At 37.3% G+C, this 71115-nt stretch overlaps 5 protein-coding genes and 1 long non-coding RNA gene across 13 annotated transcripts; 2 read left to right on the top strand and 4 right to left on the bottom strand.

Annotated features, from left to right (window-relative positions):
- Window positions 1-1381: 1381 nt before the first annotated feature.
- LOC108947318 (uncharacterized) lies at window positions 1382-3312 on the bottom strand. The gene is made up of 2 exons (XR_011414536.1): window positions 3251-3312; window positions 1382-1722 (listed from the first exon to the last, which is right to left on the bottom strand). It is a non-coding gene; the product is annotated as an uncharacterized lncRNA (long non-coding RNA).
- Window positions 3313-24737: 21425 nt separating this feature from the next.
- LOC104108864 (glyoxylate/succinic semialdehyde reductase 2, chloroplastic) lies at window positions 24738-46259 on the bottom strand. Of its 4 annotated transcripts, XR_011415064.1 has the most exons (13): window positions 45873-46223; window positions 30515-30596; window positions 30123-30188; window positions 29815-29890; window positions 29666-29721; window positions 29107-29191; window positions 28878-28938; window positions 27940-27992; window positions 27800-27870; window positions 27635-27707; window positions 26688-26792; window positions 26362-26597; window positions 24738-25035 (listed from the first exon to the last, which is right to left on the bottom strand). XR_011415064.1 is itself a non-coding variant. In XM_070197827.1 (12 exons), the coding sequence occupies exons 1-12, from the start codon at window positions 46012-46014 to the stop codon at window positions 26433-26435; spliced, it is 1035 nt and encodes a 344-aa protein (XP_070053928.1). In that variant the 5' UTR covers window positions 46015-46259; the 3' UTR covers window positions 26177-26432. The 4 variants fall into 4 exon arrangements, 3 of the variants coding, with proteins under 3 accessions (XP_070053928.1, XP_070053930.1, XP_070053929.1); XM_070197827.1 differs by lacking the exon at window positions 24738-25035 and having other exon boundaries at window positions 26177-26597; window positions 45873-46259; XM_070197829.1 differs by lacking the exon at window positions 24738-25035 and having other exon boundaries at window positions 26177-26597; window positions 30515-30607; window positions 45873-46224.
- A 2173-nt stretch (window positions 46260-48432) lies between these two features.
- On the bottom strand, window positions 48433-51604 carry LOC104108046 (heterogeneous nuclear ribonucleoprotein 1-like). 3 transcript variants are annotated; one of them, XM_070197825.1, is made up of 7 exons: window positions 51393-51604; window positions 51132-51290; window positions 50965-51005; window positions 49901-50064; window positions 49702-49804; window positions 49462-49631; window positions 48433-49362 (listed from the first exon to the last, which is right to left on the bottom strand). In XM_070197825.1, exons 2-7 carry the CDS (start codon window positions 51254-51256, stop codon window positions 48847-48849), a joined length of 1119 nt encoding a protein of 372 aa, XP_070053926.1. In that variant the 5' UTR covers window positions 51257-51290; window positions 51393-51604; the 3' UTR covers window positions 48433-48846. The 3 variants fall into 3 exon arrangements, with proteins under 3 accessions (XP_070053926.1, XP_070053925.1, XP_070053927.1); XM_070197824.1 differs by having other exon boundaries at window positions 51132-51604; XM_070197826.1 differs by having other exon boundaries at window positions 49901-49999; window positions 51132-51573.
- Window positions 51605-56937: 5333 nt separating this feature from the next.
- LOC104117110 (nucleosome assembly protein 1;4) lies at window positions 56938-60900 on the top strand. Of its 3 annotated transcripts, XM_009628099.4 has the most exons (12): window positions 56946-57140; window positions 57258-57301; window positions 57419-57514; window positions 58874-58966; window positions 59137-59224; window positions 59348-59409; window positions 59487-59671; window positions 59762-59945; window positions 60039-60082; window positions 60228-60405; window positions 60516-60564; window positions 60632-60658. In XM_009628099.4, exons 1-11 carry the CDS (start codon window positions 57071-57073, stop codon window positions 60537-60539), a joined length of 1068 nt encoding a protein of 355 aa, XP_009626394.1. In that variant the 5' UTR covers window positions 56946-57070; the 3' UTR covers window positions 60540-60564; window positions 60632-60658. The 3 variants fall into 3 exon arrangements, with proteins under 3 accessions (XP_009626393.1, XP_009626394.1, XP_070053924.1); XM_009628098.4 differs by lacking the exon at window positions 60516-60564 and having other exon boundaries at window positions 56938-57140; window positions 60632-60900; XM_070197823.1 differs by having other exon boundaries at window positions 60516-60900.
- Window positions 60901-62312: 1412 nt separating this feature from the next.
- LOC104117111 (E3 ubiquitin-protein ligase CIP8-like) lies at window positions 62313-63023 on the top strand. Its single transcript, XM_009628100.1, has one exon. The coding sequence runs from the start codon at window positions 62313-62315 to the stop codon at window positions 63021-63023; it is 711 nt and encodes a 236-aa protein (XP_009626395.1).
- Window positions 63024-64935: 1912 nt separating this feature from the next.
- Window positions 64936-69487, bottom strand: LOC104117109 (beta-fructofuranosidase, insoluble isoenzyme CWINV1-like). Its single transcript, XM_009628096.4, has 7 exons — window positions 68750-69487; window positions 68555-68563; window positions 67881-68054; window positions 66849-67699; window positions 65870-66111; window positions 65672-65771; window positions 64936-65310 (listed from the first exon to the last, which is right to left on the bottom strand). Exons 1-7 carry the CDS (start codon window positions 68898-68900, stop codon window positions 65128-65130), a joined length of 1710 nt encoding a protein of 569 aa, XP_009626391.1. The 5' UTR covers window positions 68901-69487; the 3' UTR covers window positions 64936-65127.
- Between the last annotated feature and the right edge of the window lie 1628 nt (window positions 69488-71115).

Genomic DNA, 71115 nt, shown 5'->3' with positions numbered 1-71115 from the left:
CATTCCAATCTATCTCCTTTCTCAGCTGCTTATTTTCTCCCCCTAATATTATGTATACTGATTCATCAAAATGACAATCAGAAAATCTTGCTATAAATAAATCTCCAGTCATAGACTCCAGATATTTTATAATAGAAGGAGATTCATACCCAACATATAATCCCAATCTTCTTTGGGGACCCATCTTTGTGCATTGTGGTGGAGCAATTGGAATATATATCGCACAACCAAAGATTCTAAGATGAAAAATATTTGGCTCCTGACCAAAAGCCAATTGCAATGGGGAGACTTTATGATAACTTGTGGGCCTTATCCGCACAAGTGCTGCTGCATGTAAAATAGCATGACCCCATATTGAAATGGGAAATTTTGTTCTCATAAGCATTGGTCTAGCAATTAATTGGAGGCGTTTGATCAATGATTCCGCTAGACCATTTTGTGTATGAACATGAGCAACCGGATACTCAATTGTTATCCCAGTTGATATACAATAATCATTAAAGGCTTGGGACGTAAACTCACCAGCATTATCAAGACGAATTATCTTAATTGCATAATCTGGAAATTGTGCTCTTAGCTTTATTATTTGAGCCAATAATCTCGCAAGTGCCATATTGCGAGTTGATAGTAAGCACACATGTGACCATCTTGTAGATGTATCTACCAAAACCATATAATATCTGAATGGTCCACATGAAGGGTGAATGGGCCCACATATATCACCCTCTATACGTTCTAGAAATGTAGGGGATTTCATCCTAACTTTAATAGCTGATGGTCTAATAATTAATTTTCCTTGAGAACATGCAGCATAAGAGAATTCTTTAAATTGAAGAATCTTATGGTTCTTCATTGAATGTCCATGTGAATTCTCAATTATTTTACGCATCATAGTAGAACCAGGATGACCCAACCGGTTATGCCAAATAATAAAATTATCTTGATTAGTAAACTTTTTATTTACTATGGCATGCGTTTCAATCTTGCTAATACTTGTGTAGTATAAGCCGGAGGAAAGAGCGGGTAACATTTCAAGCACATATTTCTTACCAGACATTATTGTAGTAATATAAAGATATTCAATCTTTTCCTCATTTGTAGTCTCAATATGGTAGCCATTTTGGCGAATATCTTTGAAACTTAATAAGTTTCTTTGAGATTTACTACAATATAGTACTTCATCAATAGCCAAATTTGTTCTTCCTGGTAGTAATAAATTGGCTCTTCCAGAACCTTCAATTAATTTTGTACTACCGGATATTGTATTAACATTGGCTTCTTTCATTACCAAATAAGAGAAATATCTCTTATCTCTTAAAATAGTATGTGTTGTAGCACTATCCAGAAGACATCTATCATCTTTATTAATCTTGAGTCCAACTGAAGACCGAAAAATTTTCATATTCTTCATTAAAAAAAAATCAAAAAGTACATTATAAGAAATACGAAAGACAAACAAAATATATATTAAAAAATACTTTAGGAATGTAGAAACTAACAACACAGATACATTAGGAAAATACACTTAAGAAAAATAAACTAGTTGCAAACATAACAAAATGACAACTTTTATTATAGCTTCATTCCCAGTAAGATGATTAGTTCTTCAGTCAATATCCTCAAAGAAGTCTCCAGCTTCTAAATGAGTAATATTTGCTAGGCCTCCAAAATCATCATCTTTATATGCAAGATGTGCCTCAGAATCATATTTGTTTGAGGGACCTGCTTCATCATCATTATTTTGAAAGGTCAAGTGTGCCTCCACATTATTTTCTTTCTTTATAAGGGAGGCTTGATAAAGTTTGACAAAATAATCTGGCGTACGACAAATGCGTGCCCAATGACCTTTTATACCACATCGGTGACACATATTAAATTTACCTTTTGAAGGATTAATTTGAGAACCCTTATTGTTCTCCTGTTTACTTCCACCATAATGACGATAATTGTTTCGTCCCCTGCCACGTCCACATCTACGACTATGTCCACGACCACGGTAATTATTTTATTTTCTTTCAGACTTATCATATGTTGCTACAGCATTCACTTCCGGGAATGGTGCTGACCCATTGGGACGGGTTTCATGATTTTTCATTAATAGAGTATTATTCTGCTCTACCACAAGTAGGCATGTGATTAACTCAGAATATTTTTTAAAACCCTTTTCACGGTATTGCTGTTGTAGCACCACATTTGAAGCGTGAAAAGTAGAAAATATTTTTTCTAATAAGTCCTCATTTGTGATAGTGTCTCCACATAATTTTAATAGAGAACTTACTTTAAAGATAGCCGAATTATACTCATTTACGATTTTAAAGTCTTGCAACCTTAAATGTATCCATTCATACCGAGCTTTCGGTAATACCGTAAGTTTTAGGAGGTCATATCGATCCTTCAAATTAATCCATAACTCAAGTGGATCTTTTGCAGTTAAATATTCAGTTTTTAACCCTTCATGTAGATGATGACGAAGGAAAATCATGGCCTTCGCTTTATCCTGATTTGATGCTTCATTTTCTTGTATAATAGTATTTCCAAGATCTTTAGCGTCAAGGTGAATTTCAGCATCAAGGACCCATGATAAATAATTCTTCCCGGTAATGTCTAGTGCCACAAATTCAAGCTTTGACAAGTTTGACATATTAAAACTAATCACAAAAGTAAATGGGTTAGAACAAATAAAAATAATTTTCAATAAAAATATACTTGTAAAAATAAATCAGACAACTAATTAAGAAGTTGATCACTTCAAACATGTAGTATAAAAAGTAACATATAATATATATGTCAAATAAACAAGAATTATGGAGTATATGAATAAACACAAAGAGATATATTTAGTATGGTAAAAGAAAAGCAATTTATTATAAACGTGAATTTGAGGAATAACCATATACGGCGATAAGAGTGAATGTATTCAAATATTACTTTCCACCAATTGTAAAGTAATTTAAACTAGTACGTACAATAATTACTTTGTCACCTTGGTTATCACTATTTTATTTTTGTAGAATGTCTTGAAGATAAGTTTTGCTCTACGCAAGTCCACACATATTTATTAAATTATTTTTTTGTTAGTTTAACGCACTTAAGATCTATATCTTATATTTTCTTTAACAATAAGCAAGGTAAGAGAACTTCAGTAACATGATCAACTAAAATAAATGCTTAACAGTATATGAATTTGTTAATAAATAGCATATTGGTGCATATATATTACCATAAACTAAAAGAATATATAGTGATATACCTGAAGGAGAATCGAACACAATTAGGATCTGATTGTAAAAATGAAGGTGACAATCGTGTTGATAACGTGTTATAAATATAATTCAAAATAACAATATTGAACAAGGAAAAACAGGCTAAGAGATATAGAGAGAAAGAGAGGAAGAGAGATTCTTATTTCTTCTTCAATTGTGTGTTTTTCCTATCTATTACAAGGCCTTTATATAGGCATGAAAAGTGAATAAAAATATGACATTGAATATGTCATTAAGCATAGAAATATGTCATTGAATATGTCATTAAGCATTTGAGAAGATCAGAAAGGAAGAGTAGACATCTAACATAATTTGATTTCTCTTGTAACAGTATAGTCTTTTAAGAGGATAAAGTATTGTTTTGGACAAGAAAAGAAAGTGATCAGCTGGAAAAGGAATCTAAGCATCAAAATGAAGTGGATTGAAGAAAAAAATAGAATAAAGTAGTCTAATACATTTATCCCTTTAGCTGTTTCGTATACAGACTCAACAACTTTTTTTGTACATGTATTCTAATCGTGGAGTTCACAAATGCACTTTAACGTTATCTGCAATTGTGAAAATGAATCTATTAGAAAGGAAAGTTTTTACTTATATACCTTTATTTAATAAATCATGATTGCAACATCGATTTAATGCGATGATGGAATATGAAGAGTGACAAACTAACTGTGTTTGAGTGAGTAAAATCCGTTCAATCACGTGAATCAGATTAACCCATAAGGAAAAGGATTTTTCCAACAAGAATTACCTTAAATATTCACTAACTCGAAGTTTTAATTAAAAAAACTACTAGTACTCAATAATTTTTATTTTTTTAATCATTTCTGGCCAATTAGCAAGTACCCATTTGGCAGAGAATCAGAGAAATTAAAAAACAACCACCTGCTTGGATTTTCTCAAACGTTCCAATTGAGTGGCAAAATATTCCCAGATGGAGAGCCAGGGGGGAGCTAATTTGAAAAAAGGGTTCAATTGAATCTCATTCGATGAAAAAATTATACTGCGTAAATAAAATAACGAGTTAGTTATATATAAACTATTGAATCTCTTTAACATTAGGAAAGATTCAAGTAAAGTGGCAAAGGGGTTCCAAAGACTGTTTCAGGTTACATGTGTGAATTTTTCGAATCCCTTGTATAAAATCTTGGCTCCGCAACTACTGAGAGCTACACTGTCACGATCCAAGCTCATAGCATTCCGATGTAATATTCGCCTAAAGTGACATGTGCATGCCTTCTTCAGAAGTTTGCCAGCCTAGAAGTCTGCCCAGTCACACTCAACTTGCTCTCGTATCAGAGCCACTTCTCGCGTAACCTTGAACGATGGTAGGACAAACCTTAGCAGTCAACTGAGTTTAGATGAATCCCACATCTTTGAGAAGGTGGTGTGCAAACCTAAGTGAGAACGATGAGTCTCTAGGGAGGTGTATGCGACACCCCTGTTGAATCAAACATCGACAAAATACGGGAAAGATGTTGAGTATATAAATAAACAAGCCTTAGGCTTTAATGACACCGTGCGAGCCTAAGCGCAAAACGAATAATATCACTAATGAGATTGACCGTTACATACACATTGTGATATTTCAAAGCCATGCCTAGCTAAGAGCAAGAGAACTACTACCATTTGTATGAATTTCTCCTATTTTGATCCCATCATGAGAAAAGGACATGTCTATATTTAAGAAGGTACAATTTATTGTATGATATTAGATCTTACAGCAATGCTCATAAAATAAAATCCTTTATTAGCAGACAGTTTTCCCCGTCCTTGGGTTGCAACTGCTGATGTCATAACTTTTATTACTCGTTAACTTTTGTTGAAATTAAATTTTCAGACCCACCATATCGAATGGAAATTCTGATGTCAAAGTTGATTTGATCTTTTAGCTGTAAAAGAACCACTTTTGATCTGGCAAACAGATCCTGAAAGTGGAAAAAAGGATTCATACTTCATATCCAATATTTGCCGAAGCATCAATTTAATCTCTTGACGACAATTTTTCATAGATTTTCTAAATAATTGAAAGATAACATCCAAATTTTCCCACAAAAAACAAACTCGCATAAAATTGTATACGGTCGAAATAAATTTCGGCCGTAGTACGTCTAATCGAGTTCGAAAGATAATCGATCGAAGTGAGACTTCGAGATGGGTTCCGAAAATGGTACAAACAAGCTTCGAACCCGAGGGGCCGATCAATGTCGAGTTCGATATCATTATCAAGCTCGAATCCAAATCGAACTATAATGCAACGTAAAGCTATCAAGCTTATGATCCAGAGACCGACCAACATTGACCCCGAATCAATTCAAGGGTCCGAGTCAGAATCGAGCTTAAGCCAAAGATCTAGAGCTCGAGTCAGAATCGAGCTCAAGCCAAGATCGAGAGCTCGAGTTAGAATCAAGCTCAAGCCAAGATCGAGAGCTCGAGTCAGATCGAGCTCACAGACAAAAGCCGTTGCAATCCCACTAAAGGAGAGAATCTTGGCAGGAATTGTGAAAAAACTGATTTATCATGGATCTCCCACTAAGTATTTTTAATTATATTTAAAGTAAGATCCCTCTACTATAAAGAGGGAGGGGGTTATCATTTCTGGAAGGGCAGTTTTTGGAGCTCACATTATAATTCAAGCACCATATCCTCTTATATTCAAGAGTTATACTTTTAAGCCTCATAAACTGATTCATCTTGCTTAGTCCTAAAAATCGTCTTCTTTACAACTTTGTTTATTTTGCACTCTTTGCAGTCCATATTTGATATTTCCTTTTATCCTTACGATTTGTATTAAGTTATATCACATATCCTTAGAACTACATATAAATTTAACTCTATCCGTTTTTCGGGTAAACAGTTTGGCGCCCACCGTGGGGCTAAGGATAACAGTGGTTATTTGATACGAATCTGAAAAAATACGCCATTGTGTTTTGCGCTTGTTTCCGAAAATATCTTGAATTTCGGATTAGCTACGACTAACCACCAATCAAATGGCTTCACCAATCGATAACGGAGCAGGTCTTCAAGACAAAAACAACAACTTGACACCCAGTACCGAAAGACCACTTGTAAATACTGTTGGAGCTCGAATTGGAGCGCCAATAGATATCAATTCGCATGTAGCCATTGAGGCAAACCTACATGCTGAACCCGAGAATAGCATCCATGGTGGCACTAGATCTGCAGCTCGAGATACCTATAACGTCGAGGAAAACGACGTTAGCTTGCGTATGATTTTCAAAATGTTGCAAGCCCAACAGGCAGCAATAGCTCAGTTGCAGAGCCAAACCCAGCTACAAAGCAGGTCGGAGCCCAATCCACCTCGAGAAATCACCCACAGAACAGAGTTAGCCATAGTGAAGTCAAATAAGCAAGAATCGGGGACTACTCCCGAAATTGCTAAATTGCTCGAGGAACTCACAAAGCGAGTCGAAGCCAACGATAAAAAGTAGAAACTTATAACTCTAGGGTCAATCAGATCCCGGGAGCTCCACCAATGATAAAAGGGTTGGATTCAAAACAATTCGTGCAAAAACGTTTTCCCTCGAGCATAGCCCCGAAACCGATCCCCAAAAAATTCCGTATGTCTGAAATTCCCAAATATAATGGAACAACCGATCCCAACGAGCACATTACTTCTTACACATGTGCCATCAAGGGCAATGATTTAGAAGACGATGAAGTCGAATCTATGTTGTTAAAAAAATTCTGAGAGACCCTCTTTGAAGGGGGCAATGATTTGGTATCACAACCTACCACCAAATTCCATCGACTCGTTCGCCATGTTAGCAGATTATTTTGTGAAAGCACATGCCGGCACCGTAAAAGTCGCAACAGGGAAATCAGACCTCTTCAAGGTAAGACAAAAGGATAACGAGATGATGAGGGAGTTCGTATCTCGTTTTCAAATGGAACGAATGGACTTGCCACCAGTTACAGACGATTGGGCTGTTCAGGCTTTCACTCAAGGTTTGAACGAACGAAGTTCGACGACTTCACGGTGGTTAAAGCATAACCTGATCGAATACCAGCCATCACGTGGGACGACGTGCACAATCAGTACCAATCAAAAATTAGGGTCGAAGATGATCAATTGGGGTCTGAACCCGTTATTCGAAGGGATACTAATCGAGAATGAGGTCCGATCGGGGATCGATACTAACCGTACAACGGAAGCCACAGAGTCAGTGAATTGAGACATAACCTCGAGAAAAATAACAAAAGAAGTAATCGAGGTCAAGGGTCTCGGGGGATGATGAACAGAAGTAGGTTCGATAGGCCTACCGGATCTAAGGAAGCACTTCGGTTATCGGAATATAACTTCAGCATTGATGCATCCGCCATTGTTTCGGCTATCAGACGCATCAAAGACACTAAATGGCCTCGACCCATGCAGACCGATCCTGCCCAGAGGAATCCCAATCAAATGTGCGAATATCATGGCACCCATGGCCACAGAACGGAAGATTGCAGGCAACTAAGAGAGGAAATAACCCTGTTATTTAACAAAGGGTACCTTCGACAATTTTTGAGCGATAGGGCGAAGAACCATTTTAAAAACAAGGATTTCGGCAAGCAAAACGAACAAGAAGAACCACAACACGTCATTCACATGATCAACGATGACGCCGATACCCCTCAGGGACCAGTGCTTAAACGCACTAAGACACTGATTGTGAGAGAAAAGCGATCTTGAACTTAAGATTACACACTCATAAGAACTTTGTCCTTCAATGATGAAGATGCAGAAGGAGTCATACAACCTCATAACGATGCACTGGTAATATCCGTACTCATGAATAAAACTAAAGTTAAGCGTGTGTTGATTGATCCAGGTAGCTCGGCCAACATCATCAGATTGAAGGTCGTAGAATAGCTCGGCCTGCAGGACCAGATCGTACCCGCAACCCTGATTCTAAACAGATTCAATATGGCATGTGAAACCACCAAAGGCGAGATAATTCTACCAATAAACGTCATCGGAACCATCGAGGAAACTAAGTTCCACGTGATCGAATGCGACATGAGATACAATGCCCTTTTCGGAAGGCCATGGATCCACAACATGAGAGATGTACCTTCAACCCTACACCAGGTCCTCATATTCCCAACATCGAGAGGAGTCAAAATTGTGTACGGAGAACAACCAGTCGCAAGAGAAATGTTCGCCTTCGAGGAAGCGAAACCAATATCCTCACCTCCGCCAGTAAAGGGATCGGGTTCAGAAGGGGAATGCGATACCAAATAGCAATCACAGACATCGGCTTTGACCCAACCAGATAACCAGAAGATTGAAGAAGATGATGATCAGAAGATCCCTCGATCCTTCGTGATTCCCAATGACTCCGATGCTACCAAATCAACGGTTGAGGAACTGGAGCAAGTCACATTAATCGAGCAATTGCCCGAATGGAAGGTATGCCTGGGAATGAGGTTGAGCCTCGAACTCAGGAAGAAACTTATTCAATTTCTTATCGATAACATTGATTGCTTTGCCTGGTCCCATTTAGATATAACAGGGATCCCACCGGACATAACGACACATCGTCTAAGCTTGGACCCTAGGTTCAGACCGGTGAAGCAAAAGAGAAGACCCCAGTCCGAGGTAAAGCACGCATTCATAAAGGACGAGGTAACCAAACTTCTCAAGATAGGGTCCATTCGGGAGGTGAAATATCTCGAATGGTTAGCCAATGTAGTTGTAGTGCCTAAAAAAGGGAACAAACTTAGAATGTGTTTGGATTATAAGGATTTGAACAAAGCATGCCCCAAAGATTCCTTTCCGCTGCCCAACATCGATCGCATGATTGATGCCATGGCCGTCCACGAGATCCTCACTTTTCTCGATGCCTATTCCGGGTATAATCAAATCCAGATGAACCCGGAGGACCAGGAAAAGACTTCATTTGTCACCAAATATGGAACATATTGTTATAATGTGATACCCTTCGGGCTAAACAATACAGGGGCTACTTACCAACGCCTTGAAATAAAATGTTCGAAGAACAAATCGGTAAATCAATGGAAGTTTATATTGATGACATGCTAGTTAAGTCCCTGCGCGCAGAGGACCATTTGACCCATTTGCAGGAAACGTTCGAGATTTTGAGGAAATACAACATGAAGCTCAACCCCAAAAAATATGCTTTCGGGGTTGGTTCGGGCAAGTTCCTCGGCTTCATGGTGTCAAATTGGGGAATCGAGATTAACCCCGATAAAATCAAGGACATCGAAGACATCACCATCGTGGACAACGTGAAAGCTGTACAGAGGCTAACGGGACGGATTGCAGCCTTAGGCCGATTCATTTCGAGATCATCAGATCGAAGTCACAAATTTTTCTCTCTACTCAAAAAGAAGAACGATTTCGCTTGGATCCCGGAATGCCAACAGGCATTAGAGGAACTAAAACGATATCTATTGAGCCCACCACTACTTCATACTCCAAAAACAGACGAAAAACTTTGCTTGTACTTGGCAGTATCAAAAATCGCAGTAAGCAGTGTCCTAGTTCGAGAAGAGCAAGGTACGCAATTTCCCGTTTATTATATAAGTCGGACCTTAGGAGAAGCAAAAACTAGATATCCGCACTAGAAAAAATGGCACTTGCACTGATAAGTGCCTCTAGAAAGTTAAGACCTTACTTTCAATGTCATCCCATATGCGTATTAACCACTTACCCGCTTCGTAATATTTTGCACAAGCTCGAACTATCAGGACGATTGGCCAAATGGGCCGTCGAACTCAGTGGGTACGATATCGAATATCAACCCCGTACGGCCATCAAGTCTCAAATTTTAGCAGACTTCGTGGCCAATTTCATGCCAACCCTCGTACCTGAAGTCGAGAAAGAACTCCTGTTGAAATCGGGTATGTCATCGGGGGTATAGATCCTTTTTATGGATGAGGCTTCGAACGTGAAGGGGTCCAGGCTAGGCATAGTTTTAAAGCCACCCACGGGTAACACTATTAGGCAACCTATTAAAATTACCAGGTTGACTAACAACGAGGCCGAGTATGAGGCCATGATTGCAGGTCTCGAGCTAGCTAAAACCTTGGGAGCATAAGTCATTGATGCCAAGTGTGACTCTTTGCTGATGGTAAGTCAAGTAAACAAAACCTTCGAAGTTCGAGAAGATAGAATGCAAATGTATTTGGACAAATTATATGTCACTTTGCACCATTTCAAACAATGGACTTTACAGCATGTTCCACGAGAGCAAAATAGTGAGGCTGATGCACTTGCGAATTTGGGATCATCGGTCGAGGAAGGTGACTTGAGCTCGGGGACTGTCGTTCAACTCTCGAGATTCGTGATCGAAGAAGGTCATGCCGAGATAAATTCTACGAGCTTAACCTGGGATTGGAGAAATAAGTATATTGAATACTTAAAGAACGAGAAGCTCCCATCGGACCCTAAAGATTCAAAGGCCCTACGGACTAAAGCTACTCGATTCACGTTGGCTTCAAATGGAACGCTATACCGAAGGACATTCGATAGACCATTGGCAGTATGCTTAGGTCCAGGAGATACCGATTACATCCTACATGATGTGCACGAGGACACTTGGGGGAATCACTCTGGTGCCGATCCATTAGTCCGAAAAATAATCAGGGTAGGGTATTATTGGATCGATATGGGCAAAGATGCGAAGGAATTTGTTCGAAAATGTGACAAATGTCAAAGCTTTGCACCAATGATCCATCAACCCGGAGAGCAACTTCACTCAGTCCTATCCTCATGGCCATTCATGAAATGGGGAATGGATATCGTCGGCCCTCTACCATTGATCCCAGGTAAAGCTAAATTTATTTTATTTATGACTGACTATTTCTCTAAATGGATTGAAGCACAGGCGTTCTAGAAAGTAAGAGAGAGAGAGGTTATAAACTTTATCTGGGATCATATCATATGTCGACTCGGGATACCCGCCGAAATAGTGTGTGACAATGGGAAATAATTTTTTGGCAGCAAAGTAATGAAATTCTTCGAAGATCACAAAATAAGAAGGATATTATCAACACCATATCACCCCAGTGGGAACGGACAGGTCGAATCAACGAACAAAACTATCATTCAAAACCTAAAGAAGAGGCTGAACGACGCTAAAGGAAAATGGAGAGAAATCCTACCCGAAGTCCTTTGGGCATATCTAACAACGTCAAAATCTAATACGGGGGCAACCCCGTTCTCCTTAGTATATGGGTCCGAAGCCTTAATACTAGTCGAAGTCGCCGAACCCAGTGCCAAATTTCGATACACAACAGAAGAATCAAATAACGAGGGCTATGAATAATAACCTCGAATTATCGGTCGAAAAACGAGAAGATGCTCTCGTCTAATTGGCCACCCAAAATCAACGAATCGAAAGATACTATAATCGAAGAACCAAGTGTAACGACCCGGTCGGTTGTTCCGAGAGTTGTAGCCTCGTTTTCCCCATTTCTGCTTATTTATGTGTTGTTAAACTGTGTTGAGTTATATCGAGTTGGTAGGTTTGGGTTCGGAGTAGTTTTGGAGTGAAATGAGACACTTAGTCTCTTAGTTAGAAATCTAAGTTAGAAAAGTTAACCGGAAGTTGACTTATGAGTAAACGAGTTTGGACTTGGAATTTTATGATTCGGTCAGCTTCGTTGAGTGATTTTAGACTTAGGAGTGTGTCCGAAATGTTATTTGGAGGTCCGTGGTAAAATTAGGCTTGAATTGGCGAAAGTAAGAAATCTGGCGATTTTGGTCGGCAATGGAAAATTAGGTATCGGGGTCGGAATGGAATTTTGGACGTTGGAGTAGGTTCATAGTGTCATTTGTGACGTGTGCAAAATTTGAGGTCATTCGTACGTGGTTTGATAGGTTTCGGCATCGTTGGCGAATTTTGGAAGTTTAGAAGTTCTTAGGCTTGAATCCGAGGTCGAATTGATGTTTTGGTGTTGTTTTGGGTGTTCTAAAGGTTTGACTAAGTTTCGGTAGTGATATATAACTTGTGGGAAATATTGGTTGAGGTCCCGAGGGGCTCGGGATGATTTCAGATGGTTAACGAGAAGTTTGAAAGTTGAAAATTTCATAAGACTAAAGTTTCAAGTGAGTTCGCACAAGACCTAATTTCAAATGAGCATAACTCTCATGATACAAAGTTTTATATGGTGTATAACCTATTAAAAGAAATTTCTATGTGTCTAGTTTCCAACGATTCAAACCGTTCGTTATTTGGACATTCCTACAAGAAGTTATGACGAAATTATCAAAGTCTGGAAAAGTGCGATTCTGCGACCAATTCTCCGATCGCAGAATCATTATGCAATCGCAGAAGTAGTTATGCGACCGCAAAATGGTCGCAGACCTGTCCAGTAAAGCCCATTTCTGGGCATCGATTTTGCGGTGCATTTTGCGACCCGCATACCCATTCTGCGGTCCATTATGCGACCGCAGACCTGCTTTCGGAGGGTTAATTTTTCTATTTTCATAACCCGAACCCATTTTGATAAATAGGCTTTGGGACTCATTTTGGAGCAAAAATCTAATATTTTTTTAGAGAGAAGGGAGAGTGTTCTAGAGAGAGGAAGAAGCTCAAGTGCTTTGTTTATCAAGATCTTGTTCAAGCTTTGAAATCCAACAAGAAAATATCACAAGATCTTCACCCAAGAGGTAAGGTTCTAACCCCTAGTCTTCAATTTCGAGTTTGGGTAAAGATGAGTGATTAAGAGTATGATTCTTGGGCGTAATAATATCATTTATACATATCAATAAGGTTTATGGAAAGATTGTTGAGTTCAAATGGGTATAGATTGGGTTGAAAATGGTAGAAATCTTCAAGACTTTAATTGAAGATTTGAGGGTAGAGTTGATGTCGGAATTTGGTAAAATTTATATGGTTAGACTCGGGTGAGGACGAGGTTTGTTATTTTGCCATTTTGATTGGTTTCGAGACGTGGGCCCGAGGGGCGGGTTTTGGCTGATTTTGGATTTTTGGCCTATTTATGTAGTTTTTATTATGAAATTCGATTCTTTAGCCTATGTTGTTATTAGTATTCTGATTTTGGTTAGATTCAGAGCTTTTGGAGACCGAGTCCAGAGATGAGGGCATCCCGGAGTAGGATTTTATGCTGTTAAGGTAAGTAACAGTTTTAACTCTGACTTTGAGAGTATAAACCCGGAGATTTGATATCACGTGATTGTTTAGAAGTGATACCCACGCTAGGTGACGGGTGTGTGGGTGTGCACCACGAGGGATTGAGACTTGGTCCGTCCCGTGAGGCTGTGAGGCCTAATGGCTATTATCTGTGGTTATGTGTTTATTTGTTGTTGAACTTGTTTGCCTTCATGTTAGAGAACATGCTTAGGCTTTATTCATGCTCACATTATTTTCTCTCAGTCATAGATATTATTGTACATGTTTACCTCAGTCCCTATTATTTTGCTGATATGCTGTGATACTTGACGTGGGCTGTGTTTCCCTTATTTGTTGATGATGTTGAGGCTAGAGAGGTACATGACTGAGTGAGGCCGAGAGCCCGTTGTGAGGTATTTGATTGAGGCACGTGAGTTATCCGTGCAGCACATAAGTTGTCCGTGCGGATCCAGATATTGATACCATAGCGCGTGAGTTGTCCGCGTAGCACGTGAGTTGACGTGCGGATCCAGGGATTGATATTATGGCACGTGAGTTGTCCGTGCTTAGCGCTTGGGATTTGGGAGCCCCTCCAGAGTCTGTACACACCCCCAGTGAGTGTATGCACCTATTAAGTATTGAGTGTATTGAGTGCCGAGTGCTGAGTGATGTAGTGACATTGCTGTGAGGTTGCATTTACTTTTGTTGTTGCTGCATTTACCTGTTAATTTCTTTGTGTCATTTGTTGGTTTTATGGAATTTACCTGTTTATTCATGTTTATTGTAAATTGTGAAAATAAATAATTAGACTGTTTTGTTTAGCTCGTCACTACTACTCAGTTCCTTAGTTATTTATGTTACTACTGAGTCGGTTGTACTCATGCTACACCTACACTTTATGTGCAGATCCAGGTGAGTTAGAGCGCGACGATCGTTGATTTCAAGCCGGCTATCGTTGGAGGCCGCAAGGTAGCTGCTAGCGTCTGTAGGACCTTGTTACTCCTTTTATCATTTCTCCTTTTGGATTGTATTGACAGTTAGACAGTTTATTTCTTTGTTCATAGATTTAGACGCTCATGACTTAGTGACACCCCGATATTTAGGGCTCGTTTTCGTATTTTCTATAATTATATTTAGAGTTGATTTAGTTTATGAAAAATTCAAATGTTGGAAATGTTTTATTAAATTCTTATAATCGATTTAGTAGTAATATTTTTGGAAATAGTCTTGCCTTGTAACACGATAGACGCCATCACGACCATGGTTAGATTTTGGGTCGTGACAAGTTCTTATTAGAGCCTAGGTTACATAGGTCTCACGAGTCATGAGCAGGTTTAGTAGAGTCTCGCGGATCGGTACGGAGACGTCTGTACTTATGTTCGAGAGGCTACAGAACCCTTAAAAAAATTTCACTTTCTTGTATTCTATCGTGCAGAATTGATTCAGCTTGGAACATAACTCCTTGAATTTCTTCCATGCATTCATATGCACACATGAGCGCTCGGTATCGGTTGTGCATCGTCGGCTTATGATTCTATGAACAAAGTTGAGATGTGTATTCTGTGTTTGAGGTGGTGGGCCAGTCTGGAGAACTTGAGGCCATGGTTAGACCGCAGATTAGGTTCGGTAGCTTCAGTTGTAACCTATACATTTGGACTCATATATCCGATAATGTCCCCACGAGTGGAATTTATGGCTCGATAAGCGGTGGAATGACTTTGTGGTGAGTATGACGTAACTGCGGAAGGTGTTAAGACGGTGTGAATGTGACGAGAAGTGTATTCTTAAAATATAAAAAAAAGGCCATCGGGTGCTTGATTTTTCATTTTGATGTGGCGTACGGTCTCGAGTGTGAATGTTTTGAAGGATCTTTCATATTGTTAAATTTTGGGGCAAATTAAATTCTCATGTCTGTCAATGAGTTTGGACTCAAGAAGAGTAAGTGATTGTGTAATAATGGTGGTTGCGAATGGGTATTTTGATGTTGATGGCTCGAGAAAGATAATCTTCGAAGAGACTTAGAGTCGGTAATATTCTATTTGTTCTGGTAGGACAGAGATGCATTTAGAGTTGATGCAGCAATTGGGGAGCAAAGTATGAGGGAAGACATAACGGGAAGCGTTTCACGGTAGTTGAAGTACTAGAGGGTCAAGTAGGAGAAGTAGAGGTTGAGAAGTTTCTTAAAGGAGATGATTTAACCGAAGTAAGAATGGCTTTTGGAACAACTCTTGGCATGTTCGAGGACGAACGTTTGTTTAAGAGGGGGAGGATGTAACGACCCGGTCGGTTGTTCCGAGATTTGTAGCCTCGTTTTCCCCATTTCTGCTTATTTACATGTTGTTAAACTGTGTTGAATTATATCGAGTTGGTAGGTTTGGGTTCGGAGTAGTTTTGGAGTGAAATGAGACACTTAGTCTCTTAGTTAGAAATCTAAGTTAGAAAAGTTAATCGGAAGTTGACTTATGAGTAAACGAGTTTGGACTTGGATTTTTATGATTCGGTCATCTTCGTTGAGTGATTTTAGACTTAGGAGTGTGTCCGAAATGTTATTTGGAGGTCCGTGGTAAAATTAGGCTTGAATTGGCGAAAGTAGGAAATTTGGCGATTTTGGTCGGCAATGGAAAATTAGGTATCGGGGTCGAAATGGAATTTTGGACGTTGGAGTAGGTTCATAGTGTCATTTGTGACGTGTGCAAAATTTGAGGTCATTCGTACGTGGTTTGATAGGTTTCGGCGTCGTTGGCGAATTTTGGAAGTTTAGAAGTTCTTAGGCTTGAATCCGAGGTTGAATTGGTGTTTTGGTATTGTTTTGGGTGTTCTGAAGGTTCGAATAAGTTCGGGTAGTGATATATGACTTGTGGGAAATATTAGTTGAGGTCCCGAGGGGCTCGGGATGATTTCGGATAGTTAACGAGAAGTTTGGAAGTTGGAAATTTCATAAGATTAAAGTTTCAAGTGAGTTCGCACAAGACCTAACTTCAAATGAGCATAACTCTCATGATACGATGTGTTATATGGTGTATTACCTATCAAAATAAAGTTATATGTGTCTAGTTTCAAACGCTTGACATTCCTACAAGAAGTTATGACGAAATTACCAAAGTCTGAAAAAGTGCGATTCTGCGACCAATTCTCCGATCGCAGAATCATTATGCAATCGCAGAAGTAGTTATGCGATCGCAAAATGGTCGCAGACCTGTCCAGTGAAGCCCATTTCTGGGCATCGATTTTGCGGTGCATTTTGCGACCCGCATACCCATTCTGCGGTCCATTATGCGACCGCAGACCTACTTTCGGAGGGTTAATTTTTCTATTTTCATAACCCGAACCCATTTTGATAAATAGGCTTTGGGACTCATTTTGGAGCAAAAATCTAATATTTTTTAGAGAGAAGGGAGAGTGTTCTAGAGAGAGGAAGAAGCTCAAGTGCTTTGTTCATCAAGATCTTGTTCAAGCTTTGAAATCCAACAAGGAAATATCACAAGATCTTCACCCAAGAGGTAGGGTTCTAACCCCTAGTCTTCAATTTCGAGTTTGGGTAAAGATGAGTGATTAAGAGTATGATTCTTGGGCATAATAATATCATTTATACATATCAATAAGGTTTATGGAAAGATTGTTGAGTTCAAATGGATATAGATTGGGTTGAAAATGGTAGGATTTTACGTTGTTAAGGTAAGTAACAGTTTAATCTCTGACTTTGAGGGTATAAATCCAGAGATTTGATATCACGTGATTGTTTGGAAGTGATACCCATGCTAGGTGACGGGCGTATGGGTGTGCACCACGAGGGATTGAGACTTGGACTATGGTTATGTGTTTACTTGGAGCTATTATCTGTGGTTATGTATTTATTTGTTGTTGAACTTGTTTGCCTTCATGTTAGAGATCATGCTTAGGCTTTATTCGTGCTCACATTATTTGCACTCAGTCATAGATATTATTGTACATGTTTACCTCAGTCCCTATTATTTTGCTGATATGCTGTGATACTTGACGTGGGTTGTGTTTCCCTTATTTGTTGATGATGGTGAGGCTAGAGAGGTACATGACTGAGTAAGGCCGAGAGCCTGTTGTGAGGTATTTGATTAAGGCACGTGAGTTATCCGTGCAGCACGTGAGTTGTCTGTGCGGATCCAGGTATTGATACCATAACGCGTGAGTTATCCGCGTAGCGCGTGAGTTGACCGTGCGGATCCAGGGATTGATATTATGGCACGTGAGTTATCCGTGCTTAGCGCCTGGGCTTTGGGAGCCCCTTCGGAATCTGTACACACCCTAGTGAGCGCAGGTACCTATTGAGTGTTGAGTGTATTGAGTGCCGAGTGCTGAGTGATGGAGTGATATTGCTGTGAGGTTGCATTTACTTTTGATGTTGCTGCATTTAACTGTGAATTTCTTTGTGTCATTTGTTGGTTTTACGGAATTTACCTGTTTATTCATGTTTATTGTAAATTGTGAAAATAAATAATTGGACTGTTTTGTTTAGCTCGTCACTACTACTCAGTTCCTTAGTTATTTCTGTTACTACTGAGTCAGTTGTACTCATGCTACACCCTGCACTTTATGTGCAGATCCAGGTGAGTTAGAGCGCGGCGATCGTTGAGTTCAGGCCGGCTATCGTTGGAGGCTGCAAGGTAGTTGCTAGCGTCCGCAAGGCCTTGTTACTCCTTTTATCATTTCTTCTTTTGGATTGTATTGATAGTTAGACAGTTTATTTCTTAGTTCGTAGATTTAGACGCTCATGACTTAGTGACACCCCGATGTTTGAGGCTCGTTTCCGTATTTTCTATAATTATATTTAGAGTTGATTTAGTTTATGAAAAATTCAAATGTTGGAAATGTTTTATTAAATTCTTATAATCGATTTAGTAGTAATATTTTTGGAAATAGGCTTGCCTTGTAACACGATAGGCGTCATCACGATCATGGTTAGATTTTGGGTTGTGACACCAAGCTCCGCCATTTTAAGCCTGGGGACTTAGTGCTAAGGAAAGTCACCCTCAATACCCGAAATCCGAATGAAGGAAAACTAGGACGGAACTGGGAAGGACCATATCAGGTTCTCGAGAACTTCAGAAAGGGATCATATAAGCTCGGCATTATAAACGGCAAACAACTATCAAGCAATTGGAATGTGTCGCATCTAAAACGATACTACTGCTAAAGTACGGCCCTCCCATATTCATTTACATTTCAAAACTAACCCCTGCAGAAGTCTGATCGAGAGCTAGGATGGATCCTTCAATACGAAGCCTTAGGTCTTAAAGCACGCGTTGCACTCTTTTTCCCTTAGACCGGCTTGATCCCAAATGGGTTTTTCGGCAAGGTTTTTAATGAGGCAACCAATGATCGTGCTGCACTTGGAAATAATACAACAGTATTTGAGGCCTCTTTACAATCGACCTCGAAAACTGGGGAGGCATTAGCCCTCAAATATATCAAGTTCTGATGCAAGAAAGTTATTTCGTAACAACGGGGTTCCAATAGGAAAAGTTGTAAGAGCCAAATGATCAAAACGAACCATGCTCATGTAGTTGGCCCGAACCCATACGCGAAACATGAACACATGTATAATGACTTGCAAAGAAAGTTCTCCTTTTTACCGATACCTTATATCCAAGAAAAATTCCTCTATTTGGAGATTTATTATGCAAACAGAATTAAGATAAACTCGACCAGTAAGCCTACGGGCTACTTTTATTTCGAGTTCGAGCAAGCACTCACTCGACCATTACGCCTACGGGCTACATTATTTCGAGTTCGAATCATTCACTCGACTACTAAGCCTACGGGCTACTTTTATTTCGAGTTCGAGCAAACACTCACTCGACTTACGACTACGGGCTACATTACTTCGAGTTCGAATCATTCACTCGACTAAGCCTACGGGCTACTTTTATTTCGAGTTCGAGCAAGCACTCACTCGACCATTATGCCTACGGGCTACATTATTTCGAGTTCGAATCATTTACTCGACTACTAAGCCTACTGGCTACTTTTATTTTGAGTTCGAGCAAACACTCACTCGACTTACGCCTACGGGCTACATTACTTCGAGTTCAAATCATTCACTCGACTAAGCCTACGGGCTACTTTTATTTCAAGTTCGAGCAAGCACTCACTCGACCATTATACCTACGGGCTACATTACTTCGAGTTCGAATCATTTGCTCGACTACTAAGCCTATGGGCTACTTTTATTTCGTGTTCGAGCAAGCACTCACTCAACCATTATGCCTACAGGCTACATTACTTCGAGTTCGAATCATTTACTCGACTACTAAGCCTATGAGCTACTTTTATTTCGAGTTCGAGCAAACACTCACTCGACCATTATGCCTACGGGCTACATTACTTTGAGTTCGAATCATTCACTCAACTAAGCCTACAGGCTACTTTTATTTCGAGTTCGAGCAAGCACTCACTCGACCATTACGCCTACGAGCTACATTACTTTGAGTTCGAATCATTCACTCGACTACTAAGCCTATGGACTACTTTTATTTCGAGTTCGAGCAAGCACTCACTCGACCATTACTCCTACGGGCTATATTACTTCGAGTTCGAACATTCACTCGACTAAGCCTACGGGCTACTTTTATTTCGAGTTCGAGCAAGCACTCACTCGACCATTACGCCTACGGGCTACATTACTTCGAGTTCGAATCATTCACTCGACTACTAAGCCTACAGGCTGCTTTTATTTCGAGTTCGAGCAAACACTCACTCGACCATTACACCTACGGGCTATATTTCTTTGAGCTCGAACTATTGACTCAACTAATAAGCCTAAGGGCTACATCACTTCAAGTTTGAGTAAGCGCTCGCTCGGTTATAGAGGCTACGAAGTCCAAATTTGATTAAGTTGTTTAAATCCTTGTGAAAACATTCATAAGGCTTGAATAAAGTCTTTACACGATAGGAAACAAAACAAAAGCAAGTCGGCAAAAAAGGGGATATTTTTATATACAAAATTGTTTACATGATTGATTACAACGTAAAAATTAAGGACTAAGCTTCATGGTCATCCCCAGGAGCGGTCTCTTCTCTATCGAGATCCACCCCGTTCTCAGATACGCTGTTACTCCCATCGTCATCATCATTGTCATCATCATCATCATCGGAAACCAAGGCTTCAGCATCGGCTTCGAGTTCTTTGGCCCTTTTTATCTCTTCAGCGAGGTCGAAACCACAAGCATGGATCTCCTCGAGGGTTTCCCTCCAAGATCGACACTTAGCAAGTTCAGCGACCCAATATGTTCGAGTATCGGCAGTCTCGGCTGCCTCTCTTGCTTGGACCTGGGTAGCTTCAGCATCGGCCCGATAGACGGCCACGAGTGCATCCGCATCGGCCTTTGCCTTTTCGGCATCAGATTCGGCCTTGGCAAGTACAGAGGCCAACCGAGCCTCGAGCTCCTCTATTCTTCTTGCTTGAACCAAGCCTTTTTCCTTCATTCTCTAAAGTTGGGTTTCGGCCGATGATAACTGGGCTCGAGCAGTTTCTTTCTCTGTAGCAAAATGGACCATACCTTCTTTCTAGTGCAAAGACTCCGCTTTTATCACGTCGACCTCCTCACGAAGCTTCCCGATCATCTCAATTTTTTGCTGCAACTGTGAGACCGAACAATTAGCCATCGTTCCGGTATCAAGCCCATAGGCTTTTAAAAGTATCGTTACCTGCTTAGACAGATCGGTCTGATCTCGGTAAGCCTTGGCCAACTAAGCTTGGAGGTCTTTTATTTCCTCTTCTCTTTGCCCTAAGAGAAGTTTTAAGGAGTTCCTCTCCTCAGTAACCCGTTGAAGGTCGGCCTCGTATCGACGTAGCTCGTTTTGGGACCGAGAACATGCTTCTCGATGAACTGCCACTGCATGCAAAGAAACAAGAAACGAAGTTAGAAACGAAAAGTAAATATAAAGGTAGTACCGACAAAATAATTTTAAGGCTCGCCTGATTCAAAGCCTATTGCACCCCGTGAAAAAGATCCGATTCATCACTAGTACCGGCAACGTCCTCGATACCGGTACACAGGTCCCAAAAGGGATCCTCTCTATTATGAGGACTGTCTAGATCGAGGTCCCCCAAAGCTTGGGTTTCCCGAATCACCCCTGTGGAAAAAGCGGGGAATGTGGGCGAATCTTCGATTGTTGCTGTCCCAAATGAATCACTTTGAGCATTCTCTTCGGTTCGAAGGGATTCAAGAGGGGGCCTTTCACACATATCCCCCATCTGTTGGCTCCGATGGGATGCGTCTTCGATCTCCGATAACTCAGGGATTCCGCCCGAATCTTTCTCCGGTATATCCTCAATTCGAGGCGGATCCTCATGAAGCATCATCGATCCAGCTGCCGATAGGGCATCGGTGGTTCTCTTCGTTCAGGCCGCCAGCGCGGACCCATCATCATCATCTTCTTCTTCTTCTTCTTCTTCTTCTTCTTCTTCTTCTTCATCTTCATCCCTTAGATGCAGAACTGATTCCACGGTCAAAGGAATGACATTCTTGTTCGGCTTACGAGCCGTCCTCTTCTTCGATTTTGGATCTTCGGGAACGAAGGCTCTTTTCCTTTTATTTTCCTTCACCGGCTTTGGGACAGAGGCCAAAGTTTCCTCCTCGTTGGACAAAGGCCTCAAAATCGCATCTTTGCCCAAACCTACATATGAAAAATTTTATTAAAATATTTGGAAACCATCTCGTTCGAATTATTAAAGAGTACGAGAAAGGGGCTTACCATGATTTTTGGCCTCCCACCGACCCTTTGACAAATCACGCCATGAGTGCTCGGCGTATGTGGAGGTCGAAATAAAAGCTCGTACCCAGTTCTTGAGATCGGGAACTACTCCGGACATCCAGGGAACCACTGCATCACAAAAGAAAGAGTATCGATGAGAAAAGAAATGAAAAAACAAAATAGAAGGAAGTAACAGCACGATCACACTTACGTTTCATATTCCACTCCTAGGGAAAGGGCATCTTTTCGGTCGGAATCAGGTCCGAAGTCCTCACTCGAACGAACATGCCCATCCAGCCCCGATCCTTGTCCTCATCAATTCTCGAGAATAGAGCCTTGGTAGCCCGATGCTGAAGTTTTATTAACCCTCCTCGAAAAATCTGAGGACGGTACAATCAGATAAGATGGTCGAGGGTGAACGACATCCCCTTGATTTTGTTCACAAAGTATCGGATCAAGATAATGATTCACCAAAAGGAAGGATGGACCTGGCCTAGGGTTATTTGGTATTGATGACAGAAGTCAATAATAACGGAATCGAGGGGACCTAACGTGAAAGGGTAAGTATACACATTCATAAACCCTTTCACGTAAGTGGTGATATTTTCGTCAGAAGTAGGAATTATTATTTATTTTTTATCCCAATTGCAATTTTTCTTTAGCTGTTTGAGGTGCTTCTCGGTTATCGAACACATGTACCTCGATACCGGCTCACATCGGCCAGGGACCAATGAGCCTTTATCGATCTTAAAATCAGAAGTAAGAACACACGCCTCGGGAACGCACTCCTCAGGCCGTGGTTCTGTCGGTGTCTCATCGGCGGCACACTGTGAAGATGAAGCCTTCTTTTTCTGAGGAATGGTTTGTGATGTTTTCGCCACTTTCGAATTCAAAGGTGAGGAATAGAAGAAAGTGACAAAGATTTGGTAAAATTAAAGAAGGGCTTTTTGCAAAGAAAAATCACAGATTTGCGGGTAAGTCAGAGAATACGAAAAGGGACTTGGGAAATTTGGAAGATTGAAGATGCAAAAGTGGTAAATGATAAAAGGAAGGGTTATTTATAGGTTTAAGCGATGGCGGTTCAGTATCAGCGGTGGTCGACCACCATCTGACATGCATTAAATTCCTGGAAAGACTAAATCGACGGAACAGTTATCATGTGCATCATGATCGAGCCCGATGGAAACGTTAGCTTATAATCCGATCGAGACGTTGAAAAATCATATCGTTTCTCACCACATTCTTCCTGAGAAACGAGGGGACTATTTGTATACGGTCGAAATAGATTTCGGCCTTCGTACGTCTGATCGAGTTCGAAAGATAATCGATCGAAGTGAGACTTCGAGATGAGCTCCGAAGATGGTACAAACAAGCTTCAAACCCGAGGGGCCGATCAATGTCGAGTTCGATATCATTATCAAGCTCGAATCCAAATCGAACTATAATGCAACGTAAAGCTATCAAGCTTATGATCCAGAGACCGACCAACATTGACCCCGAATCAATTCGAGGGTCCGAGTCAGAATCGAGCTTAAGCCAAAGATCGAGAGCTCGAGTCAGAATCGAGCTCAAGCCAAGATCGAGAGCTCGAGTTAGAATCAAGCTCAAGCCAAGATCGAGAGCTCGAGTCAAATCAAGCTCACAGACAAAAGCCGTTGCAATCCCACTAGAGGAGAATCTTGGCAGGAATTGTGAAAAAGTTGATTTATCATGGATCTCTCACTAAGTATTTTCAATTATATTTAAAGTAAGATCTCTCTACTATAAATTGGAGGGTTATCATTTCTAGAAGGGCAGTTTTTGGAGCTCACAATGTAATTCAAGCACCATATCCTCTTATATTCAAGAGTTACACTTTTAAGCCTCATAAACTGATTCATCTTGCTTAGTCCTAAAAATCGTCTTCTTTACAACTTTATTTATTTTGCACTCTTTGCAGTCCATATTTGATATTTTCTTTTATCCTTACAATTTATATTAAGTTATATCACATATCCTTATAACTACGTATAAATTCAACTCTATCCGTTTTTCGGGTAAATAAAATTATCAATAAGATTGTGGTCGAATGGATATCCGTTCATTTTCAATCATAGATTTCAAATGAAAGAAATGTACAAATTGCTTCAGTAACAAACTCACACAAAATATCATTCAAGGTTGTGGTCGGATAGATAAAATTCCTTCACATAAAATAGGAGTGTACATAGACCGAGTTGATTCGATTTTTATTAAAACCAAACCAAACTAACTATATCGGTTTGGATTGGTTCGACTTTGTCGAATTTTTCGAGTTTTTTTTGGTTACATAAATATTATATCAATCTTACTTTGTTAAATTTTTTACCAGAAAATATATGTTTACTAAAAATTAAAAAGATTGACAAACATATAATCTATTAAAATATTCTTAGGGGAGAATTATTTTAGTAACACATGACAATTATTTTTTTAGTTATCTGACAATAATTTTTCGTTGATGTACACTTCAAGGTTAACCGAATTTAATAATTAAATATAAAAATCAATGTGATACCTAAATAATGATATGTTCTATTTAATTTTCAATTATCGAAATACCACTTCAAAATCGAAAAAGATATAAGAATTTAATAGATCTTGACATATGAATAAGGAATAACAAAGAGATTGTTACATTGCAATAACACTTGATAAGAAAATGATCATACAACACATTATCCAAAGTTAATAAAAAATGGAGCACTTCATATTCTATTAAATATTATATTTTTTTACTTAATACCAAACCAAATCAAACCAAATTTCATCGAATTTTTTAATCGATTTGGTTTGACTTTCAGTTTGATGCGAATTTCCAATTCGATTTGTACACCCCTAACATAAAATAGCAATAAGAATTATGATCGAATGAGTAGGATCCCTTCACCTTCAATCGGATATCTCTAATTCAAGTCCTAAAATAAAAAAAATCATATTAGGAAGACTCAAATCCGGATTAATCTAAGCCCAAAGCAAATAACAGATACCGACAGTAAAACTACAAAAACAGCTCGCACAAAATCACAATTAGCTGGGAGGGGTGACAAAGGACCCAAAACTCGAAAAGCCTAAAGTGCTTAACGTGGACAAATGTCGGAAATAGAATATTCGGAGAGAAAAATATAGAATATGAGGAGTAATCGATTAGTTTGACTGATCCATTGAAACCATCAACTAATTAAAACCAAATAGATTCCTACTGTTTCAACCACGTTAAACCTGCCACAAAGTCCAAAGGGATTTGTTTTCTTATTCTTCCTTTTTTTTTTATTCTACTTACCATTTTGAGGGAGTGAGGGTGGGTATGGGAAAAGGCATTGGAGACCATATCAGTTATGATATCATACAAGTACTTTAAAGCTCCTACTGTTCCACCAGGTTCTCAACCATCTTTTATAGCTAGCCCCACTTTTTTTTTTTAATTTATTGGCAAGTGGGAAATTAAAATTCGGTGAAGAATTTACTCGTCCATTTACCCTTCTCCATTTTAATACCATAATTCTATATGAAGCAGAATTAGAACCCACACATCATGTGTTGCGTTCTTGCCGCTAGATCAAAGCAAGAATAAACTTGCCCCACTTTTAGTAGGACCGACAGGTATTCTGAAGATGACAATTATTATAATAATAATAACAATAACTATTCATATCCCAAGTCAGTCGCAGTTGGTATATCAACTCATTCTACTATCTTTGCTATATTTCAACTTCATTGTGATATTCAATAATATGCGTTCTTTTACAAAGTACTTAATCACAAATCGTGTTAAATCTTAAATGGTGTTGAAATTGATAATTGAAACTCTATGGGTTAGTTGAGGCATTTCATAACATGAATACAAAGTACTTAATTACAAATTAAAAAAAGTAAGACATCAATATCAAATGAATGGTCTACTGAGATGGGTTTTGTTATGATAGAAATGAGGATTCTATAGTGCACAACTGTTTTCTCAGAAGAAAAATGTTTTCTATTGAATATTTTTAAGTAAAATCTTGACTGTTGTTATATAGTATCATGGAACAATTACATGTGAGCGAGTTAAGACTATAATACATCCAAATATTAAAGGGAAACTAGCTCACAAATGCCTTCATCCGACTACAAATTATCACATTGTTTGAAAAAACATACCCAGAAATATATAATAAAGAAGTGAAAGGAGGAGGTATACATGCATGTAAAACCCTTAAAGATGGGTAACAATGAAAACATTAGTTGTGAACCAAAAAATTTACCGTATCATGGTGGATATATTACACCCAAGCTTTGTGAAGGAAATAGCATATGTTATCCAGGAAAGACTGCTTTAAGTTTGGTGTTGTAATTTCACTTTTAATGCTTCAATTACTGCAGAAAAGTCCTGGTCACTGAGACCATGAGATTTTGCAACCTTGTAAAGTTCATTGGTTGCAGCAGCAATTGGAGTGGGTTGTGAAACAGATTCAGCTAAACCCAGAGCTAGACGAAGGTCCTGAGACAAACATATTTTCTGGTCAGAACTCAGAAAACAACATTTGGTTTGCAGACAGTAGCACTAGGCAGTCTCTGAATGTTAGAAAACCTTTTGCTGATGCTTCAGAGGAAACGCTGTCGGATACAAAGATTTAACCATTGAAGGACCTTTCATGGCATACATTGGAGCACTAATAGCACCCTGCGAGATCACCTGTGCATAACCGTGGTGAAAAAAATTAGTAACAGATATTAGACGTATTTCTAAGTTCAATGCACCTTGTGAGCATCTTATACTAGGAAATCCTTTGAAGATGTCATTGTTGAGAGGATGAAGTTCTCCTTGCATATAAGAGGCAAAAATAAAGTTGTAAAGTCTTTACCCTGTGTGAATTCTGTACGTACTCGAAATTAAAATGAACAAGAGTTGATTTCATATCAGCAAGTCAATTAAGGATTCACGTATATGTTTTCATTTACTTTTACTTGGGCACAATTATCGATTTTAAATCTTTTTCACACCATGCATTGTCCGGAAACTCGTGGAGCTATTTTTAAGCCAGTTCAGTCATTTCACTAAGTAATCATCTCTTTAACTTTTCCACACTCAACAGCCTCACAGATGCTGCTCAACATCCTTTAAGTATCCGTTTTCAGCAAATAGCATGGTCATGGACATAACCTCTCTCTTTTTCTTTTTTCTTTTTTTTCACTTTTATATTTATTGTTGGCCTAATCGTATCCTAATAAAGGTAAAGTCTCAGCAACTTCAATCGACATGGAATTCCGATCTTCCTCGGAAATCTAAAAAGATAAGTCTTTGGGAAATTATCAACATTGTCAATCCTACCAAAATCCAGTTCAGAAACCTTAAAGAGCACAAAACATGTTTCTAGTTATATTGTTCTCTTCATTAGACGAGTTATTTGTGACTAGGCAAAGAACAGAAAATTGTGCAAGATAATTTATAAACCATCAAGAAGATAAAGTGATGCAAGAAACATATTCACAAGGGGCCAGTCTCAAAAGTAAGCTATTTGTTTTATCAGGAAGTACCTCCACTAATACACTTGGATCAAGTCCAACTTTCTCGCTAAGTACTAATCCTTCAGAAAAGGAGGCCATCATACTGCAAATTTTTTTGTGAAAGAAAGGTTGACATTTGCTTTAGTTAGACAGAACAAAACTACGAAGAGATGAGAAAGAAATCAAAAATTGAACCTTCCCATAACCATATTGACGACAAGTTTCATTGCAGCTCCATTACCAACTTCACCAAGGTAAAATCTTGACTGAGATAAAGAAAGAAAATATTAGGTGGTGGAAAGAGTTGCATCACTCAGTGAAGGGCAGAATGAGACCTTCCCCATGATATCCAACAGTGGAGCAACTGTTTCATACAGCACGTTGTCACCTGAAAGGTTTGCAGCCATGGTTTGGACTTAATTCTTGTTCTTTGATAGTCTCAAGAACCGGACTAAACAATTTTTGTCAAAATTAGAGAGGTACATGCATTGCTTGTGGCTATAATTCATTGTATGCTATATAGATAAGGTATTATGTGAAAAATTTAAAAATCAGTAGTTTGTCAAATAATAGGTTGTCCTATTTATGAATAAAGTTCAAGTAATCCAAATTAGTTACGCCTTCGTGCGTAGTTTAACTGGCACAAAATTTAAGAAAGAAATAAAGATTTTTGGAACGTGTGGTGTTAAACATGTCAAAACATTTGTGCGGTATAAGATTTTTGAAACTTGTGTCTTAAACGTGCAATAACATTTTTGTGGCTAAAAGCATGTCATTAAAGCTAAAATGAGATGTACAAGTTAAATTGTACAAGTTAAAAGCATGTCAATAACATTTTCGTAAGGTGTTATTCTTTTTGGAATGGACCAACAAGGTAATACTGCCAAATAAAATGAAACGGAGGAAGAACAAATTAAAGGGTGAACTTCAGAGGCTCCCTCCTAATTTCCTAAATCTGTGTCATGCTTCTAAGTTTACAGTATCAACCACATCTTTGTTTTCTAAAACTAGTATTCATTTTCATAAAATGTGAACTAAGAGTAGCCTAACAAGATTATAGTCAAACTTCAGAAATACAGTCGTGTGGGTGAGGATTAGGGGGAGGGGGATGGGTAGATGTTGCATCTATATTAGGATCATTAATCATGATATAACGAAGAAGATAGGAGTGAATAAAGGCAAGCTAATTTCATTATTATGAACATGTAACAATATTTATGCCATGCATATTTCATTGCCAATAACTCAAATATAGTGAAGGGAAAAGCTTCACCTGCAGTGAGAAATATTAGCTGTCCATCTTCTGCTGGCTTCTTGGACCCTGATACTGGAGCCTTTTCGACAAATTGGAAGAAATATGGGATATTATTCAACTTAATGTAACACAAGACAATATTCTGTTGTTATTTCATTTTCTTTTGGCCCCGGAGAGCGGTGGGGTCATATACTGGAAGTAATAGCTTTCATATGCACAATGCTTAACAGGATAAGGAAAATTTCACCTCCAAAAAATGAGCTCCAGTAGCTCTGATATGCTCACAGATCAGTTTAGAAGTTTCACCATCAACTGTAGAAACATCTACATAACTGCATTTACATATACCAGGGTGCAAAGCCATAAATGAAATTCAGATGGCAGTATGAAAGCCATAGAAAAGCAACCAAAGAAACTTGCGTCCAGCAAATGCAATATCTATTTTAACAAATATATAAAATCACTAGGATAATTTTATTACCAACTTTGCATATGAATAAAAGATTGACTTAGAGCATGTCACGATGGTGTAACTTGTAATTAGTTCCTCTAAAGTACAGGCAACTTTGCATTTCTTCTCGTTCCAATTTCTTGCATCATTAACTATCATAACCTCACGCTTCTAGATATAACTAAGCCAGACATCTAACACCAGGAAAAACAGAATCACTTCCAAACCCTGTTATGCTTACAAAAAATTTCCTCCAACCACTTATCAGAATTCTATACGTGTCATTCAGTGCTAAAGATGCAACAGTAATGTCCAAACTTTACAGTTTCCAGAGCAGAGACAAAGCAAATCGTACCCTTTTCCGGGACCCATTCCTTTTGCAGCTCCATATTTTCCACAAGCAACATCCATCTGGAAAAACAACGCACTACTATCAAGATGCTGACTAGACTTGTCAAGTATATAGAAAGATGCACACATTCACACAATAAACTCAAAACTCACTGCACTCTCAGGGTCTGCAAGCATGGCAAATGTGACGCCACAAGATGCTGCAACTTCCTCAGGGGAGGACTTGTATCTGCAGCAAAAAAACCTCAAGTTACTTTAAAATGCAAATTATCAATAAGCGCAAGAAGTAACAGTAGTTGACAAACTTTACGAGATCTGATACATGGCCAGACAAGCATTAGCATAGAGTTCACACGGTGCATCATTGCTGGTTTATTTTATAAGTTTAAACCCACATTTCCAGGATGCCATCTCAACCGAACACAAGTCTCCAGTTTAAAGCAAAATTGGCATATACTTACTTTGCACCCATGGAGATAAGGGGTTCACATTTGCTCTTGGTCCTATTCCAAACTGTCACGTCACGTCTGCAGCATGAGAACCACAAATACATTAAATTGATAAGAGTTTGATATTTTATTTATTCGGAAAAAAAAAGGTGTTTAAGTATAACAATCATGTTTCACTACTCCAGACAAAAACGTGTGTCTGCTCTGAACATCTTTTGTATTATCAACATATGCTTCTGAAAGATCACCATTTTAGGATAATCATAATTCTGCTGGTTAAGGAAGAACAACGATGATGAGTATGCAGAAAAAAATAAACGCTTTCCAGTGATTCATGAAGTTCACAAAGTGAAAGCACATTGAAATCCATTAAATTAGTCTATCAAGGAATAATTGGAACATACCCTGCTTTTATGAGATTTTGCGCCATAGGGGAGCCCATAATTCCAAGACCTAGAAATCCAATGCTTGCTGGAGTATCATCAGCTGCAGACAAACTAAAACACCAATCAGACAAAATGCAACACCTAAACTTTCTGTCAGTAGTAAAATAGCATACGAAATAGATAACTCAATGCAAAACGACAGCTTATAAGAGGAAATTTAGGTTGTTGACAATGACAAAATCATGATATAATCAATAAGTTCATCCTATTTCAGTTTTAACATGGTGCCATGCTGCCCGAATACTTTCGTCTTGCTTTCAGATGCAAGGATCAAGAGAAATGCACAGATATCTTAACGCTTTGCATAACAGACTCAATTTTTATCAGAGCTTTATATATCCAGAAGTCCTAAAGACCTTCAATTTTTCAAACGACAATAAGATGCCTTTGCTTAAGATTATATAAAACAGGGAAAGTCTAGTATGCTTAACAAAATACACCAAAATCTAAATTTGAATCGTGCCCACTCCAGAACCACCAAACGAATAAAAAAGAAGAAAAAAGCTTCCTCATTCCATTTCTACATCTACCAGATTGCTACATAATCACACTACAGCCAGAAGCAGCAGCCAGTATAGTTTGCACACCCAAATTCATGTAATTTGAGTATCGGTGATTGATATTGTTTACCCAAAAAATCGGATAACAATTGAATTTATACGTGATTTTAAGGATACGTGATCTAATTTGATACAAAGCGAGAAATCAGATTTAATATGGAAGAATAAGTAGAAAAATAAATACAAACCATGCCGATTGAACAACTTAAGCCTCCCAAGGTTAATTTCATTCGAATTTAAATGTGATATTATTGAAGTCAGAATAATATGAACAAAGCTGGAAAAACTGGTATCTTGTACTCTTTAAGTATGTTACAATGTGTCCCAAGACTCACTCCATTCCCTTTTTATATATGCAGGGAGATAAACCTTTAAGACATTATTTTATAGGAAATTATGTAGACCGTTGGCTCCCTTTTGACTTAATCCCGTAATTTCCGCCATAATGATTGGTCAGCGGCGAGAATCACGGATACTTGTCGTGTGAGTTGGCAAAACTTTTCTTTGAGGTCGTTAGAAGCGGGGTCAGCCGTACCCCGATAAATTCGAGGGCAAATCAGATGATCTTGTTCGAACTTCGATCCTTGATATCGAGCTTAGTCATATTTGTAACTTCGATTTCTTACGCAGGTGCCGAGCCTCGACCTATTGTTCCAGATGCCTCGATCAAGCATAGAGCTCGGTTCTACCCGTATACAGATAGTCCCCTCGTTTTGCGGAGAGTAAGTGATTAAAAACGATATGAACCCTCCGTCCTTACTTCGATAAATCATGACGTCGGGTACATGACGTAGGTGACAAGAATAGTGAAACGTCCCGTTAGTCCGGCTTTCGAGGCATTAAATGTATGTCAGTTGACGGTCGGCTAACTCAGGAGATGAGCCGCCGCTTGAGGAACCTATAAATATCCTTTAACCCGTTTGTTAGAACTTTTACGCTCATATCCTTCTTTCGTTCTAAGAACTTCACATCTTCTTCATCTTCTGGTTTTCTCATTGCCAACCTCAAAGCTTCCCCTTATCAACAGTCTCTTTTGTCCGCTTCTGCGATCATTCTTCTGCAGAAGCGACTCCGTTTCTGCGGCCTTCACACTGCACCTGCGACCTCTGGCCAATTCCCCTAGTCCCGCATCTGCGTCCCATTGCTCGCTTTTGCGGGCCCTAGTGACCACAGAAGCGACTCGTCCATCGCGGATGCGGTTGCGCACCTGCGCTCATTTCTCCACAGAAGCGGAGCTCGGCAGGGTTGTCCAATGTCGCAAGCGACTGGAATTACGCAGGAGCGACCACGCACCTGCGTACAAAATGTCGCAGGTGCGACACACCAGAATCAGATGGCGTTATATACGCGTATATATGTATATTATATGTATATGGGATATGGAAAAAGGTTACGGCGTTATATACGCAGCACCACCTGATCAACTGCCCGCGCCCGCAGATCCTCGGAGTCCCCCTCTATCCCTTTATGTTCATTATTCTCTTATTTCTATAAACAATGATGTATAGAACAGTTAGAACTTCAACGTGTGTAGCTATCCTACCACAGAACCCATATGCTACCCGGCCACTCTCCCACTTTGGTCAGACTCTCTCCTTAAAGCAACTACTCGACTTCTGTTTTCTTTCATTTTTTATAAAAATGGCAAAAACTTCAAAGTCTTTTCCTCAAAAAGAAGCACCTTCTTCTTCAAAACCTTCCGAAAACGCTCCTCACGCTGCTACTGAGGAACCCCCTCTGAGATCATACATCCCTACTAGGTGCCCTACTGTGCTCGATTTCAAAGTTGAGAATACGCGCATGGTACCGGGTCGATGCGAACCGGTCTCGAGGTACATATGTACGATCACGGAGAGCATCCTCGAAAAAGTCAAAGAGGACTGCAACTGGGTAGACAAACTCGTAGTGGTTCCTACCTCTGAAGAATCAATCACCACCCACGTAGAGGGTTTCTTAAGCGTTTACACTTACCCTTTCACATTTGGTCCTCTAGACCCGGTTATCATAGCTTTTTGTAAAAGGTATGATGTGACGCTCGGGCACATACATCCTTCATTTTGGGGGATCGTTATTCTGCTTCGATTCTTTGTGAGCAAGGTCGAGGGATGCCCATTCACCATCGACCATCTCATGCGACTTTACCGAGGAGGGTTAATTAAGCTCGCACGCCGAGCCACCAAGACCTTATTCTTGAGTATCGACGAGGATCGAGACCGGGGTTGGCTAGGTCGATTTGTTCGAGTGAGGACCTCGGACTTAATCCCGGCTGCGGATATGCCATTTCCCGAGAAATGGAACATGAAACGTAAGTTTAGCTCTGCCTTCGGTATTCTTTTTATTACTTTTCATTCAGTTGATTTCTTATTGATGTTATGTAATGCAACTGTCGCCCAAATGATGAACCCCGTTCCTGAACTTAAAGAGTGGGTCGAGGGCATCGCGACACAAAAACCTTACTCCGAGCGTTTATGGCGTGAGCTCTCGAAGGGCCGATGGGAGGCCCGTAATCATGGTAAGGGTTTTTCCCTAATAATGCATCTGATCTAATTTTTTCATCATCAGTCTCTGATCCGTTATATTTTCATTTTGTAGGTTTAGGAAAGGACGTCGAGATGAGGCCTCACTCAGCTAACGATGATATACATGCCGACCCCCCGTTCCGAAACAGGGTAAAGAGAAGAAGAAAAGAAAAGCTCCGAGTCCCTTTGCCCCTGAAAGGAAAAGATCGAGGAAGCGAGAAGCTTCAGGCTGATGATGATTCTAGCCAAACTTTCATCGGACTCACTCAATCGTTTGAGGGATGAATTCAAGGAAGAAGAGAATTCTGAGTTAGTGGCCCGCGTGAGAAGCGGCTTCGAAATGCCTCGAGCCATGGAGGCCGTAGAAGAAACAACGACCGAAGTTTCTGAGAGGGTTGAGACCGATTTGGACCGAGCTGGTGCGGTCGAGAAAGAAAATGTGACCGATACATCCCGGTCAAAAGATAACGCACCCAAAGAGGCGCTTGGGGTGATTGACCTTTCTGGGTCGCCTTCGTTTACAACTTCTATGATAAACGAGGCCTAGGCGTTGAAAGGTAACCTCGGCGAAGAGGCCCAAGGAGTAGCCGATTCTTTTCATAATTTTTTCGACGGCCTAGATTCCACTGCTTCGAAGGATGTTACCGGTTTGGGCGACCTATCAGTATCAAGGAAGATACCGTCCCGGGGAGCTGGCGGGTCCTCATCGAGCTCGAATTTAGTGCATCAGTTCCCTACCCCGAGTGTTGATCCTACTCGGAGGCGAGCAATTTATATATCCATCCCGGAGGATGCCCGGGTTCTTTCCGCTCCGGTGGAATTGCTAGTTACCTTCGGTGCTTGGTGACCGAAGAGGATCAAATCAAAATGAACGAGGTAGAGGCGCCCTGCCTTTTCAACGAAGCTCAACAGGCGCTGAATCGGGTAATTTTGCATATCCCTTTGTTATATACTTAGATTCAATAGTGAATAATCTTAATATCTTCCTTTGTGTTTGCAGGCCTCGGTGCTTCATCATGAGGCCTTTCTCCGATACCGGGAGGAGTTCAAGCGTCACGAGGCCGAGACTCGGGAGCTTGCCGAGAAGAAGGATACTTATAAGATTCTTAGTGAGAAGCTTCAGGCTGATGATGATTCAGATACTTTGGCTAACAACCTGAAACTACAGGCTCAAAAGAGACTTGACCAGGTCGGGCAGCTTCAGGCATAGGTGGACGTGGTGAAGGCCGAGGCCGAAAAATGGAAGAAAAATATGAACCGTCTGGCCTCGGAAAAAGAAACTGCCCGGGCACAATTGGCTTCTGTTAACGTCCAGCTTCGGGCTGCAAAGGAGAAGAATTCAGCACAGGCCACAACGATCGAGGAACTCCAACCTCAGCTCAGTTTCGCTGTTTCTGGCCAAGAGAATCTGGCCAAGGAGTTCGAGGCTGCCAAGTTAGAAGTCATTGCAGCCCGAAACGAAGCTGATAAAAGGGTGGCCCAGCTCAAAGTTGATGCCGAGGCTATACAGGAGCAAGCAAAAAGTATGGTGAAGCATGCGTGGTGGGAATCCCGAAGGAAGACCCTCGGGGGAGTCCATGCCCAGAATTTCGACATATTGAACGAAATTGAGAAAGCCAAGACATACGAAGCAAATGCTCGGAGGCTAGCCTTTCCCGAGGAGGATTCCGATGCATCTGAAGAATCGGGCGAATCCGGTGGCGAAGGAGACTCCGAAGGCGATGATGCAGCCCCCGGTGAAGATTAGGTCGTTCAAATTTTTGTACTGTTTCTTTTGTTGAGGCAATTTGGCATTTGTATATGACATGTAACGGGGCTATTCAGCCTTTGTAAAAACTTTGATATATATATATAAGGTCTCTTTCATAGCTTCCAATTTCTTCCTTGCTTTATTATCTATTTTCAAAGGTCGAGATGCCTTAGCATGAAATAAATAGGTTGTGTTCGAAGGTTTGAACAAACCTTGCCTTTATCACCTTTTTGTGTTAAGGCCAAATAGGCTTCATGCCCTCGAGTTTCTTTAGTTCGGACTCGCCTTAGCCTTTAAAATCGGGCAATGCCAAATAAGCTTCATGCCCTCGAGTTTTATTAACTCGGACTGGCCTTAGCCTTTAAATTCGGGCAATGCCAAATAAGCTCCATGCCCTCGAGTTTTATGAACTCGGACTGGCCTTAGCCTTTAAATTCGGGCAATGCCAAATAAGCTTCATGCCCTCGAGTATTATTAACTCGGAACGGCCTTAACCTTTAAATTCGGGAAATAGCCTTTAAATTCGAGCAATGCCAAATAAGCTTTATGCCCTCGAATATTATTAACTCGGAACGGCCTTAGCCTTTGAATTCGGGAAATGTCAAATAAGCTTTATGCCCTCGAGTATTATTAACTCGGAACGGCCTTAGCCTTTAAATTCGGGCAATGCCAAATAAGCTTTATGCCCTCGAGTATTATTAACTCGGAACGGCCTTAGCCTTTTAAGTTAGGCAATGCCTACAGTCCCAGAGTGAAGTGAATGTTCGGACTCGGATTAAGGTGGCCCTTGGGCTCGGCATCGGTCGACAGTTTGCCTTTAGGCTCGATGCCTAGTCTCCGAGTGAATGTTCGAACTCGGATTTGAGATGGCCCTTGGGCTTGGCATCGATACTCAATCCCCGAGTGAATGTTCGAACTCGGATTTAAGATTGCCCTTAGGCTATTAAGTGTGGGAAATTTCTTGAGAAATGCAAGAAACATTTTTGAGGACGAGATGTTTATCTGCAAAGAAGAGTCTCCTTTTTTATTCCTATGCATAATAGTCGTACATGTATACACGTTTTGTGCCAGCGCTCGAGTGATTTGAGCGGGCACGGTTCATTTGACCGTTTGGCCCTTACAATAAATCCTGTTGATCGAGGCCCTTTAATCTCGAAGTTGAAATGCCATGATAATTTTGACATCCCCAAGGATCTTGCTGTCGTGATCATTTTAACCGGCCTTTGATTCTAAGTTAGCACGATTTACTTGTTGCCTCGTTAAAAACCTTGCCGGAAAACCCATTTTGGACAAAACCGTTTCAAGGGAAAAAGAGTGCAACGCGTGCTTTCAGACCTAGGATCTCGTATCATCCATTGTAAGTTGCCTGCAAGTGTCGATTTGAAATGTAAAAAAGAAAAATAGAGAGAGAATTGGGGTCGTACCTTAGCAATAATATCGTTTTAAGCTAAGTTACTCGGACTCGGCAATTTGGGTGCCATACCCGTATCGACACGACACTGACACGAGTAAGGGTGTGGGATCTGGGTCGGATCCGGTCAAACGAGATCGGGTGTGTTGACCAAAATTTTGGGGAAAATTTTTAGAATTGATTTCCCTAAGTAAAGATTTGAAGAGATGGGAAACGAAATACCTTCCATTACACTGCTATGTAGTAATTTATACTAGTCCTTTTGAAGCTTTTTGTCTTGATCAATCTTCTTGTTCATGCTGCAGGTTTCTGAAATCAAGAGCTATAATGTTTTTTTAGGGCAGAGAAGTTGAAGATGGGTGGTGGACTACTGGACTGAGGCTTATTTGGAAGGGCCCGGGTCTTGTTCTACTGGAAAAAAGCAGAAACATGGAAAAATATTTGTTGGGGAAGAAGAAGAAGAAGAAGACAGCGATGCAGAGAATAAGGAAGAAGAAGACAGGAATGCAGAGAATAAGGAAAAAGAAGACTTTAGACTAATTAGGAATTGACTACTTTATTACTAGTTGATATGTTTGCTAATATTCTGCCGAGATAGACATTACATATACTATGTCTTCAATAGTTTTTTGTTTATAAAAATTACAGTTTTAATTGTACCAAAAATAGTTATAGTTTTAATCAAAATAATAAATAATTATTTAATTGTAAACTAAATATAATTGTATATGCTTTAAAGACACATATTTTTATCTGAGTAAACTTCATATATATTAAATAAGTATATGCTCTAAATAAACAAATTTTATTAATTTACCTAATTATACTATTTATAAATATTTTCTTTCTCAAAGAAACGGGGGATAATTTCTAAATTAATTATTAGCATGTAAATTTTTTGACAAATTACGTTCTCGCGAAGATCATGAAAATTTATAAATTGTACATAATAGAATTGACCCTTTAGTTCTCCACTATATGCTATGTTGTGACACATATTTTAAGACTAATTATAAATTACATGATTTGAGAATGAGCTAAAATAATTTTAAAAAATGACAAAGAAGAATATTCTTATATTATATTTGATTAGCACCACCAATTAATATTGAGTTATCGAAATACTTGAAATACAATTAATTATTCATGGTTAATGTTATATAGCTTTCAAACAAATCACATTAATTGACTAGGGAACTCTTCTTGTTAGATCATTTGATTCTTCCTATCAAATACAAGTTATGAACTATCGAAATACTTGAAATCTAAATAGATGTTTGATTGGAAATAACGATTGACTTTATCTCACTAATTTGACCGATAACAAGATATATCCACTATCGTATTAGGGATCCCGTCTTGTTAGATTGTTTGATTCTTTCTATCAATACAAGTTCTAGAATATCGAAATACTTTAGAAATATGACAAAGAAGAATATTAGCGAATTTTAGAAAATAAACAAAGAATGAGAGAACTTAATAACACTTAATTTATACAATTAATATTGAGCTATTGAAATGCTTGAAATATAATTAATTATTCATGATTAAGGTTATATAGCTTTCAGACAAATCACATTAATCGACTAGAGTAGGAAACTCGTCTTGTTAGATCATTTGAGTCTTCCTATCAATACCAGTTATGAACTATCGAAATACTTGAAATCTAAATATATGTTTGATTGGAAATAACGATTGACTTTGTCTGACTAATTTGACCGATAACAAGATATATCCACTATCATTTTAGGGATCCCGTCTTGTTAGATTGTTTGATTCTTTCTATCAATATAAGTTCTAGAATATCGAGCTAATTAATATTGAGCAATTGAAATACTTGAAATATAATTAATTATTCATGATTAAGGTTATATAGCTTTCAGACAAATCACATTAATCGACTAGAGTAGGAAACTCTTCTTGTTAGATCATTTGAGTCTTCCTATCAATACAAGTTATGAACTATCGAAATACTTGAAATCTAAATATATGTTTGATTGGAAATAACGATTGACTTTGTTTGACTAATTTGACCGATAACAAGATATATCCACTATCATATTAGGGATCCCGTCTTGTTAGATTGTTTGATTCTTTCTATCAATACAAGTTCTAGAATATCGAGCTAATTAATATTGATCTATTGAAATACTTGAAATATAATTAATTATTCATGATTAAGGTTATATAGCTTTCAGACAAATCACATTAATCGACTAATTTAATCAATAATAAAATATACACAATATCATATGTAATTAAATAATGTTTAAGGTTATATGATTTTGGGGTTTGAGGTTTTAGTTTTGGAGTTTGATTAATAATTATATTTCTATTAAAATTAAAAAATATTTCCAAACTAAAATGATAAAACTAAATGGTACAAATATCATTTAATGCAATATTTTACTATCCCATGAAAAGTGACGTGAATTATCTTGTCCAAAAAGTGAATTATCATCATAAACTCCACCCATCATAATACCTTTTTGTTTATTTAATGAATTATTTGTCCAATAAGTCTATTGTCATCGTAAACTCCCCATCTCCCCATCAGAATATCTTTTTTCTCATTGAATGAATTTTCTTGTCCAAGAACATAGACAAACAAGCCATTTTCACTCTCTCTTCTTCATCTCGACTTTCTTTGAATCCATAGTCGAAAAATTTTAGAATTTTTCTTCACCCAATATCCCTTAAAATGGCTTCATCAACAGCTGTGAAACAAAAAGGAAAAGGCAATTCAAGACCAACAAAAAGTGATGCATCAGATTTTGATGACAAACCCTTATGGAATCATGTTAAAGTTCTTTCAGTTCCTCCTAATGGAGGTGAAAACAGAGTGTGGTCTTGTAATTTTTGCAATAAACAAGTTACTGGTTCATATTCTAAAGTTAAAGCGCATCTTCTAAAGATCTCTGGTCATGGCGTTGCTATATGCAAAGAGATTACTCATGAAGTATGTGCAACATTGAAGATGGAGAACGAAGAAGCTGAAAAGAAAAAAACTGGCGCACAACTGAATGCAAGAAAAAAGGCAAATTATGTATCTCTACCGGAAGGCTCAGACTTATCACAACTGAAAAAAAGAAAAGGTTCAAATGGTGGAGCACTAGAGAAATCTTTTAACATTTGTAACAGAAACATTGCCGACAAGTTGGCGGCTCGTATGTTCTACGCATCAGGTTTATCATTTAACCTTGCAACTTCTCCTTACTATAAAAAATATTCGGAGTTTTTGGCAGCAAATTCTTTGCCTGGTTATGTTCCGCCAACTTTTAATAGGTTAAGAACAACTCTTTTGGCCCAAGAAAAGGCTCATATTAATAGAAAACTACAACCTATTAAAGATACATGGAAAAGAAAAGGATTGTCGATTTGTTCGGATGGATGGTCAGATATTAAAAGGCGATCATTGATAAATATAATGGGAGCATCTAGTGGTGGACCAATATTCTTAAAATCAATCAATTCAAGTGGGATTATTAAGGATGGTGAATATATTGCTAAGTTATTTATTAAAGCCATAGAAGATGTCGATGCAAAGAATGTTGTCCAAGTTATCACTGATAATGCAGGTAATATGAAGCTTGCCGGTTCTATTGTTGAGCAAACTTTTCCGCACATATTTTGGATACCATGTGTTGTTCATTGTTTGAATCTTGCTTTAAAAAGTATGTGTCAACCTTCAGAAAAATCAACTCACTTTAAAAATTGCGAATGGATATTAAAGTTGATTGGTCAAGTGAGTAGCTTAAAGAATTTTGTGGTGAATCATGACATGGCGCTTGCCATTTTCCAAAAGTATTCGGAGTTATCTTTGTTGAAAGTTGCGGAAACAAGATTTGCTTCCCATATTATTATGACTTCTCGTATTCATAGAGTTAAATCGTCATTGGAAAAAATGGTGATGGATGACGAATGGAAGAATTATAAAGGAGATAAAGTAATTGAAGCTAAAGCGCGCGAAATAAAATCTCTTGTGATGGATGATGAATGGTGGGATACTATTGAATACTTGTTGAGGTGTACGGAGCCAATTGTATCCATACTTAGAAGTGCCGACCTTGATTGTCCAAAATTGCACCTTATTTATGACATGTGGGATACAATGATTGAAAAGGTGAAGGTGATTGTATTTGAGCATGAGGGGAAAGATCTTATTACCGGCCAATCAAATTTTTTTGCTACAATTCAAGGAATTCTTGTGGCAAGGTGTAATAAGAGTAATACTCCATTGCATTGCATGGCACATTCATTGGTTCCGAAATATTATCATGAGTCGTGGCTTAAAGGTGAAAGCAACGGGTTAAGAAGACTTGCTCCTAATGAAGATATAGAGATTTTCACAAAATAGGCTCAAATGCTTTCAAAGATATTTCAAGGATCCGAATGATTTAAAGAAAGCTTCTTTGGAGTATGGGGCATTTTGTTGTGGGAATGGTTACTTTGGTGAGCCTCATGTGATTGATGCTATGGGGTATGAGGAGCTTTTATCTTGGTGGGCTAACCATGGTGTAAATGCTCCACTTTTACAAAGTCTGGCTTACAAATTGCTTTCCCAGCCAGCTTCTTCATCTTGTTGCGAGAGAAATTGGAGTACTTTTTCATTGATTCATAGCATCAAGAGAAACAAGCTAGCTACTTTTAGAGCCGAAGATTTAGTTTTTATCCATTATAATCTTCGCTTGCTCTCTCGAAGAAAGGAAAAGTATACAAGTGGTCCAAGCAAATATTGGGATTTAGGTATATCTGTATACATACATATCCATGATTTGATATTTCTTAAGTAATTTCTTTAGCATGATAAGTTCCTTTCACAATCTTCTAAATTTATTTTGGTATTGTTTTAGGTGGGGATTATTTTAATATTGATGAAAGTATCAATGATCTAGTTGAATTGTCAATAGACGAACCTCAACTAGAAGGAGTCTTCTTTGAAGAGTAAGTTCAAGATTTGCAAGAAGTTGACATTGAAGAGATTGAGGAAGATGACCTTTGAATAGAATGTACTCATGCACAATGTTTCAAGTGACAAGTCTAGCGTAGTTTAAATGTGTATGATATGTACTTATTTTTTGTCTATAAACTTGTGAACTTACAATTTCTGTAAGACTTTTTGGTGGTCATTTGAGTAACTTAATTTGAATAGCTAATTATTTAAAACTTTTGACTAGTGACTCTTGAATATATGTTAGTCTATTTAGTTCTAAGTTCTAACTTCCAAAGGTATGTTTCATCCAATCCGGGTATTTAACCTCTCGAATGGACCCTATTTTTAGGAGTTTAGATACCTCGTCCTTGATGAAAGCATGTTTGACCTCGGACTGGGGCCTCCTCTTCTGCTTCACCGGACTAATTTTCGGGTCCATCCTTAGTCTGTGAGTGGTTATTTCTCGTGGGATCCCTGTCATATCAAGATGGGACCAAGCAAAACAATTTATGTTAACTATAAGAAATTGAATAAATTTTTTTGAGCTCGTGAGTTAATCCCGTGCCCAGATATACCTTTCGATCGGGGAAATGCTCGATTAATACAACCTGCTCCAGCTTTTCGGCCGTTGATTTGATTGCGTCGGAGTCATCGGGGATTATAAAAGATAGGGGAACCCCGTAATCATGTCTTCGTAAGTCTTTTGCTTATCTGATCGGATTTCACCGGAGTCGGTAATTGCTATTTGGCTTTTGGATCGGTGCCAGAATTCGGTTCCTTCGGTGTTGTGAGCGTTGATATCGGAATTACTTCTTCGATGGCAAACATCTCTTTAGCGGCTAGTTGTTCCCCGTAGATTGCCTTGATCCCCCCCGGGACTGAAATTTTAACACTTGGTGAAGAGTTGAGGGTACTGCTCTCATGTGGTGGATCCATGGCCTTCCAAGAAGGGCGTTGTACCTCATATCCCCTTCGATTACATAAAACTTGGCTTCTCGTACGATTCCGGCGGTGTTGACCAATAACGTTATCTCTCCTTTGGTGGTTTCGCATGCCATGTTGAACCCGTTTAGGACTCGAACTGCTAGCACGATCCTGTCCTGTAGACCGAGCTGTTCTACGACCTTCGACCGAATAATGTTGGCCGAGCTACCTGGATCAATTAACACACGTTTGATTCTAATTTTATTTACGAGTACAGATACTACCAGTGCGTCATTGTGAGGTTGTATGATCCATTTTGCGTCATTGTCGCTGAAGGATAAGTCTCTTTCAGGTGTGTAGTCTCGAGTTCGTTTCTCCCTGCTGACGGAGATTCTGGTGCGTTTCAACATTGGCCCTTGTGGGATGTCGACTCCACCGATGATCATATTTATGATGTGTTGAGATTCAGTATCTTTTTGTCTTGTCGGTTTGTTAGAATCCCTGTTTCTAAAGTGGTTCTTGGCTCGATCGCTCAAAAATCTCGAAGGTGCCCATTGTTGAATAAACGGGTTACTTCTTCCCTCAGCTGTCGATAATCTTCCGTTCTATGACCGTGAGTGCCATGATATTTGCACCTCTGGTTAGGGTCCCTTTGAGGTGGATCGGATTGTAGAGGTCGAGGCCATTTGGTATCACTGATGCGCCCGATAGCAGATACGATGGCGGCAGCATCGACATTAAAGTTGTACTCCGATAGCCTTGGTACTTCTTTAGGCCCGATGGTCCTGTCGAAGCCATTTTTGGTCATGAGCCCCCGGTTGCTTCGACCCCGATCATTTCTCTTGTCGTTCCTCATGGGGTTCCGTCCCGACTCACTGCTAATTTGATCTCCATTATAGGGCCGATATCGATCCCCGTTTGATCCTGGTTCACGATCGATGTCCCTCTTGGGTCTATCGAGAGTCCTGGCGGGATATATAGACTTCGAAGGTGCCCCGAGTTGATCATCTTCGACTCTGATTTTCGATTGATACCGATTGTGTACATCGGTCCAGGTAACGGCAAGGTATTCTATCAGGCTTTGCTTTAATTGCTGCGAAGTCACCGAGCTTCGAATATTGAGTCCCTGAGTGAAAGCCTGAACAGCCCAATCATCAACGACCAGCGGCAGATCCATTCGTTCCATTTGAAAACGGGACACGAACTCTGAGCATCTCGTGCTCCTTCTGTTTGACTTTGAAAAGGTCTGATTTTCTGGTTTCGACCTTGATGGCACCGGCATATTCTTTTACGAAAGAGTCTGCAAGCATAGCAAATGAGTCAATAGAATTAGGAGGTAAGTTGTGATATCATATCATGGCTCCCTTCGACAAGGTCTCCCCAAATGTTTTCAGTAAAACAGATTCGATTTCGTCGTTTTCTAAGTCGTTCCCTTTGATGGCACATGTATAAGAGGTCACGTGCTCGTTAGGATCGGTCGTTCCATTCTACTTCGGTATTTCGAGCATACGAAATTTCTTGGGGATCGGTTTCGGGGCCGCGCTTGGGGGAAAAGGTTTTTGCACGAACTTCTTGGAATCCAGTCCCTTCAATATCAAGGGCGCTCTCGGGATTTGATCTACCCTGGAATTATAGGTTTCAACCCTTTTATCGTTCGCTTCGATCCTCTTTTCCCCTGACACTATCCGCTTTGTCAGCTCCTCGAACATTTTTATAATTTCGGGGTTAATCCCCGATTCTTGTTCATTCGACCTTACCATGGCCAGTTCCGTTCTGCGGGTGACTTTTTGGGGTGGATCGGGTTCAACCCTGCTTGGCGCCTGGCTTGGCTTTGCAACTGAGCTATCGCCACCTGTTGAGCTTGTAGCATTTCGAAGATCATGCGTAGACTAATCCCGTCTTCTTCAATGTTCTGTGTGTTTCGAGTTGCAGATCGGGCTCCACCACGGACGTTATTTTCAGGGTCGGTCCGCAAGTTCGCGTGGATGGTCACATGTGAATTTACATCCATTGGATCTACAGTCTGAATCCAAACGACATCAGCGGGTAGCCCAGCATTAACGGGTGGCCCAGCATTAACGGGCGTCATGTTGCTATTCTCACCTTGATGACCAACCTCGTTGTCGATATGTAGAGGTGCCAGTTGAGAGTTTGCCATTTTTGGCCTGAGATCAAAGATATTTCAAAGAGCAAGTGTAAAGTAATGTATGTTATGAAGATTTGTACCAAATAACCACTATTATCCTTAGCCCCACAGTGGGCGCCAAACTGTTTACCCAAAAAATTGGATAACAATTGAATTTATACGTGATTTTAAGGATACGTGATCTAATTTGATACAAAGCGAGAAATCAGATTTAATATGGAAGAATAAGTAGAAAAATAAATACAAACCATGCAGATTGAACAATTTAAGCCTCTCAAGGTTAATTTCCTTCGAATTTAGATGTGATATTATTGAAGCCAGAATAATATGAACAAAGCTGGAAAAAATAGTATCTCGTACTCTTAAGTATGTTACAATGTGTCCCAAGACTCACTCCATTCCCTTTTTATATATACAGGGAGATAAACCTTTAAGACATTATTTTATAGGAAATTATGTAGACTGTTGGCTCCCTTATTGACTTAATCCCGTAATTTCCGCCATAATGATTGGTCAGTGGCGAGAATCACGGATACTTGTCGTGTGAGTTGGCAAAATTTTTCTTCGAGGTCGTTAGAAGCAGGGTCGGTCGTACCCCCAATAAATTCGAGGGCAAATCAGATGATCTTGTACGAACTTCGACCTCGATATCGAGCTTAGTCATATTTGTAACTTCGATTTCTTAGGTAAGGGGCCGAGCCTCGATCTATTGTTCCAGATGCCTCGATGAAGCATAAAGCTCGGTTCTACCCGTATACAGATATACAACTTAAATTCCAAAGCGATGAGAGAGAAATGCTGAGCCATGTTAGTGGCTTAATTAAATTCCAGTTGTGTCTTAGATAGTCTACTTTTCTGGACACTCAGTGGAGGAGTGGAGGAGATAAACAAAAGGGTATAATGTCTTATTCCAGAAAAGCAAATAGGAATTTTATAATAAATTTATTAAACTCCAACGCGAGTACTTACAGATTAATCTTCACAGAATGGTAAACAATTTCAAACTAGAGAAACAGAAGCTCGATACATGCTATGAAAATTAGAAGGAAAAAACAAAAGAAAGAAGAATTTACCTTTGGGAGTAGAAGCAGAAGTTTGAGAAGAAAAGGCCTTGAATGAAACAAAGAAGCGATGGGTTTTAGCTGGGGAAAAGGAGAAGGGTTTGCAATTTAGGTGAGTGGATACACGGGGACAAAAAGTGGAGCACATTGCCATGGCTCCCGATGCTGTAGCTTTTGGAGGTGAATTGAAGAGTGCAGTAGATAGGATTTCGAAACTGCAATTGGGTTAAAGCATCAATGTTTTGGCCATTCTTCGCTTTTTCTTCCTCTTTTTGTAATTTGTCGTTTCTCTACTCTGTGAGTTTCAGGGTATGGCCTTGTTGTTATCAGCAACAGACACTTGTCCTTTCGCTATCTCTTTCACAGTCCTCTAAATCACTAATCTGCCTAATAAACCATTGGCTACTTGGCTCAGAGGAGTTCAATATCCTACATTTGGCTATCAACTTTAATATTTGAAATATAGGTAAAATATTTTTTAAATAAGATACAACTCCCTCCCGATCCATAACAAGCGATTTTTTTTTGATATTTGGCACACCCTTTAAAAATATAATGACTCATAGAAAAAATTAAATATCTTGACTAAATTACCCTTAATTAAAATTTATATATTGTTAACTTGACACATTGTGATATATAAATAAGGACAAATTTAAAAAAAATATAGTTAATTCATTCTTGATTATGTAAAAAGAACACTTATTTTGAACCAAAATAAAAAGACCAAAAAAGCAACTTATTGTACCGGATGAAGTAAGTTTTAACTTTCAAATACTCTTTTTAAATTTCAATTCAAATACTTTTTAATGCTTCAACCAAATATTGTTATTACACCTACTAAATTTTTTAGTCTAAATAGTGAACATACGCTCTCTGTGTCCTAGACAAAAAATAAAGAGGACAATAGATCCCCAGGTGTGGTTTTTTTAAGTATTCTTTTAAATTCTTAGTTTAAACTAGTACTTTGAAGGTGTAAAGTTATTGTAGCAATAATATGTGATATTAGATAAAATAGCGAGTGAGTGTTACTGGAAATACCAACTTATTTAGCAAGATAAGCTGTTAAGGAACATTGGATTACTTCGGATTTCAACAATTTATAGATAACCAAAATCACTAAGGTAAGAAACCTGAGCAGTTTCGGTTGTAATGGGGTTACACCAAGGTTCTGCGCTCAGTCCGTTCTTATTCGCCCTCGTGATCGACGCGTTAACACACCATATTCAAGGGGAGGTGCCATGGTGCATGCTATTTGCCGATGACATAGTTCTGATTGATGAGTCGCAAGCCGGTGTTAACGAGAGGCTAGAGGTTTGGAGACAGGCTCTTGAGTCTAAGGGTTTCAAGTTGAGCAGGACGAAGACGAAATAACTGGAGTGTAAATTTAGCGTTAAGCCAGGGGAAGTGAGCGTGGATGTGAGGCTTGAATCACAGGTCATCCCGAGTAAAGGCAGCTTCAAGTACCTTGGTTCGGTTATCCAGGGGGGAGGGGAGATCGACGAGGATGTCACACACCGTATTGGGGTAAGATGAATGAAGTGGAGGTTAGCATCTGGAGTCCTGTGTGACAAGAGAGTGCCACAAATACTCAAAGGTAAGTTCTATAAAACGGTGGTTAGACCAACCATGTTGTATGGGGCTGAGTGTTGGCCCGTTAAGAACTCACATATCCAGAAGATGAAAGTAGCAGAAATGAGGATGTTGAGGTGGATGTGCGGGCACACTAGGATAGATAAGATTAGGAATGATGTTATTCGGGAGAAGGTGCACATGGCTCCCATTTATGACAAGATGCGGGAAGCGAGGCTTAGATGGTTCGGACATGTTCAAAGGAGAAGCCCAGATGCTCCGGTACGGAGGTGTGAGCGGCTGGTTGTGGAGGGCACGAGAAGAGGTAGAGGGCGGCCTAAGAAGTATTGGGGAGAGGTTATCAGACAGGATATGGCGAGGCTCCAGATTTCCGAGGACATGACACTTGATAGGAAGATGTGGAGGTCGAGTATTAGACTTGTAGGTTAGAATGTAGTTAAGTCTTGACTTACTTCGTACCATTGTGGGACTGTTCACGTAGGGATTTTGTCTTGGGTAGCTATCGACAATGTTGTGTTTTACTACTTCGCTTTTCAGTGCATGTCCTATTTACTAGCTATCGTTTTGTTTTGCATCTTTCTTCTGCATTTTATGGTGTTCCTATTTTTTCTATAATTGTTGTGGTGATACTAATGTTGTCTCCTCTTGTCGTTTTGTCTTTTCATTTTCTTGAGCCGAGAATCTTTCGGAAACAGCCTCTCTACTCCTTTGGGGTAGGGATAAGGTCTGCGTACAGACTACCCTCCCCAGACCCCATTAGTGGGATTCTACTGGGTTGATGTTGTTGTAGTACTAAGGTAAGAAACCTATAGGATTCGCCCTTTAATGGCGATATTGCAAAGGTCTTATCTTTTATGCTCTAGACTAGATGCTACATACAAAAGTAGGATTTTTGCAAAAATTACAAAAGAGGTTCGTGTTTGCAAAATTTTGCAGAAGCGACTTTCAATTTTAAAAGCTCGCTAAAATCATTTAAATATATAAAACAATGGGTTGGACACATTTTTTATATACAACTTACTAAAAATGAGACTTCTCAGAAGTCAATGTTTATAGCACATACTCTAATTTACCAACTAACCAAGAGACCGTCAGCAGAAGCAATCATATCCGAGTGTGCCACCAGAAGAACAAAGTTTGTAACTTCTATCCTGACCTTACACAGAGATGATTAAGCAATTTGCAAAAGTTAAGCCAAAAGACTATACTATCGTTCTCCCAAAACCAATATGCTAGTACATCTACAGAAGGCTTAATCAACAAATAAGCTGATAACATTTCACTGAAAATCAACCGCACAAGGAAACAAACTCAGCAGCAAAGATTTTACACCTAGCTCGGACCCGCCAATAGTAGTCAAAGCAATTGCAACTCCAGACTCACGAGGAACGTCTCACTTCTGGTAGGGATGAAACCTTCCGCTTGCAGCACCACCATTCCCATATGCTTTAGCACCTCCAGTGCTACCACCAACACCATACCCTTTAGCATTGCCAGATACGGAGCCTTTAGCCCCACCATACCAGCTACCATCGCCGCTTGTATATCCTCTACCGCCAGCATACCCAGTGGGACCACCATAGCTACCAGGAGCCGCATAGCTAGTGCCTCCGTATCCACCTGCCCCATACATAGGTCCACTAAACCCAAATCCATAACCATATCCACCATACCCAGAGTAGAATCCTGCAGCACCCCCACCATAACTTCCTCCAATGTTTCCATAACCACCATAGCCGCCATATCCACCATACCCTCTACCCATCATTCCACCATATCCACCACCAAACCCTCCTTCAGACCCACCAAAGCCACTGTATGATTTCGAGCCACTACCACCAAGATGCTGCCTGCTCCCGTTTGCATATTCAGGACCAGCTCTTTTTGGCTCAGCCCTCTTAATTTCAACCTGAAGATGTCTAAATGTCAAAGAGCTGTATATATTTCATTTCACACAAGTACCATGGAGATAATTAATCATGATTAATATACAGTCCACATGACTTACTTGTTTGCCACAGATTTCATGCATACGGCCATTGTTTAAAACTTTTTCAATGGCATGTTCACTATCAAAAGTCACGAAGCCAAAGCCTCGGGACCGACCAGTCTCGCGGTCCAGCATGATTTGGTGCTCCAGAACATAGCCATAAGAAGAAAAATATTCCTTCAACTCATCTGCAATGAATCACAGGATTAAAACATTTATTTTAGCTCACAGACAATAAGAACTCGTATTGAATTTTACCTTCGGTTAAAGATAATGGAAGACCGCCGACAAAAATTTTCTTTGTTTTGGGAGCTCCTTTAACTTGCATGTCCTCCTTAGGTACTGTCCTCTTCACTTCCACCTGATCCAATAATCATAGTAAATTTACTAAATACAAACTTCCAAATAAACCAAAGAAAACATGACATTACAAGATACTCCCACTCAAAAATCCTACCGTTCTACCATCTATGACGTGGTCTTCCTCTAAAACCTTATTCACAACTTCTGGGTCAGCAAATGTTACAAATCCAAATCCTCGCGGCCTTCCAGAGACCTTATCCATCATTATCACACAATCAGTTGTCTCTCCAAACCTGCTGAAATATTTCCTAAAAGATTCTGGAAAATAACATGTACAAAATAAGTATCGAGCTGAGAGTTGGATTTAAGAGTAAGAAATAAAAACAAAGCGGACACAATATACATATTTTAACTAACATAAAACTATTTGAAAGTGCGTTCTTACAACAATGCAACAGTTTTTTTTTAAATCATTTGAATATATTACGGATTCACCCAAAACCAGGCAAATACATAAGAAAGGAGATAATTAACTCACGAAACTGAATTATCGTATCAGAGGAGCATATGACTTAAAGGATGCTTTATTGTTTTCCTGAAGATGTTTGCAAAATGTTTCATCCCCCCTCCCCTCCCCCCCCCCAAAAAAAAAAAAAAACCCCAAACAAACACAAACCAAAAGAAAAAAAAAAACATGTTCCCCCAAAATTTGAACCAGGGAACTACACCTCGTGATGCAGCTAAGATATATGTGCATGACTTAATTAAATAAAACACTAAGAAAAAGATGCTTATGATATTATTTAGAAACGAACATTTCATATTTGTTGGGCAGGAAACTCAAGGTATAATAGTGTAAACTGAAGGCCCAAGTTTCCACCTTCCTAATAAACATAAGAACTTCCACAGGAAATATATCTTTTCCTATATCAAACTCATACAATAAGTAGGCTTTTAAGATTTCCACTACATCACAACCAAATCCTAATGAACAAAAAGCAGAACAACTAGAATCTAGACAGCTACATCAGGAATTCAACTAGTAATATTTATCTTTAAAATTACTACCGATCCATATGTCAATTAAAAGGCTATACTAGTTGTCCAAGCCAACACCGCATCTGTCTCCAAGTCTAAGCAAAAAGAAGCAATCAAATACTAAAACATGTTAAATCATATACAAGTGAAAAAGGAAATCAGAATCAGAAATTAGAATACCTTCATTGGTCTCCCAAGCAATGCCTCCAACGAAAAGCTTTCTAACAACAAGCAAAACCAGCAAAGTTACAATACTTTCGGCATGGCCTCATGCGTTTTGCCATCATCTAAACCCTAAAGACCCAAAACTAGAAGCTAAAAAACTAAGTACTAAGCTACAAACTAACCCTGCAGAAGAATCATCGATTGAATGCTTTAATTCACGGCCTGCACTATTATCTCCACGGGTTTCTGAATACGGCTGTAGTGGTTGATAGTTACCATCATTTTGTTCAGCTACATCATAATCCATTTTGTTCCTATTGTTTCTCTATCTATAAATATACCTGCAAATAAATACGAGATTATTTCCAACTACAACCTATAACTTTTTACCTGTGGTTCCGCACTTTTCATCTAAACCCTAACAAAATCTTGACATGTAGTACCAGAGGCGAAGCTAGCTTATGGATTTATTAGGCGGAATTGAATATCGAGGAGAGTAATTGGAGGTCGAGAGCCTCTGTAATTGCAAAAACCCTAGCAGCTTTGCGCCCTTTTTTCGTGGGGTGGAGATGGGAAACTTGCCGCCGCGCCAAGATATCGAAGTGAAATATCTCGGGTGGAAATAAGTACAATTTCTTTTCTTTTTGGTCTATGTACAGCGGCTTTGCTATGTAATTTGGTTTATGAACAAAGTTATACACTAATGGTTCGGTTCCGCCAAATATTTTATAAAATTTGTACTATACTAATTTTTCAGTTATTCTATTATGTATAATCAATATTAAACTTTTAGAAACCGTACAAATCATGTCAGTTTCTCTTCAGTATCGGTACGATTCAGTTTAATTTTCAGTATTTTTTTAAATGTTACTTAAAAATCACTGCTAGAAGCAGAATGCAACAACATACGTACTTTTATAGGATTTAATAAAACTCTCTAGATATTTTTACTATTTAAAAGGTGATGAATTAAGAAAACATGAAAGATGACTAGAGTATAGATTCATCAACTACAACAGCGTAAAAGAAACTAAGCAAAAATAAAAAAAATTTAAATCACACGAGTGGAAAGATATTAAGTAAGTTGAGACTCAAGAATATATAAATTTAAATCATACGAAAAAAAAAATATTCAATACATTATAGTTTGCTACTCATAATCGCTAGAATACCTTGTGTCTTACTAGTGAATATGCTGGAAATAATTTAGTTTCAATATTATATAATAGAATTGGAAATAAGGATTTTGAGTTTAATTACTTATTGGTTTGTAATCGTTTTTATAATTTCAAGGCCCAAGAAAAATGTTAACGCATTATTATTTTTAAACTTAATATATAAATATATTTTTTTATGTAAATTTATTCGGTGCGGTTCGGTATTTTTTCGGTTTATTTTCATAAAATAAAAAAACTACCCTAATTATCGGTACGATTATAAATTTATATAAAAACCTACGATTTTATTAAAGAAAACATAAAAATCGGTTCGGTGCGGTACCGTTCGGTCGGTTTAATTGGTTTTTAAATATCCATTGACACCCCTACACGAATCAACAATGCAATAATTAAAAAAAAGTAACGCCAAAAAAAAAAAGTTAAATGTTTAGCTCGATATAAATACAATAATATATAGTGTTTAATTTTCAAAAGAAGAAAACAAAATAAAAGTTTGCTTACTAATACAGTATAAGGGTTGGCTTTGTCGTGTTTTTAATCCATGTATTACTTGTGTCCGCATTTATAGTAGTACTTTTTTATGACACATAAAATAAAACATAAATTCTCACAAAACTTGTGTATGTATTACTTATTAGGAAGACAAAAGTAACGATAACATATCTATATATTTATATTTATGTTATATTAAAAGCACGAATACCCTTAAAAATAAATTTTATAGTGGATAAAATTGTAATTTAAGTTACTCTCATAATATTTAGGATTTTAAAATTAATTAATATTTTACTTTCTAAAAATTCTTAATTTCCTTATTTGTTGCAACCTATTTGCCATATTTTCTATTGAGATCAAAAAATATTTTCCCAACCAATGCAACTCAATTCCTATTACTTTATTAATTTTTGATTTTTATTTTTTATTACTGAAAAGTTAACAATATAATTTTTTTTTAATTTTCCTTAGCAAGTACACTTAAATAATTTAAAATAGATGAGCTATTATAAGAATCTGAAAAAGTAAAGAATTATCCTTATAGCGCTAAGAACAAATAGTTACATTTTTTAATTAACTAATTAGCAAAAGAATTCAATTCAATTGAACTATGTGATAAATCCTAATATTTAGGGGTTTATAATTATTTAAGATTAAAAGATTCATTGTGATATATCCATAAATGCAATAACAACTTATTTATGTATGACTTTTAGATATATTTCAATATATGAAGTGTTTGATATTAACAATAATAAACATGAGTAGTAATATGACACTTTTTGAAGCTACAAGATACTAGGTTGGCTGAAAGTTGTGATAATACAAAACATATAGAGTTAATCTCTCAAAATGTTATATCATTTTCATCTAATTTTTACAATACAATAAATATATATAGTCCATATTTTTATCTAACCTGCTATTTTTTTAACAGAAATAATTTTTATCGTAAAATGGTCCTAAGTATGGGTAAAAAATATCTATCTTTCTTTTCAAAATATATACAATAAATTGAGGGCAACGTGTTAGAAGATGTTTAATTATATTGGAGTTACACGAAATTGTAAAAGTTGATGCAATAAAAATTAAAGATGAAAAGATAGAAGGCAAAAGCATATCAAGAAGACCAAAAAAAAAAGAAAAGAAAAAAGGAAACAATGAAGACCCATAACTTCTAAAAAATTAAAATTGAAAAAGATTAGTAAAATACCATTTTTTAAATAGTATAGCCTCTAACATCTTTTTACCAAAATTATAATTTTGTTCAAATACGGAGCAACTTGTGCTTGCACATTATTTAATATTTAGTTCAAAATTTCTAATTGAAATATTTTATTTCGATTAAAACACGATATTAATATTTATTTGTATGATGAAGAATATAGTTTATCAATAGTTTTTTATTATTGACTCAACAAACACGTGCAAGCACGTACTCTAAGACTAGTACTATATTAAAAGCACGAAAACCTTTAACGAAATGTCGTTCGCCTTTTTTGTCCCTTAAAACTATATTTCATATTGAACAAAATTGTAATTTAATAATTATGTTCCTAATATTTAGGAATTTGAAATCATCTAAAATATCGATTATTATATTTTTTCTTATTTGAACTATGTAAAAACTCCTATATTTAGGAATTTAAAGTTAATTAAGTTTCACCTTATATAAATATTTTCCTTATTTGAAAACAGCTAAAATTAATTTTAGTTCATTGCATAAACAAGAAACGTACAAATATATATTCACACTTTTTTAAAAGTTGATAACTGTTTTTTTAATATTGAAACTAACTCCCATCAATATCTATTAGTTTTGGGGAGTACTCAAAGTTTCCACCGTCCCTGCTAAATAAATTAACTTAAATATACTATTAAATATTTTATTCAAAAGCACTATCAATTCAATCATTCGGAGATAGTACACAATGTAATAGAGTGAAAGTGGAGCTATGATTTTCTAAAATATAATCAGAAAAATAAACAAAGCAAAAAAGAGAGGAAGAAACATGCTTAAAGCACGTTCATTTTACGCTTAACTCATACAATATCACCGTGACTTTGTCAGATGCCTTTGTAATTATAATTCTTTTGAGAAGGATAATTCTCATGACACAAAATTTATATGCAATTTATGTCGCAACCATTTCGATTAGTACTGATTTATCTATATTTGTACAATGACCAATTTTTTCTTTAAAATATATTTTATATTAAATATAATTATCATTTAATCTTGTTTAACTATAAATTGTTCGATATTATATTTGAACAATTTTAATTTTCTACTCAAATACTAATATTTTTCTCTTATTCTTTTGCATAATATTTGAAAATTATACTCAACAATTATAACAAAATAATAATAATATAATTAAAAATCTAAAGAGAGAGCGAGAGAGATATCTTTAATAATTAAAGACAATGCCAAAATCACAATAAGACATCTTTTTTTTTTTTTTTAATTGAGCTAGCTAAATAGGGTTAACATTTATCATTTTCAGGAACTTATATTTATTTTTTATTTGATCACTCAAACATATTGTTTAGTAATACTTATATAATTTTTAATGATTATTTTTATTAACACTGGTACACGCGCAAAGCGCATACCCTAAAGTTACACTATTAGAAATTCGGTAAAAACCGATCAACTTTGGTCGATAATGGCCAGTAACCGTCCAAAACACGACCATTTACGTGTGGACGCTATTTTAGAGGTCGGAAAGGCATACCGACCAAAGTTGGTTTGAAATTACAGACCAACTTTGGTCGGTCAGTTAAATTAAAAAAAAAATAGAAAAAAACCCACCAAAGTTGGTCGGTTTTTTAATTATGTAATCAAAAGATTCACCATCTGGGAATCGAACCGGGTTCTGTACTGTGGCAGAATACTATTCTACCATTAGAACATTGATGCATTTTATTTTAAGACTGTCTTTTATTTGATTTATACTCTTTAATTGTATTTTCGCATGAAAATAATCGACCAAAGTTGGTCGGTTTTATTAAAAAATAAAATTACTGACCAAAGTTGGTCGGTTTTTAAAATGACCGGCCGAATTTAATATTAAATTTTATTTATTTTAATTAAAAAACAGACCAAAGTTGGTCGGTTTTTTAAAAAATAAATTTTGCGGGACTTAAAAATAGTTTCCCGCATTTTTGCGCCAAAGAAAACTGACCAAAGTTGGTCGGTAAAAATTAAAAATAAAATATTTTGAAAAACCGACCAACTTTGGTCGGTCTTTTGGCCGATTTTTTGACCGACCGTCGGTCGACCTTGGTCGATTTTTGCCGAATTTCTAGTAGTGCTAGTTGTATAAAATGATACGGGCTATTTTGAGAAGATTAAATCTCTACAAACCTCAACCAAACGACTTCAAATTGTAATGTTAAGATTAAAAAATATGTTTTGTTTATCTTAGAATTCAATATTCTTGCTACTAATGTGTATTAGAGTGAGTTAATTTTATTAATTGTCTGTGTGTAAGCATCATAGTTATCTTACTTCTAGATCGGAAATTTTTTGTCAAGACAGTTGGAGAAACAAATCTTACATGCATAATCTTAAACAAATCTACATTGACTAAATATTTATTCATATCTAATATTTACATTAAATCAATATATATATATATATATATATATATATATATATATATATATATATATATATATTATGTACAATTTTATTACTTAATCATAATTAGTTAATAGTACAGATTTTTACTAATATATGCACTTAAATATGTTAACTAATTTTATTTAATATAAACATCGAATATGAGTAAGTATTATTTTTATCGATATTTTAGTGTTTGTGTGACCAAGAGGTGCATTGAATCAGAGTTCAATCCAATCTTAAGAATTAAATTTCCTTAATAGAAAAGCTTTTTTCCCAGAGAACATTGACTATGCATTGAATCAAAATTTAAGACAATCTTACAACAAGAACAACAATATATTCAATATTATCTCACACCGTGGGATGTAGGAAGAATAGTGTACGCAGACCTTATACCTATCTTGTGAGGATAGAAAGACTGTTTCCAATAAACCCTCAGCTTAGTAAAATTTAAGACAATCTTAAAAATAAAAATTATGTTAATAGAAAAACTTTTTTTCAAATGAACTACGAATTTGCATTAATCAGACAATAAAATTCAAAACATTTTTCAAGAATTTCAAATATCGGATTATTATAAAAAAAAAAAGAAAAAAAAAAGGAACATCCGAGACCCACTTGAGAGTTGAGACGCACGAGCGGGGCACCGCCCGAGGTGGCTTTATAAAACTTGGGAATTTATTTACACACAATCAAAACTGCTCGCACGAAAAACCCTTACCATTTCCCTCCTTCTCCCCCCTTCGCTTCTCTTACTTCAAAACGCCTATTGAAATTATTCAATTTTTCTCCAGCTAGGGTTTCTAATCCGTCCACTATGAGTAATTCCAATAAAGATCAGTTTGACATGTCCGATCTCGGCGCTTCTCTCCCCGCCGCTGCCGCCGGTAAAATCCCTAATCTTTCCCCTAAGCCAATTCGCTTGTTAATTGATTCCTCTCTATTTTTTGGATGAAGCAATTGATTCCTATCATTTTGTTATTGCATCTGTTGTTTCTGTGTAGCTTTGAGTGCTGAAGATCGTGCTGGCTTGGTGAATGCGCTCAAGGTTCGGTTTTATCTAATTATCTTTTTGTTTTTTTTTTAACTTTTTATTTGTGTCACATCTTTTTAATTTAATACTCCCACCTGTTTTATCTTTGTCTCTTTTATGTGAAATGTGTAGAATAAGCTTCAGAATTTGGCTGGGCAGCATTCGGATATACTCGAAACTTTGACTCCACAAGTTAGGAAGCGTGTGGATGTTTTAAGAGAGCTTCAGGTGCGTTTATTTATCGCTGAGATGTTCTGGAATTTATACTTGCTTCTTCTTTTTCAAAGAAGTTGCATTTGGCATAGGGATGCAATAAGAAAATTAAATAATTCTATTTATTGGTAGTTTTGTGGGTCCTATCCTGAGTTAAAGTTGCTTCATGATTCAATTCACAGTTCGAATTGTAATGTCTAGGTTGATAGATTTCACGAAGAATGTGATTTAGTGATGTTGGTAGGTTTTTTTGAGACAACTATTGTCTGAAAACTAATGTTGTGTTTTTGAAAGTAGAGTCGAAACCATGATTTTATGTTTATGGGTTTTGGGTGTAAGAAAATGCAGCTTACTGGGTTTTGGATAAATTACTATGCATACTAAGTGTATTTTTTTTAATACAAATAGACCCCCCACCACCACAACAACAACAACATAAAAATCGCTTGGCCTCCTTTCTCTCTGTTTACTCATGTTGGACTTTCTAACTTATTGCCTATGTCTTTACCATGGGAACAAGTGACATACTGCTTGTTGAATCAGCCAAGGAAAGAGAAAAGAACAATGGGATGATGGCTTAATTCCGTTCTTGAAGCATAAGAAATCCAAAGGTGTTTCCACTGCGGGATAATGCATTATCAATCTAGTTCCAAATAGTATCTGACAAATACATTAAGACAGCACCATGGATATCTATTGTACTTTTGTGTACCATCTTGGTACTTATTCAATGAAACCTTTACCTTATAAAAAACAAAAAGCACCTTGGATATCTATCTGATTATAGAGTCGTTCTTTCACTAGCCATAGTTTAGGTCTTTAAAGGATTGAGTATTTCAAAAAGGGGACACTCCACAATATAATATAATACCAGGCTGTTAGGGATGTCCGTATGACAGATTACAATGAAGAATATGGTGTGCACTGTGCTACTAGTCATGCATGATTTTTCTATTACATTTAAATTGAAGCAAGACACAGTGACATGATGAATATACCAATGTTTTTGGTGATTATGCCCTGCTACAGCTGCTTGTTTCTATTTACATAACTTGGTGTAAGTTGTGCCCATCAAGAAAGACATGCTACTTGCATGACAAATATGCTATACTTGTGACGACCTCGCCCACGTATTCCGCAAGGCCTAATTTCTTTGCCAGTAATGCTTAACTTGGAGCAATATGCTCGCAGAGGAGCAATTTCTTAATTTTATGATTGATTGAGGGATCCATTCTCATTTTCTTCGGTCGGGAAATTTTTTGATGGTGCATTAGCTTTTTTACTTTATGCTGGCGTACTAATATGCTTGTGTGAATTCCAATTGCTCCTCCTGTAAATGGAAGAAAAAGGCTTAACATGATTTTCTAAATATAGAGCCAACATGATGAGCTGGAATCACAGTTTTTCGAGGAGAGGTCTGCGCTGGAAGCTAAATACCAGAAGCTGTATGCACCTTTATATACAAAGGTGAGACAAATAATTCCAAGCCATTCCATGTTGCAATTGAAATTAGCTCCCCCCCACCTCCCCCCCCCCCCCACCCCCCAAAAAAAAAAAAAAAGAAAGAAAGAAAGAGAGGAAATGAGATATGGTTTTGTTATCCTTCCGTGTTTTATGATCTTGTGGATGTGTTGCAGAGATATGAAATAGTAAATGGGGTTGTCGAAGTGGAGGGTGTTAATGAAGCCCTGATGAACCAGGGAGAGGATAAAGAGGCTGAAAATGGTAAAGCTTATTCATTGGATATTTTCTTTCATCCATGCATTTTTTTTTGACGAGGATCATCCATCCATGCAGATTGATCTTAACATGTGCTTTAATTTTTCATGGTGTTACATTTTGGTGCAGAGAAAGGTGTTCCCAACTTCTGGCTGACTGCAATGAAGACTAATGAAATATTGGCAGAGGAGGTAAATAACAAATGTGATAAATATTTCTTGGTTTAAAATACCGATTGTTTAACCAAGTGCAAATGATGGTGCTGTAGATCTCAGAGCGTGATGAGGAAGCTTTAAAGTACCTCAAGGATATCAAGTGGTGCAAGATTGATGATCGAAAGGGTTTTAAGCTTGAGTTCTTCTTTGATACAAACCCTTTCTTCACGAATTCTGTCTTGACTAAAACCTATCACATGATTGATGATGATGATCCTATATTGGAGAAGGCCATAGGGTAAGTTTTTGACTTATACAGTATAAGTTTTGGTTTTACATACTGTGATCTTAATTTTTGTTTATTTACTTGATGTGGGATGTCTTGTAGGACCAAGATTGATTGGTGTCCTGGTAAATGCTTGACGCAAAAGATCCTAAAAAAGAAGCCAAAGAAGGGGTCAAAAAATGCTAAACCCATAATCAAGACTGAGAACTGCGAGAGCTTTTTCAATTTCTTTAAGCCACCACAAGTACCTGAAGATGATGATGATGATGACATAGATGAAGATGCTGTAGGTTCAACAACTTTTATTTTGTTCATTTACGCTGTAATTCAGAATGTTTTGTGATCTTGTTTGGTGACTTTGTCTAACATATCTTGACAGGCTGAAGAACTTCAGAATCTAATGGAACAAGATTACGATATTGGGTCAGTTGCAGCTTTCCTCATAGCTTTGGGATTCCTTTTGAATTGATGTCTGGATTTGCTTTGAACTTGGTCCCAACAGCTTCTACATCTTCTATGAATTGAAAGAGTGAAACTGATGTTTCTTTTGGGGCTTCCATGTTTGCAGCTCGACAATTCGGGACAAAATCATCCCCCATGCTGTGTCATGGTTTACTGGTGAGGCTGCTGAAGCGGATGAATTTGAAGATATTGAAGATGCTACTGCTGATGATGATGATGAAGATGAGGACGAAGAAGATGAAGAAGATGAGGATGATGAAGAAGAGGAGAAGAGCAAAAAGAAGGTAAAATTTGTTTTGGCCTGCTTCTACAAAGTGATAATATTATTTCCCTTATTTTTCTGCTTATCTTTTTCTTGTATCTGTCCATATGATTTATTCGATTGTCCTTGTAGTCTTCAGCACTAAAGGTGGAATGAGCAGCTATGATGGCAGTTATTTTAGGTGATTTCGTAAATCGCCTTCCATTTTCTTTAGTGCGTGACTTTGTATTTATTTGATAAAAATGTAGAAGAGGTCGAAAGCACAAGTTGGAGAAGGTCAGCAGGGGGAACGTCCTCCAGAGTGCAAGCAGCAGTAGTTTGTTTTTTTGCCCTTAGCAGCTGATGGAACTCCTACCGTGCCATTGGTATTTAATTTTGCGTTGATCATGTTAGTATGTCTGCTCATTATTTTTTTTGTTTATTCATTTTCCGGTCTTCCGTATGTAAAATCTAGTGGGGTGTACTTGGGTTTAGTTTTTGCTTTTCATGAAAATTTCACATTTATATCCTGACCTTATCTGCCTGTCCTCCCTCGCCTCTTCCTCCCTTTTCAAGCTTTCTCTGTGGTCGTTTCAAAATGTGTTTCAGTTACAACCTACACTATTGCAAAAATTGGAGTAGTACAAGATGCATTGAAATTTGTTTATTCTGCAATGCATGTAAAGATATGTTTTCATATCCGTACACATTTTAACCACGCTTAAGAGATGCACGTTCTATTTCCATTTTCTTCCCTGTGCTGCCAAGGCGTAAGTTTTTGTAAGTTGACTAAAAGGTCAGTGTTGTGTGTTTTCGTTTTATCTGACGTTGCTCCCTCATTGTTAACGTGACTTTTGGTTTCATTTCATCCATCAAAGAACTGAACGAGAACTTGGCTGAAAAGGCGAAGCCCAACATTGAAACCGAAAGTATCCCATCAGCAGAACACAAAAAATACAAACAGAAAACGTAAGATGGAGGAATTTGCCTACTCTTTAAAACTTGAACGTTTCTTGTTAAATGAAATAGCATAAAGCTATAATTAAATTCAAGTGACACAATAGGGGAATGATAATGGTTAAAACTCACGGGCTTCTGCTTTTCTTACTACTACCCCACAGATTCACGTATAAAAATAAGTTATGCTCAGGAAAAAAACCGTAATATCAAAATTATGTCTTATATTTTGTACTGTATTGGGTTCTTCAAGTGACAAACTTTTCCTTTTTTTTTTTTGTTTCCTAGCAACAAGCAAATCGATGTGTTACTTTGGACTCTGTAAATAATAAAAAAATAGTATAGATGTATAATATTAAGTAAATCGATGTGTTTTGAGTTTAGACTTTGTAAAGTGTAAATAATAATAATAAATAGTATAATAGTAAGTGTTAACAACAATATAAAAAGAGTTTTAAAAGGTAAGGAATCGGATTTATACTGAAAAGCCCCAATTTATTCTATTCCATTGAAGTGAGGACCAAAATGTCAAAAGCCTAATTGTGGTAGAATGTCAAAGCGAAGGATAGAAGAAAGTCAAGTTTAAACAGGTAATAAGATGGGTTTATGCTAAATTCCCGAAGCCTAATTGTTAGACAATGTTGATTTATTTAAAACAAATGATTCACCACTTTTGCTTATTGTGGTTCATTCAACTAATTTTTGAAATCAAACTAACATATGAATTATTGTAAAATCTTTATAAAATACACACGACAAAAGATGAGTATGGTAACTAGATTATTGCCGAAAAAGGATCCCCATTATCCTTTTCGAATTAAAACCGACTCTAAAGCCTTCCTAATATTTTAGGACTACTTACTTATCCTTTTCCAACTTAAAAAAGGTTTCCTTATGCTGCCCTGCACCCGTTTTAAAAATTTATAATATAGCACTAGTAAAACTTCCCATGCAGTAATCACCCTGTTCAAACTTAAACTTTTCATCATTGTAATGGATTATGCACCAGTAGTGAATGATACTTGTTATGCCTACGAAGATGAGAGTCTCGACATAAGCTGCGTTGAACCAACACGTTACGACCAGTTCTTCATCAAGATTGAAGTTGAATTTCGGAAGTTGCCTGAACAAGACCAAGATAATGATGAACCAGATTTCTCCCGCTTAGAAATCACAAGAAAAACAGAAATATTTCTGGAGCGATGTAATCGAATGCCATACAACAACTTATCGTTGCACAGCGTTACAAGAATGTTGGATATAATGGGAGTGCAGGTATATGATCATGAATATATGTTTTATCGTATGCTGTTATGTGCGGATAAAATTGTCAATGAACCCCACAACAGGAACAAGAAAATACTCCCAATGAAGGTTTTTATTACTATCGCTGTCAATTACTCTTTAGAAGAACCTGACGATTCCTTTGTTTTGATTCACACGAATACTGTGCAATTCAAAGCAATTCCAGCTGGGAATAAATATGTTGAGGGTTTAGAGAAGGTGAGAATAGAAGAAACAGAGTTGGGAAGGGAATGTGTGATATGCATGGAAAAGATGGAGGTTGGAAGTGAAGCAAGAAAAATGCCCTGTTCTCATGTGTACCATGGAAACTGTTTAATGAACTGGTTAGTTGTGAAGAGGGTTTGTCCACTTTGCCGGTTTGTGTTGCCTTCTCGGATGCGAATTCAGAACTTAGAGTAGGTGAGTTTAGAACGAGTGTGATCATCAGTACTATATTATTTTTTAAATATATATATGCATAGTTTGAGCAAAAAGTAATGATCAGTTTAAATCATATACCCGCAGTTCTTGATTTTGTTTGAGAAATTGTATGATTTTTTGGTCCTTTCGTGCATCCTAGTACTATTAGATCTATTGCAAATTGTGGAAAACTCTTTGTATCTATGATCAACCATCGATCAGCAAAGTTCGAAGATTTATATTGTTAATTGTCATTAATTAAGATAATTTACTTATATTGATTAAACTCTCCAATGTTGGGTTATCGATTTGCAAATCCAAAGTAATTAAACTTCAATATCCCACAAAAAGGAAAAAAGAACAGCATTGCCTGAAACCTTAATTAGACTTATAACAAATTTTATTTTGTCAAAGGATCATACGGGGTTCTTTAGGGGAATCTTAGTAGCTCAGTTGGTTGGTTACCTGAACTTTTACCTTGTTACCAAGGGTTTGATTCCCCACCTTGTAATCCGCTCTTCCATTCACCCCCTCCCCCAAACAAAAAAAAAGAAGGGGGGGGGGAGGGGGGGCTTCGGTGTTATGCAATGGAATTAGGAGAAAGACAAATAAAATTGTTATTGTGATTATGTTGCTACATAGTGAACAAGCCCAGGGCTTTGTTTCAATGATAATAGTGCAATATGTGATGTATGATTTTATGACCACTAACAAATAAGCCTGCATTGAGCACCACATGTTTGATAATTCTGAAGAAAACTGCTGTGTGCTCTTTCAAGTCCTTTTATTGATGCACTCTTTTGGCTCCATAAAACTTGTGGGTTTGTCCAACTTATGTTCAGTGCCTCTGCTTTTGTTAAAGTCCGATGCATTCACTAGTTAAGATATTTCTACATCTTTCTGCACATTGAATTCTCCAGAAACCAGGAAAAAGAATATGGTAGTAGTAATTTTATTCAGTTTGCGTCTATAATAATTTGGAACCTAAAAACTCCCATATTGAGAAGCATTCCAGGATATACTGAATGTAGCATTTTGATTTCTTGAATTGGTCTCTACACTCGGTGGCGGAGTCAGGATTTTCATTAAGGGGGGGTCAAGATATTAAAAAATAAACTCACGAAGAAGCCAAAGTGTGTCAATATGTAGCATATATACATAGTTTTAAAACATTTACCTAGCTACACAATATAATTTTTTGACGAAGGAATGTCGTTTGACACCCCTTGAGTACATGTGGGTCCGCCAGTGCCTCCACTAACTGTTATCCAGATTTGTAAAGCCATACAACCCTTGAATTCCCTCAAATGCAAAACAAACAGTTACTTATCTAATTCACAGACGAGTTTAGGTTGTGTGCATGTAACACACAATCATATCACTGATGGTAAAAATGATAACTAACTCCACTAATAGTGTAAAAACTTCTGTCTGAATGCTATATTGCTATTTTAGTGGATTATGATTAAATTTCAAACCGTTCGACAAGGTATGGGTCGGATAAAATTTGTACACCCATGTAATTAGTTGTTTTTCATTCCTTCAATCAATTGCAAGAATCAAGGAACGAACTTATAGAGCTCATGTTGATTGTTGTTGTGAAGTTTCATGGTATAGTCAGACCTCTATACAACAAAATCTCTCTATAACAACCATTCACTATAAAAATCAAGTTTTTCTCGGAATTGATTTTTATGTTATGTTATAATATATGTCCTGTATAACACCACTTCACTATAGTAACCAAAAAATATCTGAACAAACGAGACTGTTATAAAGAGATGTGACTGTATAGTGCAACTTGTGAGAAACAAACACAATTTATTCAAGTATGCATGTCACGGTGGCAGATGTAGTGTTTGAGCTATACGGCTAAAACCAATATTTTTTATACGGAACAAAAATATATAAGTGAAAAATAACGAAATCTCAATAAAGATTAGATTAAGAAATTATAATTTCAAGAGTAGTGTGAGTTCATTGCTACAACTTTAAAGGTCGAAACCATCAAGATCAAATTTTGAATCAGCCTCTAAGTATGCATGTGCATACATGGTTTATTAATAACACAATATTAATCCTAAGAAAATCTATTTTGGTTGTTTCAATTGATCTGCGCTGTTTTCATGCTCCAAGCAGTTAAATTTGAGATCTCAACATTCTCTGAACCATTGTTGAAGACATACAAATGGCTCCCACCATCCACTGCTAAATTAGTTGGGTAAACCCTTGCTGTAATGCAAGCTTTTCCCTCTCCACCAAAGCTCTCCACTATTGAGTGATCAATCTACACAAAAACAAAACACAATATAAATAATATTCTCATGACATGTCCATTATATTTTGGGTGTATATATGTATTTGATATTACATTAGTCATTTAATATTTTTTGGAAAATGACTTATTTGTTGGAAAATGTTATCCAATGTTTAGTTTGAATAATATTTGTGAAATAGAGAGTGTTTCGATAAACTTTTGAATATTAATTAATGTCCGGGCGTGATTAAGAAAAATAATTGTGAAAGAAAATGATTTCTGCCCAAAAGTATAATAAGGTAGTTTTCCTAGATCTTTTGGTGGAAATTATGTTTTCAAGCACTTTTTCCTGACAATCAAACATCAAAAGATAGACTTTTTTTTATCGTACCAAAGTCCTTAGCGACAATTTTTCTTGAACAGGATCCACATTCAAGAAGGCTCCATAAGTAGTTTTGTCATAATCAGTTGAAGGCAAGTGTAAGGAAGACCTACACAACGTAGAAAAATGAAAGTTTAATTAAGGAAAAATATAGGCATTACAATTAGACGAGGAGAAAAATAAAAAGAGAGATTAAATTAAATATACCTGCTCTGGTCACTACACATGAGCACTATAAAATTGTTGTTATTTCCTTTGAAAATTCTGAAGAAAACTGCAGTATATTCTTGCATGTCCTTAGATGCCAAGACAAGCAATCCAAATGGTCCAATCCCACCTTTTACTGATGCACCTTTTATGCTACAAACTTGCTGTGGATTTGTCCAATTTGCTTCCCATATCTCTGCCTTTTCCAACGTTTTCGCTGCGAAAGAAATTTCTACATCTGCCTGTAAACAGTATAATAATTATAATTAGTTAATAACAGAAGGAAGGCATGGTTTTAACTTTTATCATTATTATATGCTGATAAATCGTAGGTTTAGCTCAATGGATTAAGTTTTAGCATTAACTGTGGGTAAGATATTTATACAGTCAAATATACAGTCAATGGATTAAATGTAATTATAGCTAAATCCGTATGATACATAATTGTTAGGATTAACTCATGTACACTGGGATGTAGAAAATTTCTATAACTACGCATTTTAACTTGTTGTAGTCAGATTTAAAGGTGGCGGGGTGCAACAATTTCCTTTAATGTACTTGTAATAACTAATATAGATTTTGTACATAAATATATGATAATCTTACCAACCTAGCGGGTGGATTCGCCCCGGTTGTAGTGGGTAACCTCCTCTATTTTTCAGGCAACTAATCCAGCTTTTATGAACAACTTTTATTTATTTTATAGGTTACTTGATGCGTAAAAGTTCTTTTGTATTGTAAGTTAAACTTAAATCAGAAATATGATACGTAAAAGATAATAACAAACCAATTATAATAGGTTAAAAAAGCATCTCGGTGCACAAAACATCTTGTATTCATACAGGGTACGGCAAAGTGCCGTACCTTTAGAGATATATATAATATAGACAATCTATCTTAATACAATCATTAGTTGTTGTTGGTTAAATAATGTGAAAAATATTACGTCAATGTATACAACTTAAAAAAATTAAATTACCTGTGTAGCTGTGACGCCGGATATTTCACGTACTGATCCAGCCATAAGCGCAGTAGTACCTTCAACAACTGGATTATTAATTCGAAGCTTTTCAATTTCGACTATTGGCCATTGCAACAGCTGATTTCCAGATTTCTGAAGCCAAATTCTTCTAGGAATTCCTTGAAGACCAGCCCAACCTCTAATACTATTTATATCAACAATATTTACTGCTTCACTAACCCATCCAAATAAAATTCTCCTATTAGTAGCACTATCAAAAAATGTTTTTGAAGCATAATACTTTCCATAATCATATCTAAATCCTAATCCAATATCCAAGGATTCATTATCCGGGACAAAAATATCCTTATTTGGATTATATATTCCAATTGTATAGTAATCAGAATTTGCTACACTTACTTTGAATACATGTTTTACATTTGGACCCATAATTGAAGTGTCTAAACCAATTTGACTAATTGTTGAAACTGGGAAAAAATCAGGACATTCCCACATTCCAGAATTGTTTAAAAAATGCAAAGGTTGTTCAGTTTGAATCCAATCAATAAAATTCTTGCTTTTGTACAATAAACCAATTCCTGTGTTATTTTTTTTATTTCCAACTACCATTCTCCAATTACCATCTGTAGGATTTACCCAAGCAGTAGTTGGGTCTCTGAAATTTTGACCATCAATTTTATTCACTGAATTAGGTGTTATTAGTGGATTATAAGGTGATTTTACCCATTCTATAAGGTAAGGGTCCAATAAATTTTTGGGCACGGCTAGATTTTGAACTTGGATATCGGAGAAGTCTACTCCGGTATAGAGAATTGCCGGTTTTCCGCCGGAGAGAATTGTTGTAGAACCTGAAAATAATTACATCAATTAAGCCTCAATTCCAAATAGGTCCAAGTCAACTATATAAATTCTGACCAATCATGCTGCTTCATTTTTCTTAAAATAATAATAATAATAATAATAATAGGAGAACGCTATATTTTATACTGGCATATAAATCTTTAATAAGAGAAAATAATTTCTAAAAACCTGAAAAACAGCCTTTAAAATCATAAGGCTCTGATCGGAGTAGTGCCGGCGGCTGAGGTGTCCAGTTGATAAGATCAGTTGATGTAGAATGTCCCCAGACTATGTTTCCGGATTGTGCATCGTAAGGATTGTATTGGTAGAAGAAATGGTAAATTCCCATGTATATCATTGGTCCTACATCCATAATTTTGATAAAGATAAATTGGTTTAAGCAATTTGATTAACTAACCATGCATTTATAAAGTCACTTTTGGCACCACGGGAGTTATTTTTGAGGAAAATGTTTGTTATGAAAAAAAATAAATTATTTTCATGTGTTTGATTATGAAAAAATATTCCATAAAAATGAGAAAAATGACTTCATTCATTTATGTGTGAAAATTAGTTTTCTTACAACTATATATCTTAACTCATATTATTTATAGGTATTCCAACTAACACTCTACAAGATTACAACACTCGAAATTTCAGTCAAAACATTCTCTGATTTGCTAATATTATTGTTAATTTTCACTATAAGTTTTTTAGAAAAATATTTGTCATTCATCAAAGACACTGGAAAATACTTTTAAGAAAAATATTTTTCGTGAAGAATATTCTGGAGAGTAATTTCCGTCGTACCAAAAACACTAAGATTAAAATGATCAAAGAGGGAATTAACTTGAGAAACTTACCATTAGGATCTGTGGAACCATAACCAAAGGTTGTGAATTTGATCACCATAAAGTCGTACATAAACAACAGAAAAAGAACAAGAAAAAAAACAAGAATTAGGATAGATAAAGTAGCAGAGATTCAAACTATATATCAATGGCTAATTTACTTAAGGTGGGACTAATAAAAACGAAGAAAAGTTAAAAGCAGCTCACCGTTCATCCAATACTTAGCAGGTTGAAAATGAAACGCAGTCCTGTATATCTGATCGGGTGTCTCTATTTCATGAGAAGCAGCTTCAAATTGCCGAATTACATGAATAGAAATTAGTATTAAAGCTGGAATATAAAGTTTAAGGCTGGCCATTCTTGGAATTAGGTTTTGCTATGAAATGTGAATGAATATAGTGTTTCAGAATTTTAACATATATTCTGATGCTTCATGCAAACAATATAAGTTTCTATTTTTATTCGTTAATATTCGAACTGGTTGTGTCCTCTGAAATTGTTCAAACATAGCAGCTGATTTATAACTTTGCCATGTGCAAGGTTGGAGTTGGAAATTTTCTTCATAATTTGAAAAGTATAATTGGACCATTCTTCTTGACATGCGTTAATGATGGGTAACTGTTAGGATCGGGAATCTGGGTAGTGCGGAATATAGCCAAACAACGGTATAATGGCAATAACAAAGACAATGGAAGTTGATAACAACGACAATTAAAGTAGATAAAGAAGACACAAATTTAACGTGATTCGGTCAAAGTGACCTACGTCCACAAGCAGAGATGAGCAATTTACTATAACAATAAGAGTACAAAATTAGAGTAAACACTCTAATTAATCCCAAATACCCTAAGAGAATAACCTCACAAGATCACTCCAAAGAAAGGGTTCACATAAGTGCTTTCCAACACTAATTCTCATACAAAACACTCTTAATAAAGGAAGAAAGGAAGAAACAAGAATTGAAGACAAGTCTTGTTGGTGTATTTGCAAATGAGGAGAAACTCCTCTATTTATAGCAAGAAATCCTTGGCCTAATAATGGATATTATGTCATGGCAAATGTCATGATCCACAATTTTGTTATAATGGATATTATGTCATGGCAAATGTCATGAGCCACAAATTTATTATAATGAATATTATGTCATGACAAATATTATGAAAATTTGGCCATATTACAGTAAGAAACTAAGAACTACAATTGCCGCTAAGAACTACAATTGCCGTTACCAGACGCCATATCTCTACTAGGGCCTCATTGGTAAACAAACTAAAGAGAAATGTATACTTTTAGTCGTTCTCAAAATTAATATCCGAAAAATTAGATATGTGTGTATCATATACAAAAAAATTTACATGCTCTAATTTCGACTTGCTAGCAAATACAGTTATTGCAGACAACGACAGGTCAATTTTGTATTTTGGCCCAAATGAGACGATTGAGAAAAAACTGGACCATTGACTAAGCATCCGCGTAGGTCCGATCTACGAGCGAATGGACAAACCTACCCTTATGCCTCTTGGTCAACAGTTTGAATTATTGCCGTGTAGGCTACTCCTCTTACGGGCTCATAGGTCACATCAATGAAATATTAGTCATAGGGCGAAGATAGGATTTTTAACAAGAGCTTCAACAACTATTAAATATACATTAAAATAATTTGACTTTTATATATATTATGTAATTTTTCGACGATAAGGGCCTCTGCCTCTCTAGCTCCGCCCTTGATTAGTCATATATGCCCTCTAAATGAAACTTTATCAATTGTTGTCAAACTAACATAAACAATATTGTAGTTATCACACGTCTTCTGATCAGTAGCGGAGCCACACACTATGTAACTAGGTAAAAAAAATAAATTATATGTATATATATTATGTATTGAATATGCCCTTAATTTTCTGATATATCTACTTTTATATATTTTGACACCCCTTAACGAAAATTCTGGTTCCACCAGTGCTTGTGATATGGTACATAAGTTTATAAATGTGTGGTCGGTTACAAATCAAGCAACTTAATCATTTTGTTATCAAACAATTCATTATTGAGACAATCAAATTAATCACTAATTAAGGAGACGATAGAAAATGTGATTCAATCCATATATGTTACTATATAGTCTCTGTCACGATCCGAAATTCCCACCTTCAGGACCGTGATATCGCATAACATTTCACTTGCTAGGCAAACAAACATTAAAATGATCTTAACTATTTTTAAGCAAATTAAATTAAATAGAAGTCAATTACTGAAATAAAGTGCGGAAGACCATAACTATCGAAGCATCAAAATACATCCCCAAATCTGATGTCACAAGTGCAGGAGCTACTAGAATAATACAAATAAAGGTTTTAATAAAATTCAAGCTGTTTGAAAGATAATACACAACTAAGATAAGATAGAAGGGGACTTCAGAGCTGCGAACGCTGTGCAATTATACCTCCAAGTCTCCTCGGAGTAGCTGAATCCGAGTACGTCTATGGTACGCCGATGAGACCAACTCCAAAATCTGCACAAGAAGTGCATAGTGTAGTATGAGTACAACCGACCCCATGTACTCCGTAAGTGTC

Source organism: Nicotiana tomentosiformis, chromosome 3, assembly GCF_000390325.3.
Source record: "Nicotiana tomentosiformis chromosome 3, ASM39032v3, whole genome shotgun sequence".
In the NCBI taxonomy this organism is placed as follows: Eukaryota; Viridiplantae; Streptophyta; class Magnoliopsida; order Solanales; family Solanaceae; genus Nicotiana; species Nicotiana tomentosiformis.
This window is presented reverse-complemented; position numbering and strand designations above follow the sequence as displayed.

What these genes read in the sequence shown, in the direction of transcription:
- LOC104108046 (XM_070197824.1), bottom strand. Translation starts at nt 51,256, where the DNA reads ATGGATTATGATGTAGCTGAACAAAATGATGGTAACTATCAACCACTA. An exon ending in ATCGATGATTCTTCTGCAGG is followed by an intron (nt 51,006 to 51,131) that starts GTTAGTTTGTAG and finishes GCTTGTTGTTAG; the next exon opens with AAAGCTTTTCGTTGGAGGCA. An exon ending in TCCATTATCTTTAACCGAAG is followed by an intron (nt 49,632 to 49,701) that starts GTAAAATTCAAT and finishes GATTCATTGCAG; the next exon opens with ATGAGTTGAAGGAATATTTT.
- LOC104117110 (XM_009628098.4), top strand. Translation starts at nt 57,071, where the DNA reads ATGAGTAATTCCAATAAAGATCAGTTTGACATGTCCGATCTCGGCGCT. An exon ending in TCTCCCCGCCGCTGCCGCCG is followed by an intron (nt 57,141 to 57,257) that starts GTAAAATCCCTA and finishes GTTTCTGTGTAG; the next exon opens with CTTTGAGTGCTGAAGATCGT. An exon ending in ATGACATAGATGAAGATGCT is followed by an intron (nt 59,946 to 60,038) that starts GTAGGTTCAACA and finishes ATATCTTGACAG; the next exon opens with GCTGAAGAACTTCAGAATCT.
- LOC104108864 (XM_070197827.1), bottom strand. Translation starts at nt 46,014, where the DNA reads ATGGCAATGTGCTCCACTTTTTGTCCCCGTGTATCCACTCACCTAAAT. An exon ending in TTCTGCTTCTACTCCCAAAG is followed by an intron (nt 30,597 to 45,872) that starts GTAAATTCTTCT and finishes GTTTGTCTGCAG; the next exon opens with CTGATGATACTCCAGCAAGC. An exon ending in GTCAATATGGTTATGGGAAG is followed by an intron (nt 27,708 to 27,799) that starts GTTCAATTTTTG and finishes AAAAATTTGCAG; the next exon opens with TATGATGGCCTCCTTTTCTG.
- LOC104117111 (XM_009628100.1), top strand. Translation starts at nt 62,313, where the DNA reads ATGGATTATGCACCAGTAGTGAATGATACTTGTTATGCCTACGAAGAT.
- LOC104117109 (XM_009628096.4), bottom strand. Translation starts at nt 68,900, where the DNA reads ATGGCCAGCCTTAAACTTTATATTCCAGCTTTAATACTAATTTCTATT. An exon ending in ATGTGTAGTGACCAGAGCAG is followed by an intron (nt 65,772 to 65,869) that starts GTATATTTAATT and finishes TACGTTGTGTAG; the next exon opens with GTCTTCCTTACACTTGCCTT. An exon ending in AATTGTCGCTAAGGACTTTG is followed by an intron (nt 65,311 to 65,671) that starts GTACGATAAAAA and finishes GTTTTTGTGTAG; the next exon opens with ATTGATCACTCAATAGTGGA.